This window comes from Tetrao urogallus (assembly GCF_951394365.1).
Source record: "Tetrao urogallus genome assembly, chromosome: 1".
Classification (NCBI taxonomy): Eukaryota; Metazoa; Chordata; class Aves; order Galliformes; family Phasianidae; genus Tetrao; species Tetrao urogallus.
In genome coordinates, this window is record NC_136813.1 from 76759066 (window position 1) to 76831154 (window position 72089).

Below are 72089 nucleotides of genomic sequence, written 5' to 3' on the forward strand. Positions count from 1 at the left end.
CAACACTGCATATACGAAACTAAAAAGTAAATGGAAATTGCAGCTTTGCTTATATCAGCCCACCAGCAGCTGGATATTTTTGTCTCAGCTAACAGAAGAAGCGCAGCCCTCTGCCCCTGCCATAGGCCTGGAAGCTCAGAACAGACACAGTGAGTCCCTCTGACAGGTTTTAGCACTGCCTCTTGAGAAAGTGAGCAATCAGTGGTCCATCATGTTATGAACCTAAGGAGAGGAAAACAGCTCAGAAAGTACAGGACAAGCGTGTTGACTATCTGCCTTGTTCACCACTTGCTTAGGTGATACCTGTGGCTGGGGAGGTTTTGTTTTCCTCTCTCCTGTGCTTGATTACATCACTATGTGTATTTCTCCCTTCATTACTTCATTCCTCTCTCCCTCACCCTCAAAGACGAAAAGAAAAATTAAGTTAAAAGCCATGCTTATCAGAGAGGCAGGGTTTAATTAGCTTACAAAAATATAAATTTCATGGTTCTTCTGAGATAGACATGGTGGAAAGGGGAGAACTTTAATAACAGTGCTTAGCATTTGTGCAGTGCTGTGTGCATTTGAAGTGTATCACTTTGACCTCAGCAGTCTGCACAAGCCTCCTGCGGCAGATCCTGGGAGGCTACTGTAGCCTCTATGTAGGGTTGCTGATGTGGATGTAGAGCTAGTTTGAATAATATGTAGTGAGAAAGCCTAGTGGATTATTCAGTCATAGAATATCTAGGTGTAACAGATCATGCTAACTGTTATAAGAAAATCTATGATCGCTTTGCCAGTCATATTGCCTGAAGAGTGGTGTATGACTCATAGAATCAAAGAATCATTAAGATTGGAAAAGACCACTAAGATCATCTTGTCCAACCGTCAACTCATCCACCACCTCCCAGGAAAGGCTATTACAGAACAACTTGTGGCTGCTTCTTAAATAGCCATGGCTACTTTGTCTTTTGTTTTGCCTACAAAGAAGTCACCACGTATTTGAAAAACAAGAAATAAAGTAAATGCTTGACTTTGCAGAAGCAAGGTGAGTATGGACAGTAGGTTTACTTTCCATAGGTATGTTGCCTAGGAAACATCATCCTGTGATAGCTGCATGTTTGGTAGGACTGAATCAACTTTATCTCTGAGGAAACACAGAAATAAAATGCTTCTAAGGGGAAGGGAATATGAGCAAAGCTCCACCTCCAGCCCATCTTGACTCTTGTTGCTGTTAGGGCATATCACTAGCTAATAACCAGGACTAGAAACTTCCTCATCCTCACTGCTACACCTTAAATCCTAAATTAAGGTGATCTAAATTTCTCTGTCTTCAGTCCAGCTCTAGAATCACCTAAGATTCGTGGAGTAAGTCTATGACAGATCTCCTCCTCAGTGGGTGCTCAGTGATTGCGTCTTTGTGGAAGGTGATGAGCCTGCTCCAAAATGCCTGCCTTGATATAGCCTTAATCCTCAAAACTGAGGCATAGAGATAGCATCATTAAGAAATGAGAAGTGACAGGATCAGATGTTTACAAAGATCCCGTCCGTACCAAAATATGCAGGTTGACAAGACAATTAAAGCTTTAGGGGAAATAAGGCAGACCGTGGGAAGGGGAGAGCAAGCCTCACTCTTTCGAAGGAACAGGAACTATAATTAAAAGCACACAGAAAACAAAGCATAGTGATTTGGAAAAGTTCTGAAATCAATGTGACAATGCCAATACAGTGATAAGTCACCTTTGTTCTTTCCCAAGACCTGTCAGAAAGCGACCCGGTTAATCAGTTAACAATTCTCATTGTGAGCAAAATTTAAAAAACAAAACAAAACACAAAATGCTTCATACAAAGAAAAACCCAGGCAAACCTGGAATTCATGAATACAAGATTTTAGTTTGAGCTGAAAATAACCAGATGTCAAAGATAGCCAGTTAAAGATCTAGGGATAAGTCTAATGCCAGGCAAGATATTGATTTCCTAGAAAGAGAGGATCAAGGACAAGTGACTCAGATAATTTCACAATAAATGCCCTTTTCTATCCAGCACTGCAATCACTGCAGTATCTCTGCAATTCCCAGGACTGCAAACCCAACAATGCTATGAAGCACATCTTGCTTTGCTGCTCAAGAGCACTCTTATTTACTTGCTCATTTTTTAGATGTAACAGTTGCATGCACATGTAATGGAAAATAAAAAATAAAATAAAAAATGAAGTACTCTTTTAGAATAATTGAAGCTCAGAAATAAAGTTTTTAAATCCCAGGACCAGTTTTGTTGTTGTCATTGTTGTTGTTTATTCCTCTGCTGTAAATTTTCAAAGAATTGGGCATCTTCTGGCACTATGTCAGTTCTGCAGCTACACAAGTTATCTCTGCTGATTGATGTTATCACAGGGATTTTGTTTTGTGACTTGCAAAATAATGCATTTTTAAGCAGCTAAGGCCAATCCAACAGAGATATTCAGAAAAACTCTAAGAAACGGAAAAAAAAAAAAAAAAAAAAAGCCAGAAGAGACTGTGTCTTCTCTTTTTTTCCAGGCAGAATTTTTAGTCTTTCATAATTAATTTGTCTAACTTACTCCTTACAGTCCTCTATGGATGGAGTGGTTAGCTTCCCTTTTAATCAGGAAACATTACCTAATGTCTATCCTAACTTGACACTGTTTAAGCTCACCCTTCTTGTCTTACTCCTGCCAGGGATGGGGGGGGAAATTCCTTTTTGCTTTGATCCTGCAGTTTGATGGTATAGCCAACAATACTTGTCATCTCTTCTTTCAGCCTTCTCTATTTTGAAACAAATAAACCCAAACTTCTCATGTAGGACATCCATTTCTAGCGCTCAGTAAAGCCTCCAAAGAGATCCCACAGGTTTACTGATGTATGCTGAATATCAGTCACGCTAACTCCAGACAAGATTTTCCCAATGCTGAGCAGAATGGGGAGATTATTATTCATATAACTATATGTGCTTACTTATCTATCATCTCCTGAGTTTGATGCTGTTTTTCCCTGCAGAGAGGAAAAGCTTTTTGACTGTGGTGAGTAATCAGTGGGAGTATTCCAGTCCAAGATGCACTGTGAGAGGGTTATGCCCCTTGGGATTGCTGTGCTAGTATCAGGGTCAAAATCCATCCAGAACTTTCTCCACACCAGAACTAGGATCCTCTTCTAAGGCTAGTGATATTTGCTGTCAAAACATATTTTTTGTCTCGAATACAAATACCAGTGATAGTATGATGTCATGAACTTGTCCTATTATTGCTCCTATTAGTCCAAGAGTCTTGACCTCCTGGACTTAAGAGGGATGCTCGGATTCTTTTTAAAACTATTTTTTGCCATCATTATAGTTTGACATTTTTGTTCTGGGTGTGCCAGGCAGACAGAGATAACCTTTGGGCCATGGACTGACTTAGCAATGAGTGGCGTAGGTGCTCTGAGGAGGTGAAGTCCCTAGAGGAGATTTCTTCAAGATTTCTTACTTGCAAAATTTGCCTCTGAACCCACAGAGATCCAACAGTATACATTAAAGCTAAGGTAAATGTGGAAACCGCAATATGAATTGTCCATACTATCCATGTTGCCCCTTCCAGGGAAACTGCTTTCACATTCAGACTCAGCCTTTGCCATAAAAACTTGATTGAGTATGCACATGTCTGGGTTGTCTGGAATGTCTCAAGTCTAACACATAAGTGAATCGTAGAATTGTAGAATATTTTGAGTTGGAAGAGGCCCTTGAAGGCCATCTGGTCCAACTCCTCTGCAGTGAACAAGGACACCTACAGCTACATCAGGTTCTCAGAGCCCTGTCCAGCCTGACCTCGTCTCCAGGAGCATGCACCACTTCTCTGGTAAATGTGTTCCAGGACTTCACTGGACTCCCAGTGCAGTCAGTTAAGCTCTGAGTAGCACTGACATCGGTGGTGAGTCCTTTAAGCTCGTGAAGGCCATTTAAACTCTACCAGTTAGTTTCCAAATGCAATGCCAGTGGGAATATCCTTTCCAGAGAAAAGCTTCAAAAGATGGCCTCGCAGAGACCCTTGCAGAGACTGCTGGGGCAAACTGGCATAGAGACACACCAGCAACTGCCTGAAGTGGTAATGAGGTTTCTCTTCTCTTTCTTGAGAGAGAATATATATAAAGTCTTGAACTTTATACAAGGTGTCACAGCACAGTTGAAAAGTATGAGAGCAGTGCTTGCCAGCAAAACACAGGAAATCTGATTGCTTATAGGCTTTTATCAGGTCATCTCTCCTTTGCCATAATACCTCTGACAGCCTAAGGCTGTCTGCAGCACTTTGCCATACTGTTTTTGGAAGGATGTTTGTCACCTGCTCTCCCAGTTCTAAAAGTTTCTTCTGTTGCTAAATGTCTTGCCTTGCACCTGGTGACATTTCTTTTCATACATGCTGGCACATTCTGTTTCATCTGTCCTTGCTGCCCAAGTGCCATCTGCAGAGTTAAAACCATTTGTTAACCCTCCCCATGAAAGAAATAACCTATTCAAAAAGTCATTCATGAATTCATTTTCCTAACACATGCAATAAATACAGATAGACTACAAAACATTCTGATACCAGCTTGCTTGCTATTTTTGCCAGGAAAGAGTTAGATATTGCACCACACACAGACATGCATCTAGTAACACCTCTAGAGAAAGGAATGAGGAATTATACTCTTGTTGCTGACCTTAAATACTGTTTGTGAACTAGCACTCCATTCAGTGATGTAGAAATGGACATTTTGGTTGAGATTGAAAGACCATTCCGCTGTTTTTGAATATGTGTAAGAAAAGGTTGCAAGAAATGAGAAATATTCCATGAGAATTTTATACAATCTTTTGCTTTTTTTGTGTGTGCTTTTTTTCCCCCCAGCTTTCAGCAATCTCTGGTTTGGAGAAAGTAGTAATAAACAGCAAACTACCAGAAGACAGTAATAAGGTCAAGGAGGGGGATAACAAAACAAAACTAGCACTCTGCACGTTATTTGTAATGTAGACATGGATGGCATCCAGCCTGGGGGAAAATAGGTTTTCACACTTGTAATAGGCAATAAAATCAGATTTGAATAAAACAATTTACTAGTAAAATGTTAACAGATGAAGGGCAAATCCCCTTGACTATTAGTGTCTCCTCTGGGTGGTTTCTAGAGATGTCACAGAAAGATTGAAATTATACATTGCTCATAGCAAATTTTTTCTTGAGGAGAGCCTGTAGGATTTAGTACATAAGAGCAGATATAATGAGCAACATCTGTTTCTGTCGTCCTGTGGATGTACATGTAAGGGAAGGAGGGAGAAAGAGAAAGGGAGGAAAAACAAGGTTTGTGGTTGACATGAAACAGTAATAGAGCACCAACATAGAGGCTCAGAAGGAGCTCTGGTGCAGCTCTCCTGAGTTAACGCTGCCTATGCTACCCCTGTATATAATAAGCAGGGTCAGTGACTGAAACTACATAAAGAAATACAATGACTTTCTGCGGATAGTTTTACAGACCAATAGTTATAACTGCTATTATAACAAAGAAGGAAACCCGTGCATCCATCATTTGATTCAGGGAGTTTACCATCAATTCTATATAAGGTCTGACCTTAGGATGTTCTTGGATGCTGGCTTCAGCGAAGCTCTGCCAAAACTATTAAATGGCAAACAGACAGGGAGATTTTGTTCAGATTAGCGTGAATGATCCAAGCTGCTTTTTTTTTTTTTTTTTTTTTTTTTGCAGTAGAAATTCTGTCAAGAGTGTCTCACTTCTGAAACTCCCAGTATTTTGTGACCTGAGGACACTGAGATACGTAACAACAGAAAGTAATGGGGCAGTGTGTTATCTGAATTTTCTGAACCTGAAGAAAAATATCAATTCAGGGTGAAATTCATTCGCTGACAGGAATGTGTGCTGAAGTCATGTTTTTCCCCTGTTTTTAATAGAGGAAATTGAATTGATGAATTTCAAAGAAAAAGAGCATATCTCCCAAGTATGCTTTGACATCCCATAACTCCAGGACACTCAAACATTTCTGCGTTAACAAGAACATTTAGAAGAAATATTACAAAACAAGATTTTTTTTATTATTTTTCAAAAGCACCAAATGCAATCATAATGTTCTTTGGTAATCATAAGCTTTGATTTCACCTTAATTTTATATGGGCATGGTGTAAAACTTTTTATAACTTTACCTCCTTAGTAGTAATATTTTTATAGAAAATTTTCTAGCTTATATGTTTTCCATTTTCTTCCTTACTGGTGATAAACAACGTTTCATTTGGGCCAAAATTAACATCATCATGGAATTATGCTGGAGGAACCACTGTCTTAATTTTGAACTTAACTAATTTCTTTTCAATGAAGATGAAACACATCTCTGTCTGAAATACGGGTCATACCCTCAAGTAAAGTCACATGCATTGGCTTTAAGGGAGGAAAAAGATAACAGCTTTAATGTTCCCATGGTTATTTGACAGGGGGAAATAACTCATTTTTTATGGGAAAAGGCAGAATTTGGAGTCAGTCTTTATTTTTGAGTGATGATAAATGAAAGGCTGATGTGATGATCCTACTTGACAGTGTTTGGGAAAAATGATGATGCATCTGTCTAGCTGATGGATTTCCATTCTAGCCATAGATGGCAACAGAGAACTCTGGGAATATTACTGCTTTTTTTCCCCAAAATCATTCCCAGTAAGTAATTCTACATTGAGGGAATAATATATCAAAATCAATCAGGTAAGTGTGGGAGTACATGTGCATTGATACGTGTGCACTATCAACATCAAATTTGGATTTGAAAAGGCAAATTCCTAGATGGTTATAAGTTCTGTAGTGGTTAAAATGAAATGTTTATACTCTTTGCCTGCAAGACAGCAAAAAGTACTTAGCAGCCCTCCTTGAGAAGCACCAGGTACCTGGAGCTCTCTCCATCCTATTACAGAGTCCGTACTTCTGCTGAGCTGTGGTTTGGTAGACTGAAAATCAATGAATGCAATCATCATCACAGCCACCATAGGCTCTCCATGTTGGCTGTAAATTCAAAATATTTAATCTGTACCATCTGATTCAAGTAGGCTGCTTGTTACAGAAGATGGGGGAACTAGAAGTTTGGAAAGTTGTATACTTTTTGGCAAAAATAAGAATTGCAGAATGATAAAACAGATGGAGATTGTCAGACAAGCAAATGACTGGATGTTACAATGAAAAGTGTTTGCAATGAAATCATTAACACTGGTCATTAAATTGTCACTTTTAGATTTCAGGATTAATAGTCCATGGAGAGGAACAGAAGAAGTCATACCTCTCAGAACTTTTGCTCCAGGCTTTTAAAGATTTCTCTTACAACCACAAAATTTATTACCATGAGCAGCAGAAAAAATGTGGTCTTGCTTCCACCAATTGCATCTGCAGTCAAACGCTCTACTGCTCAGTACACTGTGAGAGCAGAGTTAAGCTTTGAGTGACTGGAGGCACTTGGAGCCCTCCAAGCATATCTCTTCAGTGGGCCCCTCTGCTACATGGTCAGCAGGTGAGGCATGGAGCAGCCTTTCAATCTGTGGGGTCTTTTAGAGTGTGTGCCAGCCACTGATTTTCATGGAATTTGAAGAAACAGCATCTGGGAGATGTTTGACCTTATATTTAAATTTCGACACTGTCCAACATTTAGTTTTTGTTTAGGACCAAGTAAACCAGATATTTAATGTACTTAAATGCACATGAAAATCAAAAAGAGTAGTGAGGCAGTGGCACAGGCTGCTTATGGAGGTGGTGGAGTCACCATACTTGGAGGTGTTCAAGATATGTGTAGATGTGGCACTGTGAGCATGGTGTGACAGGCTGTAGGTTGGACTAGGTAATCTTAGAGGTTTTTTCAACGCTAATGATTCTGTCATTCTGTGATTCTATGAAATCTAGGTATATTACACAGCATTGGTACCCGCGTATGCGTTTGTTTCAGCTGCGGTTTAGGGCTGTGTCTCTTCTCTGCCAAAGACTTTGATGAGTGTTAATCCCATCAGTGTCCCTCCCTTGCTAACAGTGGACTGATTCCCTACTTTACACCCCTCAGTAATAAAGTTCTGCACCTGGGGCACTTTTTGGAATTTTGTTGGGATTCAGTGCTGTAAAATTCCTTTTCTCTTGGGGGATGTGCTGCTTGGTGCCTGTATCATGTTATTTCACCTGGCTGCTAACCTGCTTCTTTCCACCCACATACTTTTTTTCCTTGTAAAACCTATGGAAAAAATCAGCTCATTGTGAAAGAACTTACTGTGCTGACTCACGAGCATCAATAGCTCCACTTACAAAGTTGAGGATAGAGAGCCAGTAGTACTGCTGATGGTGCAGAAGGAACAAAATAATGCTGCTTGGTATTCAGATCTGCAGTAAAACTAATAGAAGTGGCAGTGGGGATGAAACAAGATACTTCAATCTGCAAACTACTCTAACCAATGTGCAGAACACTTAGAAAGCAAGAATGCCATTTTAAAACTGCTTCCTGGATGCTTGCAGAATTTAAGCAAAAATTCTGTGTAAGGGATGCACAGATCACTGAAGAACCCCTTCAGAAGTTAAGAAGACATCACCGTGTCAATTGATGCACTAAATGAAAGTAAAAGATGCACTACTTGAGATCTCTCATCTCTGTGCTAAGTGCCTAGCCTTACATGCAGCGAGCAGGAGGGCTAGGTACCAAAGTGCAGCATACATGCTGTGGGGAAAGCTGCCTTTCCTGATCAGCAGAAACAAAAGAGGAAATAAGTTTTTAGGTTTATCCTTCAGGGCTAGGTTTAGAATCATAGAATCATTTGAGTTGGAAGGGACTCTTAAAGATCACCTGGTTCAGCTCCTGTGCAATGAACAGAGACAAGGTTTATTCACCTCAAGTCAAGCAGAAATATTGCCACCAGGGAAGCTGAAGGTCTATCAGCACTCATCCCCTCCTGATGAGACTTTGGTCTCTCACTGAGACTTTGGTGGCTGTATCTGTTTTGTTACAATGGGTGGGTTGTCAGGTTACAGAAGGGACTAGTGTAGTATTTTCAAAACTTTTCTGGCTGTTTTTGCATTCATGCAAAAAAAAAAAAAAAAAAAAAAGTTATTTAGGATTAGTTGGGAATTTCTGGAGTGCTGAAATATTAAGTATGGAAACTTAAATGTTCCTGAAAAGCACATTTCAGTAGCCTGACACACTCTGTTATTGTTAAATGTATTGATGTAGTCTGTTTTTTATGTGATTCTGATGCCTCTAAAGCAGTGGTTGACAGGGAATGTGTTGCTTATTCATATGTTTTCAGAAAGTGTTATGAAAAGGACTTTCATGAATGAATGATCTGATCTAATGGCAGTTGCTTGTAGTCTGAATCACCACTTTTTATTAAATAGGGAATTTCGTATAGGGAATTTTATAGACAGTCATGTAATAGAAGTTCATAGTATACCTCCTTTCCTTTCTTGTTTTTTTTTTCTTTTTTTTTTTCTTTTTTTTTTCTTCCCTGCCGTTTTATTCCTGTTTGTGGAATATATTAAGCAACAACTCATTATGGACCTGATCCAAACCCCTTTTAAGTCAGTGAAGGTACTACTGCTTACTGCAAAGGGCTTTGAATCAGCCCCAGTAAGTATAGAATCCATACTGCAAAATGCATAACCTGCAAATTAAGAGTGGAAATTTTATTTCCTTTGCTTTTATTAAGACTACTGTATGAATTTTCCCATCTGCCATTCATTAGATATGTTAAGATGCACAGCTGTGATTCCCAGTGATGACTCTGGTGTATGATAATAACCAACATCCAATGGTCTGCTAAGTGGCAAAAGTAGTCACTCCTCTTTAACTTCTTCCACCTTCCACAGCTATAGACATGATTGTGTTTCCATTAATTAAACCACATGTATTTACAGAGACTTTTAAAATGGCACTACTGCAGATGTTTCAAGGATGCAAGATGATGCAGAGGTTGTTGAGGTCTGCACAAGGAATCTGAGGCAAACAACCAGAAAAGGAATGTAAATGCTACACTTCATTTCATTTCAGTGTGCATTCAGATCTTACACAAGAAGAGTTAAATTTACAAAAAGGAATACCTATGATTTCTGATTCAGCACATGATTCTTCATCTTAAACTGTACACATAGGGTAGACGTAAATACCAAATCCAGCTGTGCTCCATTTTTATAACTTATGTAAGAGTTTGCGTCTACATAAATTGTTAACACAAAACTGTGAGAAAGACCTGCACTGTCATTTGAACTTTGTGTACAAACAGAAATCATGTTTTGAACCCATGGGTCCTTTAAAAAGCCACATTTTTAAAATGGATTCTTTTTGGTTTGCCATTAATTTAAAAAAGCATCCTACACAGCAGGTATAATGTGTTGAGTTTAATGCCAGGAAGACTTACAGCCTGCCTTTTTTTATCCCCAGCTTCCTAACAGCTAATGGTGAGTTTTGCCTTGAAAACATTTTGTGTCTTATTCTCCATAATCTTTCAAATTCCCTAAATGAAGGAGCACCATTTCCTCAATGCTGATAGGTTGCCCAGAACCAGGATAGCCTGCCATGTGCACACAGCCTTGCACAAAGATTGGTGGTGGAGCAATGGCGGCAAGGAGTGGAGCAAGGAAACCCTTTGAGTGTGGAAGAACACACTTAAGTTCTCCATTTCAGCAATGCAGAATGACTCTCAAAAGAAACAAAAGCTCTGTTTGGAAAAAACTTCCTCTTCTCAACATCTTATTTGGAACAGCTTACCCATAGATCATTTCTCTTTGCCTCAATAAAGAAAATATTCTATGTTCACTCACATTATGAGGATTGACATTTAAATACTAAGGTCAACCAAAGATTTGACATCAACTTGGTTTGTTTTTCAAACTGTTGAGAAGATTTTAAAGAAACCATAATTGCTGAAATATGTTAAATAATAAAAGCAAGTAGTTTCTATTTGCCTTGTCTTTTTTTTTTTTTTTTTTTTTTTTTCCCTAGTCAATATCTCTGTATTGGATATTTAATAGCAACAGGAGTAAAAGAGAAAGATATTAGTGTGAAAAATGTGATCTGGAAGGTTCCTAACCCACATACCATGTCAAATGATTTAGTCATTTGAATCAGGCCATAATGGGGGAAAAGTAGGATAGTTATAGGATAGCTGGCTAATTTTCTTGCAATTTTTTTTTTTTTTTTTATCATCCTGGCAATTACTTTGTAAGCAAAAAGTTCAAATAACCATGTTAATTAAATTGATTAATGCTTGATGCAGCATTTCCCACTAATGATTAATAAGATCTGTCCGAGGAACTTGCTGCATTGCTGCACTGGATTGAATATTTCTAGTTAATGCACTTCTCATACAGTGCTTTACAGACAGTTCTGTTCACAGAAAGATGTTTCACACCACTGAAATGCTACTTGTTAAAATAGCACTCTGTTACTTTTCTACCAATAACTTTCTATTCTACAGAAATAGGCACGTGTGCTACATCTGCACCTAACACCACAGATCTGTAAGGAATTCATGTACGGCTCTTCAGTGAAGAGACTGTCATTTATTACATGACAGCCTCTGTGGTCACCTGTTTGACCACCATAACCTTCAACATCATTTTAAATATAATTGCATGGCATTTAAATCATGAAATCAATGCAAGAGAGGATCTGAGCAACACAGCAGGCTGAAAGAACCATAATTTTGTCCTCCAGTTAGTGGAGGAGAGCTCTGAGGGGCCAATGATGTTCTTTGTGTGTCTGTTCTTGTTACAGAGGACTACAAGTCAGGTGAATGGACATTGCAAAGGACTGTTTACCCCATGAGCTCTGTTCACTCTTCTTCTAGGTCTTGCCTGGTGAATATGCAGTACAAAAGAGATGTCCTTGTGGGTTATTCTCAGTGAGATAATCTCTAGTGTTTCAAATCTTCAGATGCTTCTGCAGTGTAAAGTTTTATATAACAATGTGAAAGATTTGTTTAATTCAGAGAGCTTCAGGTGTAGATTCACATAATATTGCCGAGTACTGTAAATTTGACTGAAAACCTGCTATTCTCAGCAGATCTCTTCATTAGTATTAAAAGACAGCAAAGTTACAAAGAAGTCTCTGTATAAATATTAAGCTTAGAAATTCCTGCCTTTAAAAGGACTTGCGCAGTGCTTGTCTTTATTTCCTTTTAAGTATACACAGAAGGAATGGGTTGTCTCCAAAGATCTGACAGCTCTAAATATTTTCATTCTTGCACAAAGTCCATCAGCAAGGAAGAGGTGCTGGTGGTTAAATTTCACCTAGGAAATAGGAGTTTCATCGAATCTGTGAAATATACAAAAACTCCAGAAAATTTAGGAGGGTGTGGGACTGAGTGTTAATGAGTTTCTAACCATAACTGTGATCCATAGCACCTAATCATACTTTCAGGAAGGCCCAATCCTCCAATTGTTGAAACACATCTATCACTAAAAAACATCTCCTTTATAACCTGCTCCCTGGCACATGGCTTGGCTTGTTACTTACATGGAAATATATTTATATTGCTAAGGAAATATCCATACTCAAGCCCAAGGGATGACTGAATAGTATCTACTTGTAGTCTAAGTTTAGAGCTTTCTAAATGTTTCTTTTTGGTAATCAAATATCTCTGTGTGAAACTATCAAATTCTCCATAGTTCATCCATGTTTAAGATGTCCAAAAAGAATGAAGAGAAGCTAGTCAGCAATGGAGGGCAAAGTACCTGCTTAGCAGGTAAACTGGAGTGTGGGAGAAAGAAATAAATCAAAAGAAATGATGAAAATAAATGAAATGCAAAAAAATGAATGAGTGAAAAAATGATCAAGCAAAAAAGAAAGAATTGCCCACAAAAACTCAAGAAGGACACTGTCACAAGAACTGTGCAGTCAAAATCCCATGCATTCAAGAAGTGCAATTCTCACTTCAAAATTCTGAGTTCAGGTTCAAAATCCTGAAATTAAAAAATGGCATACATGTTTATTTATTTATTTATTCATTTGTTTCTGGGAGTCTGATCTCTTAGGAAGCATATTTCTTGATTGTTGCCCTTCACCACATAACATGGTTCAAGCCAGAAACCTTTTTCATTGTGCGTCCCCTCACTGTCATTGTTGTAAGCAAGGGGAAAGGAGGAAAGAGTCTCTGAGCTGGCTGGGCGAGAGACAGGGCACAGCTGGCTCTCAAACCACTGGTTTTTGAGTTTTGATGGAGCTCTCATTTATCACAGCTAAGGATGCTTTATTTAGAGGATAATAATCTCAATTACTACCTGTGTTTTTATCTCCATTCCTTTGCATTAGAGCTTGGGGACATCACACATAATATTGTGTTACAGCACAGCTATTCAGTAGATCTGAACATAGTCATGCAGCAGCTAAAGTCTCACAAAGTACTCTCATATTACCAAAAATTACACTTTCTGTAATCTAGCATGAAAGAAGAGACGTTCCTCCAAATCATCATGTTCAATAAAACTCCTTGCAGGTTTCGGAAAAGTGCAGAATAATACAAAATTCACAGCCAGTTCAAATTGAGTCTATGAATTGATACCTGTTCTGAGATTGATTTCCCAGGACTGCAGAAAGAGTGACCATTCCTCCTGGATATTCATGCAGAAGAAAACTCAGGAAAGAAGGAGAAAGAGATTGGCATTTCAGTGAAGAAGGAATGGAAATGAACAGATTAAATTTGAACTACGCTTATAAATTTTAAACTAACGATATGGCTCCTGGATGTGTCTCATCCTAGTGTGGGGATCCAGGAGCTAAGATAATTCATTTTTGAAGGATGTAGTTTAACTCTTTTTTTTTTTTTTTTTTTCCCCAGCTAAGTGTCATTGACTAATGAAAATATATTGGCACAATACTTGCAGGCTATTGTTCCATGTGTCTGTATTTCTCAACTGGAAATTTGTAAGCAGGTCGTGACTAAAAGCAATACAAATGCACTCAGCTATTTAAATATTCAAAATATATCATGCTATATTTATTGGAAACAAAGTCTGACAAGATTATATGTATACCAGGAACTGATAATGAAACACTGCTTTGCATTGGCGCTGGCAGTATCAGCAACAGAGAAATTACAAACCTTAAATATTTATATAGTGAAATGAAATGCAGCTATTAATGCTTCCAAGGAGCATGCACTGCAGTGCTATAGATAGACATGAAGAATAGAGTTTCAGAATATCTCTAACAGGCTGATTCATCATTTTTACAGAATAGCTCCATGTCTGTGGAAACAAAGTTCTAAGAAAATTAGAGAAAGGGTTGGACAGAATGAACGAGTTCTGAACACAAAAATGGATCTTCCTAAGGGCTTAAGTATACACTGGAAAAAATTAATGTAATAAGTAATCCAGTTTTTCAGGATTATTAATTTGTTTGTGTTGATTTTAACACAGTAACTATGCACATTACTTTAAAATGCTTTAAAAGCCAAAGGTATTTATGATCTTTCAAAAGTTCACACGCTTATTTTCTTTTGATTAGTTTAATCCTTGGAAAAATTTCCACTTTAATGTTTATTATTTTTGGTGTGAGAAGACTGAGTAATAAGCACAGCAGCCATTAAGTATAATAACAATAGTCCTTAATGCCAGTTATTTTTGTTGCTGTTGCTGGCAGAATTCCTGAAGTCCTACACTAAGAATGAAAGAAAGGAACCAGGGACTAAAGGAGGCCTAGGGTATCATTTACTCTCCATATGGGCTTAAAATATGTTGATTTTTCCCTAGCAATGAGGAAAATTGCCTCTTTGGTGTCACCAAAGTTAATAACCTAGTGTCCTGGGGAGCTATGTGTATCATTTTATATTGTTCTCAGGCATCTTCCCTAAGCTGCAAATGTAAAAGATTTGAGAGGGGAGAGAGGCAGAAGTGGTGGGGAACACTGGGTTTCAGTTCAGATACCCTGGGTTATTTTATTTATTTACGTATTTTCTCTATGTAAGCTCACTAGAACTGCTTGAAAAGGTGAACTGGGAAAAGGTCTCCTTTCTTCCAGGTGAGACCATGAGCAATGGCCATAACAGTGTATATCAGCCTAATCGCAAGCTTCTGTCTTGGCACCTTCCCGTCCATGCTTCTGGCAGAAGCATGGCCAGCTCCCTGTTGGGCAGGTAGACAGCATCCAGGTGAAGTCTATCCTAATGAAGTGAAGCAGAGCTCAGCTGTGAGTCAAATGACACCTCTTGTCCCTCAATTTGGATGAACCTCAGTGTCAGCTCAAAGAAAGAAGGAATGTGTGGCTGGTGGGCAGCACTGTGGTACTCTCCAGTAGCATCAGTTTAGATTGCTGGGAAAGCACAAACTTGGTGTTCACACAGGTTGGACAGAGCCCTGTGCCTGCTCTTTGGTGGCAGAAGTGTCTGTGTAAGGACCAGAACAAACACCAGAATTCAGTATTTTGATATGAAATATGTATTCAAAATACTATTTTCTATAATCTATTAGTGGAACTATTTACTAAGAGGAGGCACTGACAAGTGAAGAGGATGAAATGTGCTAGTTTTTCCTGTTATTTTCCATTTTATACATTTCTTAAAAAATTTCTTTTCCATTGCAATTTTTCCTGACAGACATCAGATCATTTTTGGAGCCCAGGGAGTCAATCTAGCACTCTGCAAGCAGGTAAGGCACTGACATTTGTGCTACATGGTGCTGAGCCCGTCTGGGCTCTGGGTCTCTATGCTGACAGAAGATGAGAACACAGTTTGATCTACTAATTTTAAAACAAACATGTTTTATGCATAAAACCACAGTCATGGTTTAAGAGCCACATTCTATTGGAAAATGGATTTGTATCATCATGCATTTCTCATATAACATCAAACAGCTGCTGGGACATCCTGATCCTGAGCTTTTCAAAGTTTTAGTCAGATCTAGAAAGCTACCTGAAATTGGACGAGTCTGTATTCTTCTATATTGAGCGGCAAAACCTTCGTGTAGAATTTAGTCTGAATTGCTATCATTAAATTACTTATTTAATTTAACTCGATTTAACATTAAGATACTTATTCAACTACCAGTTTCAAGCCTTGAAAAAATACTGATTTTTTTTCTTATAGAGGCATGGAAATGCTAACTGTGAGCTTAGTCTCTGTGACATTAAAAGCAAAGAAACATAGTTGAGCACATGATTTCAGCTTAATAGAAGTTTACCGTTCCTAAATTGAAGATTCTGCTTCCTGTCCTACAAATATTATGACAAAGACTTGGTGTACTTTTTTTTAGTGAATGATGGTCATTTTCAGTTCTGACTTGGGATACTCCCAAGAAGAAGATTAAGTATTGCTTTGTGTTTCCTTCTCAAAGTTTCTATGCAGAAATAAGATAATACAAAAATTTGAAGAATTACTAGATACTATGGGCTTTTAGATTTGAACTCATTTTGTGGATATTCTACAGCTTGAATCTGTCTCTGTCTACTATTTCACAATCCACTTCATAAATGTCAGCATCAAGCGCAGAAATCCAAGGGAGTCAGAAAAATTTGTCACCAGAACATATCACAGTACTCAAAAGAAACTGAAAAGTTGTAATGGCTTCTATTGCACAAAAGTGTGTCTTGCCTTCTAAACAAAGTAATTGGGAAGACCTGGAGAAAACAGAAAATACATTTACTCCATGCATATTTTTCAAATCTAAATGACTCTCCATGGGAAATGCTGTGGAAGATCTGATCATGAATACTTCAGTGGTTTTTTTTGTAGATTTGCAGTCAAATTGTCTGCTCCATGCCCCAGTAGGTTTGTCTGATTCTGGACTGGGATTTCATTTTTGCTATTAAAGTGAAATATTAAATCACAATTTACCAATAAATTTGCAATCTATAAAGATTTCAACATGTCATCTGATCCATACAAGCATTTCCAGAGCTCAAGACAACAGCTTCCTGCGCTCTTCAATGCCTTAGAGTTTCAAACACAAGCAAGAATGTCAGCAATAGCAATTTACTCCTGCTATCTCAAGGCCAGTGGTAGGGGAAAGTGAAAGGGTATTTTGCATCCCATCTTTCATATCACAGCTAAATCCAGTAATGAAAATTTATAATTCATGCATATTTTAAGGACTTCCATCACTCTGAGAAGAATTTAGAATTTATTATGTAATGGTTAATTGTAAGAAAAGCTCTATTTTTTAATATCAGGTGCAGCATGATAACAGAATTTTTCTGTTTTAATCTGTCCTCGAGGGATGGAAGAGTAATGGGGAAGCAAAAACTGTTGTTAAGCTTGAATCAGCACATTTTCAGAAGAAAGTAACATGTATTAGCATAGAAATAATCTTAAAACCTGGGTAATATTTGTTCTGATAGCACATTTCAAAACAACATTGCAAGTGTGTATGTACAAAAGCAAATAACATTTGTTTATCTATTTCTTTGTTGACGAAAATGAACAGATTAATAATATTTTGTTCATCAACTGGAGAAAAATAATACTCAGTGTAAAGGGATAAGTACAGCTTTACAGATCAAGTTATACAGTGTCTTAACTTTGACATGTGCAATGAATGTCATTTTACTGCCCAATGAGATAGAAAAACACACCAAATTAAGAACACGCACACACACACTACAAAACAAAACAAAATTAAAAAAAAAACACAATTGAAATGAATTATTATTGCACTGCTAATACTTTATAAATATATCTGCTTTATAACACACATCACACATTTATCCTTACTGAGCTCTCTCTCTAATTTTGCAAGGATTAAAAGTATCCTTTCTACTTGGTGCAGTCAGCTGTATTGTGGCATTCCCATATTTGCAGCATCTGATGTCTATAATTTTATGCTGTACAAAGGGTAATCATTTTCTTTTCTGCTGAGCTTGGCTGGCAAAACACAATGCTTTAACTGAATTTTGTGCAGTCAGGAAGAAAACACACATACAACAATGCTTGTCTAAGGACTTGTACAGGCATGCATGTTAATGACACTGAAGCACTTCCTTGACATAACGTGTGCTGTATTTTTCCTCAGGGTGTCTTTTTATTCCATGTAGAGATTTTCTAAATCCTCACTTACTAGGATGGCTGGTGTAAATTTGCTTCTAGGGTATAATTGCAGCAATGCTCCACAAACACAGAAATCCCTCAAACACAGAGTAATGTTTTCTAGACATCTTGAGTGACTGTGGAACATTTTAAATGGTTTAGACACTTGGAGATGGATTTTTAATGGTGTTTATAGAGCTCCATTATGGCTCTTAGTCAAACTATTTGACAGCAATCTACTGCATTCAGTTCCAGTCGCTTCTGGTTCTGACACACACCTTTGCACTCCATAACCAGCACCCCCCATGGTCACTTTTCTTGGCCTTCATTTTCCAATCAGACTTAACAAGGCTGACAATGAGCAATAAACATTAATGGAAGGTCACATTTCAAATTCATTGTGAGCACAATCATTCTAACTGGGCTTATTAACAGCAAGCTAAGAGCTCTGCAGGAACACTCTTGTATATCTCTTGAACACGTCTCTGCCCATTGGGCTGTCATAGCCTTTTGCACCTGCAGATCCATTAATAAGGTTCATCTACTTAAGTTTTGTGATTTTGTTTGTTTGTTCTTATTTAGTATCATAGAATCACAGAACCACAAAGGTTGGAAAAGATCACTAAGATCAATTAATCCAACTGCCAACTCATCCCCACCATGCCCACTAGCTATGTCCCTCAGTGCTGCATCTCCACACCTGCAGAGACAGTGACTCCACCACCTCCCTGAGCAGCCTGTGCCACTGCCTCACCACTCTTTCTGAGAGTAAATTTTTCCTAATATTCATCTTAAACCTCTAGATGGCGAACGGGGCAGTAAATCCACCCCCACTGAAAGGTGGCCTCGCAAGTGTCCAAGCTCTTGCAGTTTGGAAGGCAAATGATATCCTGGGCTCCATCAGAAGAGGGGTGGTCAGCAGGGACAGGGAGGTGATTGTCCCCCTCTACTCTGCTCTTGTGAGGCCCCATCTGGAGTACTTCGTCCAGGTCTGGGGCCCCGAGTATAAGAAAGCCTACAGAGAGCTGTTGGAGAGGGTCCAGAGGAGAGCCACAAAGATGATCAGGGGGCTGGAGCACCTCCCCTACGAAGACAGGCTGAGGGAGCTGGGCTTGTTCAGCCTGGAGAAAAGAAGGCTGCGGGGTGTCCTCATTGCAGCCTTTCAGTACCTAAAGGGAGCCTACAAACAGGAGGGGAATCAACTCTTTGAAAGGGTAGATAACTGCAGGACAAGGGGAAATGGTTTTAAGTTGAGGAAGGGAAGATTTAGGTTGGATGTTCAGGGGGAAGTTCTTTACTGTGAGAGTGGTGAGGTGCTGGAACAGGCTGCTCAGAGAGGTTGTGGATGCCTCGATCCTGGAGGTGTTCAAGGCCAGGTTGAATGGGACACTGGGCAGCCTGGTCTAGTATGAAATGGGGAGGTTGGTGGCCCTGCATGTGGCAGGGGGGTTGGAGATTCATGATCCTTGAGGTCTCTTCCAACCCTGGACATTCTGTGATTCTGTGATTCTGTGATCCTCCACCTTCCTATCAGAATTTGAAGCAATTACCTTGTCCTATTTCCGGTTACCTAAGAAAAGAGGCTGACATCCAAGGGGTCACCCATAGGGGGAAATAATGGCATCAACATCTTTATCCTCTTCCTTTTGGGAGCTGAAGTAAGTCATTTGTTTATCTTTCCTTGACAGCAGCCAGTGGTAGCAAACTAAGTGTCACAAGGAACTGTATTGGAATAGTATTGTAGTTTTTTAGGCATAGATACTCTCAGAGGCGAATTACATCTTTTGTTTGCTTGTTTCAACAATATAATGTTTCAAAGTAGATTGATGAAATCTATTTAATTTTCCATGCCCTAGTCTCCCCTACTTTTCACCTTTTTACTTCCTTCTGTGGTGCTCAGCATGTAAAAGCATCTTTGGTGTTGTAGAAATGAAAGTACATTTTTCTTAGTTGTTTTACAAAAGAGTAGTGCAGAGACAGATAAACAATTAGCAGCCCTAAGTGAGCTGTTATATGAATGACCCATACAGTTCAAACGTCGTCACTGGATCAATCTCCTGTCTTGTATACTTTGGAGACACAAGGGAACATCGTGAGATCATCTAAGTCCCCCGCTTTAACTTGGCGACATATTTCCATTTGTTCGAGTACAATCTTCTGCCTTGACACTCATTATGATGCAGTAAGGGCCATTTCTTCTTGAACATGTTTTTCTTTTTCTCCTTTCCTTCAGTAATCTACTGTGAAGAGATCTCCTAATGCAAGACTAATCTGAAAAGAAAGGTGAATCTAACCTTCCAGTGTTTGCACCTTTGTTTTTCTCCTGTTAAGAGGGCTTAGGTAATTTTAATTCTTTCTTTCTAATTCTCTCCTTGAAAACTCAGAGAAGCTTTCACTACTACTTCCTTACAATTCATATAATTCAGAAATAGGTTATGATCAGTTTTACTGCTTCACTGAAAATCAGTTCTTATTGAAGAAACAAGCCTCAGTGCAGAGAGGAATCTGTACGCATGCAGGCATGTGCTTCTGTTAGATAATCTTTTCATTTATAGAGTTTAAATTTTCATCCCAGTTGCTGGTTAATGAATCATTTAAAAACCAGGCACACTTCTCTTGAATCAATACTATTGTTGTAAATATCCACCTACTAATTCAGCCAGTAATTTTCAGTGGATGCATTGCTCATGACTGATTTGTTTTGCATGCTGAGGCTGGTTATCTGTGTTAAATGTGGTGGCTTCTGTTAAATGAATAAAAGATCAAAATATTTTAAACAGTGAAAAATAATGAACTTCAGGTATTGGTTTTGGATCAATACTTACAACTTAGGAAATTAGACAACTGAGACATACTTGCAAGTACATGACAGCAGTTCAAATACTTATGTTTAATCAATGTTTTAAGCCTTTTCAGTCAGAGAGAGATGGAGTCTTGTTCGTGAGAATATACACACGTTGATTATTTCATAATTGACCAAATCTGATTGGTTTAAACTGCAAAGTTATTTTAAAGGAACAGACTGGTATTTCAAGGTGGACTGCATTCACTCATAGGCAGTTTTTTTGGCACTTTGTTATTCCTTTATTGTTCAGTATATATTCCACACCTTATTTATTGCATACAATATAATCTTAATTTCAAGACAGATTTATTTGTGTTGTCACAGCTTTTCTTTTAGGCACCTCATTTTGCAGCTGCATAGGTTTTTCCATAGCCCATCAACTTTTCTTTATGGGCGACTTCTGCCTATGTGGACCAAGAGATACAACTCATCCTTTAGAATTTATTTCTGATTACAATTATTTCCCAATTTGTTAATGTTTGTGCCATCTGAAAACATTATCAGAAATGATTCACATTTTCTTCCATATCATAAGAATATTAAACAGCACTAAACTGAAAACAAATCTCTGGATGATTTAATGGGTAACAATCCTTCTGGATGTTGTTTTTTTTTTTCTAGTTAATCCTGTAATTTGAGATGCATCGTTCAATCTATTTGCTTATGAAGGGTTGCACTTTGTTTCATGTAATGCTATTATTTTAAGCAAATAATATTAGGTCAAATGCTTTTAGAATCCTGCTGATATCCATCCCTTCTACCAATTAAGGAATCTGCCTGACAGAGAGTTTGTGGAAATGCATTGCCTTTGAAAACTAAATTGCAAGCTATAATTTTTATTGAGAATCTTGTTAAAAGGAAAACACGTGTGATTGAAAAACACCCAAAAGAAAATTTAAGCTATAAAAGGCATGAAGACAAAGTTAAAAAGTTAAAGTATTTTTATTTCTTTCCATTCCCTCCCCACAAAAGTTGTTTTCTAGAGCTGTTTTCCCAGAGAAGCAGACATTTTCTTCTCTTCTTGCAACCAGGTAGAAAATAAGGCTCTATAATCAAGGTTGTGAAATCCTGTGAAAACAAAGAGAGAAACAAACTAACAAAACAAAACAAAAAACAAACAGAAACATCCAAGACAAAACAAGAAATTGTGTAACAAAAAATAAAAAAGAAAAGGTAATTAATCTACTCAATTATATGCTAGTACACTTGTTCAACAAAATTCTTTGTGAGTGTCCTATGGGTACTACAGATTTCTGGGTTTAGAAACAGATCTAGTTTATGAAGAAATGGCTCAGATGAAAGAAGAAGGGATGTTCAGTCTCCAAAACTATTCTGAGGTGCCATTTCCATAGTTTCTCTGATGTAAACATATGCAATGTGCCACAAATGACTTCTGTCTGGAACCGGTACAAAGGTCAAGCTCCCCAAGGCCACTGTTCCTCACCTTGGCCTTGAGAAGGAGCGGAAAGGCTTTACCTCATTATAGAAGTTTTGTCTGGCTGCCTGCTCCTGAATCCTCTGCTCTTACCCTTATCTTCCTCTTTCCTGTGCTAAGGAAAGGCCTTCACTTCCAACATTTCAGTGAGTGGCAGTGCCACCTCCTTAAAAAGGGACATAAAGCAAGGGGAGCAGCAGCAGCAGCCTGCTGGTTTATGTGACTCACAGTGGTAGGCATGGAGAAGCAATTGCTTGCTTTGTGCTGGCTGATGTGCCTACTCCATCCGACTGGTACTTTGGCCGCTTCAGTGACATCACCAACTGTAATAGGAGTAGAGTAACAGCAATGATATCCTCTTCAATGTGATTTGTAGTGGCTAAATCCAATTCTATTTAATTTGGAGATTTTATCTGAGGTTTTACTTGCTACCCAGAGACTCCAGGAGATGAAAATGGCTTACCATTAATTATGAATATCTGCAAGAAACAGAAATCCAATGACGAATTGCGTCGGCAAACTCTCCTAATGTCTCATAGACATAGGTCAGGCTTATTTCGTTCCCGCTGAGTGATTTGTCTGTCATACTGTTATCAGTTTCTTCTATGATCATTTTTGGTTTCATATTATTTTCGATTAGCTCATGTTTTAGACCATTAGTTCAACAAATAACCTGTAGCTCAGTGATAGATAATCTGTGTTGAGAGAGCATCATTCAACAAAGCCCTGACAGTTCTCCCTGATTTAGCTTCTAATGCTCATTTAAAACACTTTAAAGAAGTTAAATGAACATGAAAATTGTTCTGTTTCATATTTTGCATATCCATCATCTATTAGACACCCACTCTGAGCTCCATCATTCTAATCAATCATATTGTGCAAGTTATTGTATTTTTATTGCATAAAGAGATAAATACATTTTCATTCTTCAAGTGCTATTGTACCTGTTATCCTTCCTTACACACACAGTTCATAGCCACATGAATAGATTAATACTGATTTCTGTCTAAAAATTCACATTTGAATACCATTAATTTATTGATTTTAAATTTTCTGTGCAGCTTAATGTTGCACAAATGGGTTTTTAATCTACCTAAGTTAGTACAGTTTCTCATCTACAGTCTAAAATTCTGGAAAATAATTGGATTTGGGGCAGCTAAGTCTTAATGGAACGGCACCATTTGGGTATGGTTTAAAAGGGCTAATGCAAAGAATAGTGTGATCTGTGAGCACTGATAGGCTATGGAAGAAAATCAGCTAATGATTACACTGGATAAGCACTTATTATGGAAATGAGGAAGGAAAAAATCTGAGTGGATATGCACAGACTATTGTGATTTTTTGATCTTCAGTTTCTTATCAAAACTGAGAAGAATAAAAAGGATGAATGCAGAGATAGGGAGAGAGATTTAAAGGTTACTTGAAACTCAGATCCATTCCCTAAGTGCTTGCCTCTCTGCTCTGTACTTACAGCTTCTGTTTTCCTTAAACAGTGTTGTGTTTGCCATTTGAATGAGTCTATGGTGCTGGACACAGAAGGTGAGATTTCGGAGAGTTAGCCAATTTCAAGTCAAGCAGGACAACTGTATATGTACAAAATATATATGCAAAAACAAAAGAAAACAAACAAGCAAACAAAAAACAGCCAACAAACAATGAAAATATACAGAATAGATATAATAGGCACAGTATTCAAACAGAGCCCACAGGTACCTCTGTGAGCTGCACAGATGTGTGGTACCATGCCAGTGCTAGATGCTAACAAGCTCTGCAAACATCTCTAAAGCAAAAATTGGCTGGTAAATCCAGCCTACTTATGATGCTCATGTGGTGAACTACAGCTGACAGAAAGTATAAAAAGCATCAGTTCTCACTTCTTGGGTTACTGTCTTTTATCTGAGGCATTATTACTTATTTTAACCATGTAGACTGGCTTAGGGTGTACTTGCACATCAGCTAAGGGCACATATTAGCATATGTTAGTACTCCTGTGTGAGTGAGTTCAAGACTGACAGGTCATTCACTCAACCATTTAATGAGCCCTGAGTTATGTCAGGAGACTGATGGTGAAGATCTGACAGTAAAAGATCACTACTTTGCATTGCTAGCTATTATGCTACTCCATTCCCAGAACTCTATCACAGTCTGTTCCTCTCCTCTCCTCTCCTCTCCTCTCCTCTCCTCTCCTCTCCTCTCCTCTCCTCTCCTCTCCTCTCCTCTCCTCTCCTCTCCTCTCCTCTCCTCTCCTCTCCTCTCCTCTCCTCTCCTCTCCTCTCCTCTCCTCTCCTCTCCTCTCCTCTCCTCTCCTCTCCTCTCCTCTCCTCTCCTCTCCTCTCCTCTCCTCTCCTCTCCTCTCCTCTCCTCTCCTCTCCTCTCCTCTCCTCTCCTCTCCTCTCCTCTCCTCTCCTCTCCTCTCCTCTCCTCTCTTCTCCTTTCATTACGTATTGTAACTCACCAAAGGCAAGTACATTTTTTTCAAAACTCCATGGCAGAAGTAATGTACCCATGCAAAATTTCTCGCTGAACTCCAAGCTCAATGGCATTTTCTGCTCGTGCTCAAAGAGATGACAAGGGCATGCCCTAAATTCATACATACTTAAAAAGTGAATGTGTTTAGACAAAATGGTTTTCATTTTCTGAGTAAAGGAAATTTGGTGCATGTGTCAGCTTTTAAATGCACAAGAGGTACCAGTCATGATACCTATTATTATCAGCCAATAAATCCACTCATTACTCCTCAGGGAATTTCAGTAAAAAGATGGAAAACTATTCTGACAGAGGGAATGCCTCAATGCAATGAAAAAATGCTTGAACTACCAACCTCCTGGGCTTTGCAGCATATGGGAGGCCTTGTTTAGAAAATAGCTGTCTAATTTAGCCATATGTTGCATAAACTTAGTCGACGTTCACAGGTTAAATACCAAAATGTGCATATATACAGAAAATATGTAGCAATATCCAGACTAAGAAAGAATAGTAAAAAGGCAAGATAGTCATAATGTTCAAGTATATTGAAATAAAACTTAACATTTCTATGGCATCTAACAATACAACACATTTACAGAAATAGCATTATGTTTTCTGGCCTCACTGAAAAATTCTGTCTTGAAAGAAGTGTGTGGAGTGGATTCAACACAGTGTATCAACTATGCATCAGTTATGTAAACTCTCAAACTATATTCTGTATTTTGTCTTAATTAGATTCCTAAGTAGCAAGCAATATTTTCAAAATTTTGATTGTGTCAACAAATTCAGCTTTTCTTTGTGAAATCTAGTGAAGAGATATTTTCTTCTTTTTGAAAAAAAGAAATAAAAAATATATATATACATGTGTGTGTGTGTGTGTGTGTGTGTGGGCAAGTGATACTTCGCCAGATACAACACTCTTTCCATAAGAAAAGATTGTTTTGAGGCTGGCAGAACTACCATAGACTGTTATCCTGACACATCTGATTCTTTTTTTCACAACAAACATTAAACTTTTCTGTTGTATCCAGTCCTGATATAAGAGCTGCAAAATGCTGCACGTTCAGCCATGATTTAATTTTTGTGTTGATTTAAGAATTGCTCACCATTTTTATGTGTTACCAAATAGTATGCAGCAGAATGACTCAAAATTTCTTTAAGAAAGATCTTGAAACTGATTCTAACTTTGTGTCAGTGGAACTGGTACCAATTATGTTACTTATCTGAGTTATACTGATACCAATTCAATAGGGAAGACACATGATAAATAGATTGTGAATTAATAGATATGATGCACTCTCCCTTTCGCTTTTGGCTAGAGGTACTAAATCAATTTTCTAAAGTGTCATGTATCTTTATAACTGTGAATTTTTGTCTCCATTAGCTCCAATTATTCTTGTTTTCCCGCCTGTCATTTTTCAGAAATGCTTTGCAAATATTATTTGCAATTATTTGCAATGGCAAATTACCATTGCTCTTTCTTGGCTTCAAAATTAGAGTAAATGTTCATAGCATTGCTATATGGTGGTACTGTGATAAAATCTGACTGTTAACATAGGCAGGGAGATACTACACCAGGCAGGTAATTGCACACTTGAACTAGATTTCAGAGCCTATCTGGATACTGAGGGAAGTATTTCTTCTGCTCTGGGACTGTCAAAACTGAATGCTGCTGGGAGGCTGATTGGATTCACAAGCAAAAGATAAATGAATATAAACATAAAAAGTGACCTGCTGTCTTTTTCATTTTTGACTGAAAAATAAATAAATAAATAAATAAATAAAAAGGGATAGAAATGTATCTTCCACTCTGCGAACAGTGGAGAATAAAAATCTTTGGAAAAAAATACTTGGGAGACATAAGTACTGTCCATGACCCTCTCAGTCCTATATGGTCTCTGATGATGTCATTTGTTTGACTCCTTGCTGACTATTGATTGTGACTTCAAAGTTTTTCTGATTCATTACTGCTAGTGACTATTTTATCTCAGCCTTTTGGTTTGTCCAGAGCGTCTTCGTGAGTTAAATACTTCTCATTCACTTCTGCTTATACTCACCACCTTCCTTTAATGTAAGTTGAATTTGTGATGAAACGGTGTCATGAAGGAAGCTCATGACAGAGGAGTTGAATCTCTTTTCCCATGCAACAAATACAATATCCTTTCTGCTTTTGAGACACAGATAACACTTTCAGAGTGGTGAGAGAGAGCTAAGAAGACAATATCAGATGAAATATACCTCTGAGCCTTCCTTGGGCATTGCCAGAGCTGACCACATCGTTGCAGCTCCAGATCTGGCTTGGAGAGGAGTGTTACATGGTCATGGTAAGTTTGGCACACTTTCTTGGGAGCAACAACAGTAGTATCTGATATTCTGCTGGAGACCTATTACACTCCAGACTTTTTTTTTTTTAATTCTTCCAGAAATTCATCTGTAAGACTAGAGATAAAATCTCCAGAGCTTCTAGCTCTTCTTGAAAAACAGACAAGGCTTTACAGCAAGTTAAAGGACTGATTTCTGCGTTGACTTGAACAACCGATTCTCTTTCTCTGGAAGGCTCCTTGCTACCTGATGCACATGATGTTCCAGAAGACAATTTGAGGAACACACAAGAAAATCAACTGCACTATCCAATTTATAAATTGGTCCTCATGCACAGAAAGCTGCAGGCAAACCCATACGAGCTGGCCCCAGGTCTCAAGCACAGTCCAAGCAGTCACACAGCACTCTTATCAAGACTAGAGCATTTGCAAGGAACGACATAACAGGGAGGGACTTGTCTGGCAATGGAGGAGTTATGTGGTACCGCTTAGCTGGTTTGGCTACTCTCGAAAGCTGCTGCAAGTGATAATTCGCATGTGTGCCAGAAGCTGTCACTAGACAGACACCCACACCTCTGGGTGTGAGACACACACATTTTCTAATTTGGGTGGAGGAAGCAGAATGGCAAAACTGGCTACGAGCTACGAGCTAGCTTGCTGCTATTTCAACACTCCAAAATTCATAAATTATCTGACAATTTTAACTAACTAACTAACTAACTAACTAACTAACTAACTAACGGTGCTTAAAAGATTAAAAAAAAAAAAAAAAAAAAAAGCCCTACAATAATCTACCTTGAAGCAGAGAGAGGTCTCATCTGTGATGAGGGGATCACACAGGAGACCTTGCACTCTGAGAATCCCCTGGCAGATGCCCCTATCGACTTCAGTCACATATCTGGGCCATAGGAATGCATAATTCTCCCTCTTCCTTGGTTTAATGTGCCAGCCAAAGAAGCTTATGCATAAATACATGAAATGTTCAAGCATACAAAAGAGAATAGGAGATTAATTATCACAGAGGCAGATACTGCTTCATAAGGTTCAAAAGGCAAAAGTTCTCAGACAAAACCCAGCTTGTTTTCTGCCAGATCCCTGTGTGTGTTAAATGGTTGCAGCAGGATTTCTAGGCTGAGCCTGTGTGTGATCAGCTGGCAAATGTACCATTTCTTTGCATACCAGTTTAATGATGATGCCTGGGCCCTTCAGCCTATGAGGCCCAAATGCATGTCTCATCACTACAAAGGGGAAAGCACAAACAAGTGAAAAGTTCACGCAGAAAGCCTGAATGGCTGCAAGGTATCCTCCATGGTATACATGATATTTGTGGTTATTATTCTTGCAGGATATTTTTGGTTTTTTGTGTGCACAATACATAGTCCACCCAGAATTTATTTTGGCAGAGGGAGTGGCAATATGTCTGTGTTTCCCTTTGGAGCACCACTTCATCACCATTCAGAAAACAATTTTTATTGTGTCAGGTCTCAGGCCATTTGCATTACAGTTAAGAAATGCTTGAAGCAACAGAATATGAGATCTTAAAAATGTAGAATAGAGGACAATCCCAAAGTGCAAGGAGTAGATAGACAGTGGTCTGGATGGCGAACAGAACCATGGGATATTGGTTAGGTGTGTGATGGCTATAAGCCAAAGTCTGATCAGCTCAGGGGGTTCTTCACAATCCATTGCGTTCACATGTAGGATGAGCAGATCTCAGCTGTGGGGCAAGCACACAGCTGCGTTGTACAGGCCTTGGCCAAGACCTGCTTCTTCTTCTTCTTCTTCTTCTTCTTCTTCTTCTTTTTTTTTTTTTTTTTTTTTTTGTGACATTTTCTCTGCATCCTTCTAACAGAAGTGCTGAGACTCGATGCAGATGGAGGAAAACCTCCCACAAGTTCCATGTAACATAAAGGTTTCTGGAAGTGTGCTCCCTTCTTGGAGGAAAATGCAGAAATGGATATCACCTGCATGATGCTCATAGAATCATAGTATTGTAGAATAGCTTGAGTTGGAGGGGCACTTAAAGATCACATGGTAGGCTGGCACCTACAGGTGAGGTTTCCCAGGGCCCCATATAATATGGTCTTGAGTGCCTCCAGGGATTGGGCACCCACAGCTTCTCTGGGCAGCCTGAGTTCTTACATCTTCCAACACAGGAGATGCTCATTGCAAAAGGAGAGCACACAAAGGAGTTACTTTAGCTCCTGGCATTTGTCAGAGCTTAGGAGAGCTGAGTTTTCTATTGCAGCTGAATCAGAAGTGCACCTGCAGTTTACTTAGCTTTCTCAGAATGGCTAATTGAAAAATAAAAAAGGCCTGTATGTGGCTGAGAGGAAGAACAAGTAGGAAAAAATTATTCTAATAAATATCTGCTGTTTGTAAACACAGACCTGAAACTCATTTCCAGACTGTGGTAGTTCACAAAAATCCCCACATTGGAGAATTAGAGCTAATACAAATGCCATGCACTTACATACTTGTTGTATTCAAGATGAAGAATTCCCTACAGATAAAGCATTCCAGCTGAAAAACAGGGTATTTGAGAAAACAGAAATGCAACTAAGATATCAGAGGATGTGCCCCTGTAAAAGCAGGAAATAAACTACTGTTCAACTTCACCCATTTTTTTTTATTTAAATGACAAACAAAATACATTAACTTATATTTTACATAGCCCACTTTAGAGAACAGTAGCTACTTTAGAGAACAGTTTTATAAAAAAGTCTAATACTTACAGATTTCTGAATACTTCCAGCTTTTGACTTATTAGTAATCTTGCCTGTGTAATGGCTATTTTATCAGTATTTAATGAACTTAGTAGCCTGCTGAGATAAAAACTACAGCAAAAATGCAGTGCCACCCATTCACCCTCAGTATTTGCAAAAAAACATCTTTTCCTATAAAGGAAATACTCTTTTATATTGTTTTGTGCTTCTGTAACTTTGTCAGGAATTGAGGAGCAATTAAATAGGGAGGTTAGTGCAAAATTATGCACTATATTTTAATCCAGTTGCACAAAGCTATAGTCCTGTGGTGACCCCAGCATGGATCTGCTGTTTTGTAAGGGTGGAAAGTAGCGGGGCCAATCTGTTAGAGGTGCTATATATGATAATTGCATACAGGTTAAGTGTTTTGCAAATCTGCAGTGCTTCATCATCCACTTTCTCTTTTCTGCCTGTTCAGGTTGGTGTATAGAGTGTGTCGAAGGTGACTTGTCTAATCTGCAGCAGCTGGAACGTCCTGCCGTCCCCACACAATCGTTTCCTGTCACTTTCAAATGAAGCTTATGGAGACGATTGTTGTTCCATCAGAAGTGACATGCAGCACCATGGATTCTGTCAAGGAGCAGCTTAATTTTTGCCAGTGTGCTTCTTATGTAATAAAGCCGCAGGGAAGTCATGTTTTCTGTGTCAGTAGCCAGTGCAGAGCAGTGAGAGGTGCTCTTTTTCAACCATGGCAAACAGAGAGTGGAGGTACAAGAAGAAGGCAGCTGAGTGTTATTCTAGTCCTCCTATTTGACTCCAGATTCGTACAAGAGTTGGGGCTGTTGAATTCTATCCCTGCTTTGTATGCCAGTGGTACAACTGTTTGAAAGTGGATCTTAAATTTGTGACATCGTTTAGGCATCAGATTTCCTTCCTGTAGTACCAATGACACCTTATTGCCCACAAGGCTCCTCAGTTATCTGCCCTTCAGAGAGTTAAAACCCTTGGTGACATCCTTGCTCTCAGTAATGACAGAATCACAGAATCACTAAGGTTGGAAAAAAGTAAGACCATTTAGTCCTGTGACACACCTACCACCAATGTACCACGTCTCCATATTTCTTGAACACCTCCAGGAACGGTGACTCCACCACCTCCTTGGGCAGCCTTTTCTAATGCCTCATCACTCTGGTCTTGTTGAACTTCACCCCACTGGCCTCAGCCCAGTGATCCAGACTGTCCAGATCCCTTTGCAGGGTCTTCCTACACTCAAGCAGACCCACACTTCCTCCCAACTTGGTGTTATACAAATTTACTGAGGGTGCACTCAATGCTCTCATTCAAATTATCATTAAAATTATTGAAAGTTATAGTCATTAAAGTTATTGAACAGGACAGAACCTAGTACCAACCCCTGGAGAACACCACTCGTGACCAATTACCAGCTGGATTTAAGTTTATTCACCACCACTCTCTGGGCCTGACCATCCAGCCAGTTCTTTACCCAGTAAAGAGTGTACCTGTCCAAGCCATGGGCTGCCAGCTTCTCCAGGAGAATACTATGGGAGACAGTGTTGAAGACTTTGCTGAAGTCTAGATAGACCACATTAACAGTCTTTTCCTTACCCACCAGGTGGATCACTTGGTCATGGAAGGAGATCGGGTTGGTTAAGTAGGACCTGTCTTTCACGAATCCACACTGGCAGGGCCAGATCCCCTTATTATCCCATACACGCTGTGTGATGTAACTCAAGATTTTCTGTTTCATAACTTTCCCTGCACTGTGGTCAAGCTGACAGCCTTGTAGTTCCCTGGATCCTCCTTATAACTCTTCTTGTAGATGAGAGTCACGTTGGCAAGCCTCCAATCCTCTGCAACCTCTCCAGTTGAGCAGGATCAGTGATAGATGGCAGAATAACCTCTATCGCTCCATATTTCTGCCAGTAGGACAGGAAGACCATAGGAACCATGACTGCAAAGCAGATCATCAATGAACTTGTGGTCAAAACCCTAGAGGATTATCTAAGTGTTTCTCTGCAGTTCATGGGTTCAGAGCCCTACCTTGTGGCCATGCTGTCTTAGCAAGGTCAGCCTAATGGGACAGAATTGGATGGGAAAAACACATTCTCAATTTGTACAGACTGGTCTGTCCTTAGAGGTCAAGGACAGCGCGAGTTATTTCCCAGTCAGCTGGAGTGGTTCTTCCACCCGCATCTCCCAGGAGAGCATCTAGGAATGGGGCCACAGGGTATTTGTGCAGAAATAGCAAAATACACCACTGCAGGCAGGGTTGCACATGCGTCCCAGCAAGTACATCTGCTTCGCAGATGCAGTCTCCTGTTTTCTATTCACCAGATATTTTTTTTACAGATGTTCTAATCTCAACACTGAAAAGGTATTTATTTCTATATGTACTTAAAACTGGGTAACATGTAGCATCTTCCAGAGAGAAAAGGACTAAAAAACGTTTATAGCACTCTCAGTAAGCTATTCCAAAGCTGTAGGATGAAGAATTCTATTTTTTCCATAGAAACATTGTCACCTGAGCCAAAGGGATGTCCCAGTATGAGTGGGCCTTAGCTGGAAAAACAGAATTTGCTGGATGACATTGTTTACGTCTGTTCTACCACTCAGACGTAACCTACATAGAGAGTATTTTCTTTTCCAGTTGATAGTTTTCTCTTTCTTAACATTTTCCTTGGATCGTATTTCATAATTTTACTTTTCCTATTTTATATTTTCTTTTAGAAAATGAAGACTGAGATAAAGTATTCTCTAGGTGTACATTTAAAGATAAACAACAAAACAAATGACTGAAATAGGAATTTACACTCAAGTTTTGGATTTGATTGATTGCACGTGAAGTATTTTAGAGTACTATAATTTTATTTTTACTCCAATTCATCTGGATAATATAACTAGATATTTCAAAAGTCTGCCATTTCCATTTGGAGTGAATATTTCAAAATCATGTAATGTGCCTGGGAAAATGCTACTTCCCTTTACATTACATGTGATCAACTAGCTGTTAGAATGGTTGCTCCTTACAGCATTAGCTCTGTGATGCTGAGTAATTTGTATTTTTAACTAATTGATTGCCTCCTGTGGAAAGGAGTTATGACAGCAATTCTGAAGGATGTTTCTTGTTGGCATCATCTTACTAGCATCACTGCTTTTAAGCTCTGTTATGCTTGTCTCTCTCTCCATGCCTTTTGTCCTTGCAGAATTATGTAAAAATCATGTAATAGTGAAGATTCACACAGAAATTCAAGCTGTGATTTAAAGAAATTCATAGGTACAAACTGAGGGATATGGACTCACTGAACTCTTGATGCTAGATTCCTTTAGAAAACCAGGGAGCTATTTTTCCAGTGCTTTTTTCCATTGTTTAGTAAAACTTACATGTTTTAGTGAGCTGGAAAAGGTGGATGGATGAAAAGCTTAACATGAGCCAGCAATGTGCTCTTGCAGCTCGGAAAGCAAATGGTATCCTGGGCTCCATCAGAAGAGGGATGACCGGCAGGGACAGAGAGGTGGTTGTCCCCCTCTACTCTGCTCTTGTGAGGCCCCATCTGGAGTACTTCGTCCAGGTCTGGGGCCCCCAGTATAAGAAAGCCTACAGAGAGCTGTTGGAGAGGGTCCAGAGGAGAGCCACAAAGATGATCAGGGGGCTGGAGCACCTCCCCTACGAAGACAGGCTGAGGGAGCTGGGCTTGTTCAGCCTGGAGAAAAGAAGGCTGCGGGGTGTCCTCATTGCAGCCTTTCAGTACCTAAAGGGAGCCTACAAACAGGAGGGGAATCAACTCTTTGAAAGGGTAGATAACTGCAGGACAAGGGGAAATAGTTTTAAGTTGAGGAAGGGAAGATTTAGGTTGGATGTTCAGGGGGAAGTTCTTTATTGTGAGAGTGGTGAGGTGCTGGAACAGGCTGCCCAGAGAGGTTGTGGATGCCTCGACCCTGGAGGTGTTCAAGGCCAGATTGGATGGGGCCCTGGGCAGCCTGGTCTAGTATTAAATGGGAAGATTGGTGGCTCTGCATGTGGCAGGGGGGTTGAAGATTCATGATCCTTGAGGTCCCTTCCAACCCTGTCCATTCTGTGATTCTGTAACCTGTTGGATTGAAACACGAGTTCCCAAGATATAGGAGGTAAGGGCCTGGCCCTCCACCTCTTCCTTTAGCCACATTGCTTTAGCAGGGGAATCCCGGTGCTATAGAAACTCCCCTCCACCCGGCTGATTTTTTAATATCCACATGAAGGTATAATTCATGCGGCAGGCTGGCACAGTGTAGCTGTACCTAGTGCACGTTCATCTAGTTTGGGTGCTATCAACAGCCACTGTTTTGCAAACAAAGCCTTGTACAGCTGGGGATGTCAAAGAAGTAGTGCAGCACTCCCATAGCTTGTACCCAGCTGACCACTATAAAATTGGCACTGATGCTTGCACTGTACTGCATAACACAAGTGCATAACTTCTTGCCCTAGGAGTGATGGTTTCTGAATAGATTTGAGACACAGTCACAGACATACAAAGAATATCACTGTCCATTCTGGATACGTTCTGTTATTGAAAGTAAGGGGATGATATTTTTTCTCTACACAGCCCTAGCAGCATCTTCAACTAGTCAAAAAATAAAAAAATAAAAAATAAAAATTGAGGTGAAAACAAATAGTTAAAAAATGGTAAGAATTTTAGCTTCCAAAGGGATCTCAATTTTCTCTGTTACACTTAGGTGAAAGCAATCCTCTCCTTTTCCTCCCCCCTTCCCTCCCCTTTTCTTTTTCTGAAAAGACATTACTATTTTTTTTAATACTTATTGCTTTAATGCTTCCTCAGAAGACACGCAAATTTCCACAATTGTTTCAGCTGATGGTTGGCAGCTCTTCTATCTTTCCTCAACTGTAACAGTTTACTGCTTGTTGTACAATAAGATCCCACTCTTTTCTCTCTTTCCATTTGCATCGTCATACTTAGAAATCTGCATGTAGATTGGAATCCTGAAAGGTAAATGAACCAAGGTGCTGTGTCAGATGCAAACAAACATTAATTGATACTTGAATAAGTATGTATCACAGTCAAAGAGAATAAAAGAGAATAAAGAGTAATTTGTTTGAAGAATTGTAGATCTAATTCTGGATACAGAAACTTATGCTGATAGTATATCCTAGACTTATAAATTTAAGGTGAGTACTTCAGAGCTAATGGACTTCCTGACTGTTTCATTATCATTTTTGCAGCCAGTGTGTGAGACAAAGATCTTTTCTCAACAGCTAAAATATTGAAAAGAGTTTCCTGAACCCTCTCTCCATACTGTCTTTCATTGCACCTTTGCTTTTATCTCAGGATTTTCTTCAACTGGAAGATTTACAGGAGTCTTAAAATATCTTTTTAAGCAAGGATGGCACCTGCACTTTTTTCATCCAGTTTTACAAAAGCTATCAATAGACCTTCACAGGTGAGAAATTTCTTATTTCTCTCCTTAGTTCCTCTGGGGCTTCTTGCAAGCTGCTTGCCAAAACAGCACCTGGCCTGAGGAGGTACAGTTTGGGTTCTGAACAGCACCTCTAGATGTTTCTCTTTTGCCATCCAAAATCCATCTCTGTCCTTCCCCAGATCTCCCCAGGTGTGTCTCTCACCACAGCTGTGCTGAGAATTACCTCTATGCGCTGTAGGAAAAATCATACAATGGCCCTTTTATCTGACATTTTCCTGAACCTTTGGAGTGTACTTCAGTGAGTTAATGCAAGATATGTGCTCTCTGTAGGTGTCTGAGGTAACAGAAAGAGATTATGTTAAGTGCTTAGTAAGAGGCATTTTCCATTTGCAACACTCAACTTCGTTTAGCTGTAATGCATGAAAAATTGACCCACGTGGGTCTTAATCTAGCCATTTAATTGTACCCCTGAAGTGTCAGCGTGATGAGCATCACAGGCTTTGGCACTGTTGACATTTCTTTTAAGCAAATGACAGTTTGAAAGGATGGTAGCATATCCTTTTATCGCCACATCAGATAAATATGCTACTTAGTGATGGAAACAGCTTTACATACTGGCAAGTGACAGAAAAGAAGATGACGGGGGAAAAGCACAAAATGCAAGGCAAAATAGCACCAGCAAAGAAGCACAATATGTACAAGCATTCTTAAAGCCTCTCCAATGAATTTATGCCATGAAAGACTGGTGCAGTTGACCAATATTCATGTGGGATCAGATCCTTAAAACATTCTCAGAAATACTTGAAAGTGGCAGCATCTTTAAAATAGTGGATCTTGGACATGTACAGACATAAAGCTGAAGGGAGATAAAGAGCTTTGCTAAAGCATGAGTTGTAGCTCAGATAACACAGGCTCTGATCTTCCAAAGTGATCCTCTCCCACTCCATTTTCTTTTTGTCAGTAAAGCATTTTGTTTGTTGGCCTGAGAGTCCATGCCCTTCTAGTAATGCAGCAGAGTGCTTTCTGAGATAACAAGACCTAGTGATTTTCTAGAAATCAACTTTGTTTATGGCCAGAAGCAATATTTTTCAAAGATGAGCTGTGACAGAGGGCAAGAAGAGGTAGGGAAAGGTTCTGGGTGAGGATCAGCAGGACTGTAGGAAACATGAAACCTGTGACTAAGAGAGCTGGTTTACTGTTGGGAATTGTCAAATGAAATATGTTTCTGAAAATCCCTAAGACTTTCAGCAACACATTGTGACAATGGCAATATGTTTTGTCACACCCCCAAATTATCTGAATAGCCAGCACCCAGTGAGAAACTCAGCTCAGGCCGCAAAACCTCACAGACACAGCGCCTACTGAGTCACCTGAAATCAGGCAGTAGAATTTCCATATTTATCAGCTTCGATAACCAAAGTATGCTGCCAGCTCAGGAAGATCTTGGCACTATTGTAGCATTTCATATCTCAGGTTCTGTAATTGCTGATTGCTCCCTCATTGTGTATTTCCAGGATGCAAAAAAAAAAAACCAACAAAACACAACAGAGTTTAAATGCAGACAATGCTAATTCAATCACACGCGGGCACCTGTCTAGCATATGTATGTTAGCTTATCACTGGCTATCAGCTAGCTGTCAGATAACTTGGCAGAGTGAGAAAACCCATTACCAGTGTAGCAATAGGCTTCCAAAAGCATTAAAATGGGACTCTAGAAACAGTTAATGCGAAAAATGCTGTCTGTATCCAGGAGAGTTTTTTGGTCTCTTTGAAGAAAATTTGTTTGAAGAAGTGATAAATTTAAGGACACACTTACAGCAAAATAAAATAATTTCCTAACCAATTTGTGAATATTTTTTTCCACAAGAAGAAAATAAGCACCTTCATCAGAGACAGACAGGAGGGCAAACAACATGAATCTGTCAGGGAAGGGTATCTCTCTGCACTCCCCAATGGGAGGGATCTTTCTTCTCTCTAGCCACAAAAAATGAATCATGGAGCTTTTAAGGAACCTAATTATGTCACTGAGGAAGCACAGAGCTAATGTGATTTTTCTGAGAGCGTTCTCTTATTTAAAAGGTACTGTAGAATGTGACTCTGGTATGTTTTTAAAAAATGATAGCTTAAACACAAAAAGGGTAATTAAATATTATTCTGGTCGCTTTGTCGCAGAGACAAAAGGCCAAGTGTCAGTTAAAAACTAAACTCATATAGAAGCTAAGCAAACAATAAAAAGATGTACCACTATGCAAATTATAGCAGTTTGAGATATCCTGATTATGTTTTGCTCATTGTTGCTAAACCACTAGGCAAATGCAATTCAGTTATACTGTCTCATGACAGTAGTTTTGAGGCAATAAAAGCACATTAATTTATGCTCACTGTGTACCCATGAAGCCTTCATGCTTGCTCAATACTGAATTAAAACAGTTGTGAAAAGGACTTAAGTATAGTGACACTTGGTGTTGCCAAGCCCAAAACATACAGTACTACAGGTCAGAAGTCTGTGATGCTGTCAGTCTAATCTGAATCAAGAAGCATGTGCTTTACTAGTCAGAGGTGACAAATTCCTTATAGGATTCACTATCCTCACCTTACTAATAAAGGAGATACTTAAAGCAGCACAGAGAAAAGTAAGAGAAGGGTACTGCTGGAACCTGTGAAACTTATTTATAAATGTGGGCACTGTTGCAAAGGATGTCTGCAAACTGGCTCAGGACCACCTTCTCAGGAGATGGACAACCCCTACATCCCAGGTGCAGGCATAGCTGCCATACCTGAGAACCAAAGGACAGAAACTGTGTCATTCATACAGCCCTTAATCATTTAAGAACACACATGCTCTGTTTTTTTGGGTTTTTTTTTTTTTTTCCTGTCTTCTCCAGCATAGTTTGCATCCTTAACATTTGTACATGAGGAGGAATGAGTGCTCCTTTCTTCCCACCACAGTAGCAAAGTTTTACCAGTAGCAAATTAGATAGTTCAAGTATTGGTTTCACTCCTATTCAGAGGAAGGATAAACAAGAATCTGTATCACCCAATTTCTGCAAAAGTACTTTGCATCATCAAGCCTAATATAAAAACAGCATCTGCTTCTCCTTCCTCCCTTCTCCTTCCCCTGAGTGAACAGAGCTATTTGTCCAGCAAAGTGTTACCTGAACATGTCAGGTGAACTGGGCTCTTCAAGAGACTGCTGAGAGGCATCTGCCATATAGGTAGGTGGAATATGAATTCACTGCAGCTAAGATGGGGGCATTTGTAGATGAATGCAATAGTGAAGCTCCACGCAGCTAAATGAACTTGCTTAACAAAGCTGCGAGAGTCACTTCGTACGTGCATTAACAAGAGTGATAAGATTTTTTTTAACCTTGCTGTGGGAGTTAAGTGATTTCCACTTGATGTGACCAGAGTTATTTTGTATCTTACCCTCTAAGTTTTGCCATAGTAGGGAGAAGACCAGAACTGCAGAAAGAGCGTGAAGATGTTGAGTTCTGAATCTCATTTTAACACTGAAAATAAAGAGCAAAGTCCCTTTTCAAGCTTCTATGACCTCTCGTGGAAAAGGTTAAACCAGAAGCAGAATATACAGGGATATATGCCTTTTTATGGAGCTAATGAGCAACAACGGAAAACCCTGGAATTTTATGTTCAGTCCTGAATACTCGTGGACTAGTGGTTTTCAGACTTTCTTTTTCTCTCTCTCAACCTCTGTCTGTACTTTTTTTTCCTTTCTTTTTGATTTGCAGTCTGTAAAAAAACCTCAAAATGGAAATACAATTATCTGATCAGTACATTTAAGTCTATTCACAATATGTGTGCTTTTCTGTGTTTCCTTCCACAGGTATATAGTGCACACTCCTCCAGGACTCCATAGACCACTAGCACCAACCTTTTCAAAGTGCTCCCTGTAGCCTTCCCCCTCCACTTCTCCAGATTGTCATAGCTAGAGGCACTTTTTTTTTTTTTTTTTTTTTTTTTTTTTTTTGCATTCCTGTTGTTTTTATAGCAGATATATTCAGATACATTTTTCACTTTCTCTTATATAGAACCACAGTTTTAGACCCTAAGGGCTTCCAAGAAAAATGTGAAAATAACATGAGAAGGAAGTTTCCAGATAGGCTTTCTTCAGTCTGGATAGAAACATCAAGATTCTCAGCTCATTCTACTTTCTAAGTCTCTTTTCAAAAGTGCTTTAGAGAAAGAATTGTAATTTTAAAAATCATTTTTCATACACAGCTTTAAACAAAATCTGTCTATCAGTGGATTCTAGGGTAAATAGTGGCTTCTTCTCTCACTGCGTGCTGGTAGAGCAGGAAACAAGACCCATAGCTTCCCTTTTCCTGTTGTCTCTATATCTCCCTGCAAATAGCAGCCACCACTGCCACTGTTCCATTCCTCTTCCTCTTCTCCACAGCTCAAGGCTCACAGCGCAAGGCTCACAGATCAAGGCTCCTATTTAATATCTCTCTACGGGGCACCATGGCCCCATTTCAAGGCCTTTTTGCAGGATCCATTAAACTGCTATTAAAGCACTAAACTGTTTTCTTATTATCTCATCTTGCATCTTTCTTTTACCAACTTCTTCAAATAAATGACCTCAGGCTTTGTCACCCCAGCTCTCCTTTTCTGCCCTGAATAGCCTTTCAGTGTCTAAAGGGAGGTGTAAGAAAGAAAGGGACAGACTCTTCAGAAGAGTCTTGTGAAAAGATAAGGGGAAATGGTTTCAAACTAAAGGTGGAGAGATTTAGACCGGATATAAGGAAGAAGCTTTTTACAATAAGGATAGTGGGACCCTGACATAGGTTGCCCAGAGAGATGGTGGTGCCCCATCCCTGGAGACATTCAAGATGAGGTTGGATAGGTTTCTGCACACTCTGATGTAGCTATAGGCATCCCTACTCATTGTAGGGGGGTTGGACTAGATGACCTTGAAGGGTTCCTTCCAAATCAAACAATTCTATTATTCTAATACACACCTCCTCAGATCACAAAGAACTTTAAGGATTGAAGTAATCATTTCCTCTGCCTGGGCTTATTGCTTGCTCCCCTCTCTGTGTGCCAAAGAAAGCTTGTCTCATGCAGAGGACTTGATTTAGTGTGAGTAGACTCAGATTGTAGGGGGGAAGAAGACATGTAAGAAAATATTGCCACTGATTTAAATATGTCTTTAACCATGGCTCGGAGCATTTAACAAAGGCAAAGCATGGGAGACATAAAGAGCAAGAATTCTTTCTCTATAAGCCCTTCCTTCTACAGAGAACAGATGGCACTGTCTCAGAAATAAACATAAAAAATAAAGTGACTAGCAAAAGCTGGAAAGACAAAACCAATCTGTACACAGATGTGAGGAGGTGAACCAGGCCAGGTGCATCAAGAGCCTCTGGGGCAGTACAGACAGCTTGGGGGCAAGCAAGGCCAAGATGTCTGGAAGCCAAAATGGTGGCCTACCACAGCTGGCAATCCTAGTCTGAAGATCACTAGATGACTTTTAAAAAGCCATTTTTAAACTGTCATGTCTCTTGCATACACAAGATAATACAAGTACTCAATAATAATAAAAAAAAATATAAAAATATGTGGGATAACTTCACTTACTATCTGCTGCCCAGAGAAATGTAAATGCGATCACTGCCTTGAATGTAAACATGGAAAATTGCTAGAACACCAAAAAGAAATCGAGATTTGCTCAATGACTGAAACTGGTTGTCCTTCCTCCGAGTAATGAGTCTGGCAGAATTACTGTAATATGCTTCATATCCTTTGAAAAATAAACAATTCTTTGTTAGATACCATCTAAATGAGCCTGGAAATTAAAATAATTCTTCTTTGGCTTCAAATTAGATGGATTGGCCATGTCTGAACATTACCGCTGCTTAATTTAAGATGACATATCAGCCTGGCATTTTCATTTTTAATGTAGGGAGCTGCAGTTATGAATAAGACCTTTCATCTCAGGGACAGCAGTTTCAATTTTTTGAAAACTAGTAGAGGTCTATTTAAATGTGCTTTGCACACTGCTCAGACTGGGTACCCTAAGAACACGTAGATTCATCTTACTTATGGTAAATGATCCTGACCTCCTATTTTTTCCTCTCGCAGCTCTTCATGCCAGGATGCATAATGACGTATTGAAGTTAGAGTATTTCTTGGATGTTTTGGTAACAGTGAGGAAAGCCTGCAATTGATTGACATATTTAAAAATATTTCTGGCCTGACATCTTCATCACACAGTTTCTAAAGGAGGTATGCATCACACAAAGAGCATGCAGGGAATTTTTGTTCCTCCTGTTAAAAAAACCAAGCCTGTCTGAGTAGTGCTGTGGGAAGCATAGCTTGAAGATTTTTCCAGCTTCACCTCTTTCGTATTTATTGGAATATCTATAAAACTGCTACTTTTTTTCCATCAGAAACTGATGCTGAGAGGTGATGAGTTTCTATTTGTCTTCCTTGAGAGACACACTTTGAAGCATAAGCTCGCATTGAGTTCAACCCAAATACAGCAGGCAGTGCCACTTCCACTGCAACAAGCATCTTGCATTTTACACACTAGTGAAGAAGTTAGAGCACTATCCAAGGAGAGAATGTACCTGAATTCCATATCTTGCTCAGGCTGAGAGAGAGCCAAGCCAGCTTTCCTCTCCAAAAGGATGCTCTGCACCGCCAAGATGCAGGCCAAGCTGTGGTAAGGAGAAGCAATTTTATCAAATAATATTTGATAAAATATTTGATCAAATATATATTTCATCAAATAGTATTTTATTAAATAACAGTTCAAGCTGTTGGAAAGAGACAATCCAAGAGCTCATCTATTCTTGAATGATTTATCATTAGGATATAGCTGTAAAGGTGAGCCTGTGAGGTACCCAAAGCCCGACTGTGCCTCAGAAGGCTTTGTTCAAAAAGAAAAAGTGAGCTCCAGCAATCTGGGAGATTGTCAGTGACACTGGCTCCAGTAACATACCAGTGCTCAGCACCAACACAAGAGCAAAGGAATCTCTTGTTTCTGTGATTCTATAATTCCCCTTCACTATGTGCAGCAGAAGCAGAAGTGATTGACCAACAATCCAAAAGTGAATTAAAAAAATAACTTTGCAATGTAAATACCTAGCAGAGTAGAGTAGAAAGCAATCTTAGGCAGAAATCAGTTATTCCTTTCAGTTTGGTAAGCCCTTTCCTAGCAGGTGATCAGCATAGGTAAGCAGGAATCCAAAATCCCTACACATTAAATATTGTCAGCACTTGCTGGGGAGAGCCTTGCTTTTTGGGAACGCCCTTCTAAAATGCAGTAGTTCAATTATTTAGAATGCTGGAAGCACAACCAAATGGGAGGTCTTGGGAGGTAATAGCTGTGACTATGGACAGTGGATATAATTTTATTCCTTGGGGGCTTTGACCACAAGTCAAAACTTACTGGGTGGTTGTATTAGATCACTGTGAGTGCTTTGAAAGTCTGAGAGTGAGAAGGTAGCTTTACAACTGGGAAAAGCTGATTGGCAGCTTTGAAGTATATTTTCTTCTAAGACTGGGAGAGCCTCCAGGGTTATTCCTCCTTTAGAATCATCAAATCATTAAAGATGGAAAAGACCACTAAAATCACCTAGTCCAACCATGTGAAGAGGGTCTCCCATTCCTGTTCTGTGCCCATTTTAGGTCCCTGCACGTAAAACATTGGAGTTGCTGCTTCACTGAGTAGTAACTGCAAGCTTGTTAAGGATTTTTGACTGCTTTTTCCAGCAGTCTCCATAGGAGGAACATGGGAAGCTCAGCTAAAGCCCAACCACCATAAAATATACAATAAAGACTTCTCTTTCTGTAACGTTCAGGGAGTAGAGATGAGATACTAGTCCAAAGGACTCTACATCAAGTTATGGCTGTGCTAAGAAACAAAATTGCTGCTGTCAGTTATTTGCAGTTAAAGCAAAAATGCAGCAGGGGGAAATATTAAATGCTTTTACAATGCCCTAATGACCATGATTCAAGAGTGTTATTTACGTTCAATGAAAAAACATAGTGTGAATCTCACAAAGTAAAGCACATCAGATACTACAGTTCTTCTCAAGCCAAGCAGCCTGTCCCTGAGATGCCAAAGCTCAGAGTACTGGAGTTTTCACACTTGTGAGCAGCGCTGAGGGGCCCTGTCGAGCTCTGTATGGGGCTGGTGCATCCCTGAGCCCTGCATCCCTAAATCTCTAGGTGAGGACAGGGGGCAATAAATCCCCCACCGCTGTAAGGCGGTCTCGCAAGTCCAAGACTGCCTCATGAGACTGAATGTGCACAAGTCTAGAGGGCCAGAGGGCATGCATCCCAGGGTTCTGAAGGAGCTGGCTGAGGTGGTTGCTGAGCCTCTCTCCATCATATTTGAAAAGTCATGGCTGGCGGGTGAGGTCCCAGATGACTGGAGGAAGGATCACATCACTCCCATTTACAAGAAAGGGAGCAAGAAGGACCCGGGGAACTACAGGCTGGTGAGTCTCACCTACTTTTCGCTTGGGAAGATCATGGAACAGATCATCCTGGATGACATCCTTGATCACATGAGAAATGAGCGTGTGATCTGAGACAGCCAGCACGGCTTCACCAGGGGAAGGTCATTCTTAACCAATCTGGTGGCCTTCTATGATGGAGCGACAGCACTGGTGGACATGAGAAAGGTTTTGCACTTGGGCCAGAAGAATCCCAGGCATCCATACAGACTGAAAGGAGTGGTCCTTGAGAGCAGCCTGCGGAGAAGGACCTGGGGGTCTGGATGGATGAGAAGGTTAACATGAGCCAGTAGTGTACTCTTGCAGCTTGGAAAGCAAATGGTATCCTGGGCTCCATCAGAAGAGGGGTGGTCAGCAGGGACAGGGAGGTGATTGTCCCCCTCTACTCTGCTCTTGTGAGGCCCCATCTGGAGTACTTCGTCCAGGTCTGGGGCCCCCCGTACAAGAAAGACAGGGAGCTGTTGGAGAGGGTCCAGAGGAGAGCCACAAAGATGATCAGGGGGCTGGAGCACCTCCCCTACAAAGACAGACTGAGGGATCTGGACTTGTTCAGCCTGGAGAAAAGAAGGCATTGCAGCTTTTCAGTACCTAAAGGAAACCTACAAACAGGAGAGGAATCAACTCTTTGAAAGGGTAGATAACTGCAGGACAACGGGAAATAATTTGAAGTTGAGGGAGGGAAGATTTAGGTTGGATGTTCAGGGGGAAGTTCTTTACTGTGAGAGTGGTTCCCTTGACTTTTCACAAGACTCTTTTGAAGACTCTGTCCCTTTCTTTCTTACAACTCCCTTTAGATACTGAAAGGCTATTCAGGGCAGAAAAGGAGAGCTGGGGTGACAAGTAGAAACCTGGAACAGGCTGCTCAGAGAGGTTGTGGATGCCCCATCCCTGAATGTCCCTGACATTCAAGGTCAGATTGGATGGGGTCCTGGGCAGCCTGCTCTAGCATTAAATGTGGAGGTTGGTGGCCCTGCATGTGGCAGGGGGGTTGGAGATTCGTGATCCTTGAGGTCCCTTCCAACCCTGGCCATTCTGTGATTCTGTGATTCTGTGGCGCCCCCACATCTTGGCCATCTTAGCCTTGTCTTTTCCTTTCTCCACCCTATGTGGCACCACTTTGACCCTACTCATCCAGATGGAGGCTGTTGGGAAGGAAACTTGTGGGTAGTCTTACCCTAGAATGTCAACTGACATAAAGACTGCAGCCCTTTGCAGACACTTCTGTAGAAATATGTATTGATGTAAATCTGAAAAATGCATGAAAACTTGTAATATTGCCTTTAAGATAATGCTATTGGGAATCCAGTGCTTTGCAAGATTATTTACCAGAGAGTTTTACGAGATCAGATAGGAGTCAAATAAGCTTTTTTACTATTGAAATACCAAAATTTGGCCCTCTTTCAATGAATGTTTTACTCTAAATTCATTTATTTATTTGTAGTAGTTTCAAGGGCTTCAGCAGAAAAGAGAAGATGGAGTTAGATTAGCCCAAATAATTTAACGTTATTTTTAATACCGACAAGTAGGAACTGGATACATTAGACTGTCAGATTTTGCTTCTAGCAGTGAAACATTCTCGGAATGGATGGAGAACTACTGAAATGGGCTGAAGTCACTGAACTTGTGTATGAATTTATTTTCCCATTCATTAAAAGAGCACAGAATTATCAAGATTTCTTCTCAGAAGGATTTGGAAATATATGTTTAGAAGCATCTATTCTATTCTTCTGTTTGTTGTTGATTTTTTTTTCCCTTTCTAATATGGATGAAGATTACTTAGGCATCTCGAGTAGTAAATTTTCATGTTTATGGATCACATAAATTTGAATCCTAATCATTTGGATAGAAATCCTATAATATCTGCTGTCTTATTCATGAGGTGAATATAGTGAGTGTAAAGAGAGTGTAGGTGATTTTCTTTTTAATTTCATCAGTATCCTAAGATGTGGAATAACGAAAAGAATCCATCAGTCTTGAGCAGGGGATAAGAATCCCTTCAGGCTTGATGTTTCAGATTGGATTTCTACTAAAGTTATATCTGTAATTTAGAGTTTGATTAGTACATTCAATGAGATGTTCAGAAGATTCTCAGTTTTATGGAGCTGCTAAAACTTAAGTTAAACTGTAGTTAAAGCTGTAGTTAATGAGTAGCACAATAATCAACTAGTCTATATGCCTGGGTCATATTTTTTTTACATAAATGCAGTGCTGCAATGTCTGTCATGAACTTCATGTAGTGTCCTGGACAGCCCTTGTAGGTGACTAATCTGCCCTCAGACAGACCCTGAAGCGAGGTGCTGCCTTCTGGAGCAGAGCTGCTTGGTTTAGCCCAGACACTTCACTTGTAGGCAGCTAAAAATAGATAAGGATTCAGATCTCCACCTCTTGAGAGGAGTGCAGCCATTTTTTCATAGGCTACAAGTGAAGCTTTATTCTTATTTTAGTGATTTTTGGTTATGTTAAGCTTTATGAGAATTATGCACGGCCCAACCTTTGGAAAAGAGCATCCTTGACATGCCACAGCTTTTAATTCATAAGACTTCAAAGTAAAGAATACAATTCTGATTTATGCTTCTTACATTTTCTTGCACTGTGCCTGTCCTCCCTGTGCTGTTTCATGATACTGCTTTTTTAGCTCATATCTCTATAAAGACAGGAATACATGCATTTGTACTCATTTAAATTGCTCGTGGAGAAATGACATTCTGAACCAGTGCTATAACATTTTTCAAGGTTAGTATCATACATTTGAAGAAGCACTGAAGAGCTGTATTTGAAACTGCATTTACTAATGATGAGCAGTCACATACTTGTATGTTGTGCCATTGGGCTGGATTCTTACTTGTCTTTATTAGAAATTATGTACTGACAACACTGTCCAATTTCTGGTTCTCACGTAGACATATCTTAGAAGTACCAGTCACTTCTTGAAATGGCGTCCCCTTAGGGACCCACTATGAAATAGTGATACCCTAAGAAGGAATCACCTTAAGAGTTGTTCCAGTTCTTTCATGATTATATTAGGCTATAGACAAAAAAGTTTCTTTAATTTTTATGCTTTTATATGGATTTCAAATGGCTGTTTCAAATATATATAGTTTTTCAGAGACACATTTTGAATATAGGATCCCATGAGGCCTGTAGCAATAAGACCATTGAGTATCTGTATATAATATGTGAAAAGATCAAAGTGTAAGATGAAAAGAGTAAAACTATGGCCGTGTTTGATGCTTGTGTAGTGTGGCAAATATTACAAATTGAAAATGAGGATTGATGTGAAATGTGATGTTTGGGAATTTATCTCACACATTAACAAGAGTCTACCTTTTAATGAATTAAATATAAAGCTTTATGGTGTTTCATCTTCATTGCTAATTTTCCTTTCCTTTCAAGACAATTAGGACATATTCTTCACTTCTAAATAACAAAAAAAAATTCAGATAATAGTTTTAACTTCAAACAACCACACACCATTCCAGTTGCACTCCAGTTCCTAAATTCTGTTCTGTAGCAGAATCATTTTGCCTTATCTTTAATTGCAGCTCAGAGGATATGGCCTTATTTGTTAAACTGTTGTTGTAATCTAATCAATTAAGATCTTCGTGTGTAGGCTTTTAGCTATTTTTGATAGAGGAAAAAAAACAAAACACCAAGACATTTAAGATTCAGATTGTACTTTTCCTAACGTTAGCATCAACTATGAAATTGAAATCAGAGCGGTTTTTTTTTGTTTTGTTTTGTTTTCTAATAATTTATGTTTTCTTATGAATGAAGGAAATTGCAGGCCTAAAAAAGTCAGCACTTCTAATCAGAACTTGTAAAATATTTCATTCTGTTTTATGACATCTCAACTCCAGTCAAACAAACAGAACTAGAAAGACCTGGAAACTTGATTGACTGTTTAAAGGAAAAGCTGTCAGTTTGATTACAGGCAAGTGAATAGACGCATTACTAAATGTAAACTGCATTTAATTTCATTATGCAAGCAGTTTTAATAACAAGTCACAAATAAGTTATGCAAACTGAAATACTGGCTGCTACTGCATACAAATATTTGACATTGAGTGGGGCTGTAGAGTCATGGGGCTGTAGAGTCATAGCTGCTTTGATTGGAAACTTCTAAATTTATAAGGAAGTAAAAGGCAATTACAAATGACAGAGCAGTGGAGGGAAAATTAAAAATATCAACAACAAAAAAAAGCATTATTTCAAACAAAAGTAATAGAGACAACTTTTAGTTCAAGTAGATTAAGACAGCAGATTCTTGCAGTAGTGTGAAGAAATGCTCTTAAGATTCTTCTATTTAAATGCTTGCAGCAATTCTCTATTACCTGTTCACTGTGGCTTCATTTCCTTTGCCTAGGTTTTTTTGACATTCAATACAACTCATTAAGTGCTGTAAATGTTTGACACAAAGCTTGTATGTATTCCTTGGAGGCATACCTGAAGAAGGAAAAAAGCTGTATACTGTTGCCCCAGTCCTTGCTGCCAGGGGTAGGCAACTCAACCCAAAACTCAGTAGAGTTCAGCTTGGTTTTGTACCATCCCAAAAGATGCCATAGCATCCAGAAGGTGTAAGGTGGGCTTTGCAGCAGTGGAAGTAACTTTATCAGACTTGAGATTGATTTTCCCACAACCAATGGGATCCCAGTCTGCCAAGCCAGGAAACCTGTCTCTTGCTGCCTGTTCCTTTCTCATAACTGGTGAAAATACAGAATTACAGTGTCTGAATACACGTGAGACAAAACCCAGGAGGAGAAAATGAATTGAAGAAGATGGGTAGAAATGACTGCTATGGGCCACAGCGTGACTCAACCAGGACAACAGTTTGGTTGAATTTCCAAGCACTTCTTCTAAGTGCAGAGGGAGAAGGAAAAAATGTCAGAGGGGTTGCTGAAGGTTTTGCACTGAGCTACACCCAAGTTACCTGTAGTAAAACACCACAATCCCAAAGCAGTAGATCGTACATTCTCACAGACATTGTCATGTTCAACATTAAGCCATTCTGTTGCAGGCTTTGTTCTGTTGGCTTAAAAAAAATGCTTAGTTACTGGAGGGGAAGTGAGCAAGCCTTAGAGATCAATAATCACAATCTGATTAGATTCGCTGTGGAGAAACAGAGATTTTTCTCAAGCTGAGGGAAATTATGGGAAGAAATGATTATTTTCTGCCTGGCAGTCTCATTTTTTTCTGGCTTCTCAGAGGGCACTTTAGAGATTTATATTACGTGATTAAAAAGCCATGGATGTATTGTTGAAAAGATGTCATGTTTTGCTAAATGCCCTTTTTAGTTCAGTAGGAAAATGAAGATGAAGATGATGAGTTACACCAAAAAATGTTACCAAAAGGAAAGAGAAGTACAGACATCAGTCAGCATGTGTCGAGTATAAGCTTTGTGAGCACTGAAAAATGAAAAATGAAACAAAAAAGGGAAGGTCTTTGGAAAAAAATATCACAGGGCAGCAGTGTGAATGGTGATAAGGAATTAAAACAACTATACTAGGAAAGAAAGAAAAAAGAAATCTTGGTAATACTGTAACTAGACAAAGGAATGATGAAACTGTGGCAATCGGAAAAAAAAGCAGTATTTTCAATAAATTGTGCTTTTTTTTTCTTGAAAGGAAGCAATATCACTATTATATATATATATGAATAATCACTAATTCATCAGAAAAGGAAAATGTGTTTATTATTCATAAAGAGAGATGGTATATTATCAACTATTTTTGAACTAGCTGGCTTGAGTAACCATCAGCATAAAAGAGCTAGTCAAGGTGACCCATGATTGATGTACAGATAGTAATTACTGTTAACAAAATTTCTGCATTTCAGAGTTGACCAGCAGCCTGTCCTAGACAGCTGTACACCATGGCTATTCTGATTTCAAACCCAGACAAGTAGGAAAATGAATTAATAACAATCAGACTAATGAAAGTCACTCAACATAATTTGATGGTAAAAGGATTTGTCAAAACAAACCTGATTTCATGCTTTAGTGAGGTTACTTGCCTGTTGATTGCTGTACTATATACATAATAGACGTAATGAATGTATTTTTAGTTTGTTATCATGATACACATCCCCACCCTAATACTAGAAAGTATCAACAATGTGTCACTGAAATGTTGAAGAGCTGGTGCAGCAGCAGATCTCCATGGCAATCCATGAAGGCATCTCTTAAGTGGTTTTCAGAAAAATTAGCACCAAGTGATACTCTTCATTTGTGTCCTAGAAGCAAACATAAAATCATTCCTAATACAATTTGGATGATTTAAGTCTACACACAGGAGTGCATCTAATGATGTTTGCTGCTATGAGGGCAGCAGAGCAAAAGAGAATGTTCTAGATAGACGGTAAGCTGAGTCCAAATTGTTTTAACAGAGCCCAGATAAAAGCTACATGTGGGGGGAGCAAGGGATGCTGGCTGCACAGAGAGATAAATTGCCCTGTCCCAGCACAGGAAAGTCTGAAAAAGATTTAAGGATCTTAAATGAGAAACTGAATATTGCTGGGATGTAGGAAAAGCAGAAAGAAGCAGTTCTAGAACCTACATTTAAAAAAAAAAAAATTTTTTTTTTTTTAAAAAAAAAGGTCTCATATTGCGATCCCCCAAGGTTTAATTAAATATAATTAAATTTAATCAAGAAAATATTAAAATTTCTCACAGTGAAAACCTAAGAGTGCCTGTTTATCTTGTTAAAGAGAGCATTGAGAAGCAAGGTAGATCTTAAGGAATGATCAGCACTTTGAGAGTCAGCAGTTGAATACGGAGGCCTAACACAACCAGCTAAGAAATAACGCACAGATTTCTAACAATGATAGACTTTGACCATGGGAGTAAGGTATTAGAGGAATAAACCCAATATCCCCAAGTTCAGATTAAATGGCTTCCTGAAAGTTGTGCTTCAGTTAACCATGACTAACAGGTCTCAAGGCAGGGATAATGGGGTCAAAATTAAGTCTTTGTGTGCAGACAGACTGCTTGTTCAAAGAATCCCCTCTAATACTAAAGTCTAGCAAGACAAAAAGATAACTGTCAGTAGAAGAAATGCTGAAAATAACTATCAAAGGATGTTCAAGGAAAGTAAATTACAGAGACAATACTGGGAATTACCCCATCTGGGTAAATAACAGTATAAACTTTGATTCTGCAAAGCTCTTAAGCATATCTTTGACTTTATGTTGGTTTTTAAGTCCTCTAGGCTTCAGTGGAATTTAAGTACGTATTTAAGGTTAAACTCTGAATTCAAGATTAGTTCAACCCAAATTTTACCCAAACATCCAAGACTCTGAAATTTCTCTTTTGAATCTGTAATGATGGAAAGAAGAACCAGACTGAATCCCATGTTTACTACAACTGAAGCCTTTCCATAGCAAAGAAATGTTTAAACCAGAGATTTGGCAAAACAATCAAATGGGAGTAAAATAAGGGCAAGAGACCACAACTGGGAATGAGTTCTTGTGAACTTACTTGAATCTCTGTAGCATGAGAGAGAAAAACTTGCAAATTACTTAAAATGCTGGTATTTCAATACATTCCACAATGACATCTGGTCTTTGATAAAATCAATATGTGCCTTCACCAAACTCATTCATCCTCAGCCCATTTCTATATCTTGAACTGATATTTAGTGGAATCGCCTAATTAAAGGCAGCAGAGAGCACTGGGTTACATTAGTTGTAACTCTGCTCTTTCCTTGCAGACACAAACAGCAAGAATTTCAAGTTTTCTTGATCACTCTTTGGCCGTCACTGCGTCATGGACTCCACTGGCCATCACTTGGTGTGGAGAGTGACGGAAGGCTGCAAAATCGCACTGCTACCATTGGTGGCTCATCTTTATCTTTATGGACTGGGATGAAAAGTGGGAAGTTATATTCCTAAAGTATACAGCATTGAAAAACAAATAGAAGAGGAAGGAAAAGGAGAGGGAGAAGAAGGAAAGGCTACAATCATAACTGTAAATAATTACAGTTCTTCGACTATGTGATAAATATTGTTCAGTCACATTATTCTGCAGTGGTCCCCAAACGTGTAGATAAAGATTCTTACACAGAGTAAAGTCTTTGATCACGTGGGCTTCAGACTGGGAGCTCAAGCAGCTAGATGGAAAAGTCCCAGTATTCGGTAGAACATAATATCAATCATTTGGAAACAAAATGCCAGGGAGTTGGATGATTTATCTGTCTCTGCTCAGTACTCACTGTATCCAGTGCTGGAAAAGAAGATATGTGCACACCTGCATGTGCAGCCCTGCAAAGATGGGCACATTACTGACTCCATCCTACACATGGAGCTGAGTTTGTTCTGGAGAGTCTGGGGAATCCTCCAGCCCCTTCCCTGCAGTGGGGCAACAAATTTTATCAGTGCAGTGGAAGTAACAGTCTGGAACCAATAATTACTGGATTCAATAAAGTATTTAACTGTTCTAGCTATTTACAAAGTTATTATGTGTCTAAAGTACTGATTTGCCTCTGAAACCACCTGTCTCTTTGGAAATCTGCAGAATATACTCAGAAAGCTCATCGCTTTTATTCTTAATTAAGAACTTACATGAAATTATTTAACCTGAGCTCTCAAAATGCAATGTGAAAGTAGTTAATGAAAATGAAAATCCAGTCTGCATCTGTAGAGAAATCAGTAAAGCTTTTATGTAAAAGGCTTCAGTGGAATGTTTTTTTATGATATTGAGGATGTGCAGGCTATTAGGCTAGTTATGAACGCAATACTTTTGTTTCAGTGTTCCTCACAATATCTTTCCTAGCCTTGTTACTTACACTCTTTCTGCAAAATTCCTACTCGTCATTCACAAACTGCCTCTATACTACTAATAATGTCATTCAAGGGATGTCCCTAGATCCTGTTTCCACTTCAGAGCCATTTCTCAATTTAACAAAAAACAAAGCAGTGCTGAAAAATACCCCTAAACCTTACAGGATAATGTATAGAAAACTTAATTGGCAGAACTCTAGAGGGACTTGCAGTCAACTACAAGGCCTGCAGAAAATACTTCTATTTTTTGAAGATTTGCCATACTTCTACATTCCTAAGGCTCCTACTGTTTCTTAATAACATTGAATACAAATTTTTAACAGGTTTTGAAAAATAATGGGCATGATTTCTAGAATAACAGTATCTATTAAGGACTTGCAAGATGTAAAATAAGAGTGATATTACCCTGAAATTACTACATATCTCCCTTTCAATGTATTTGTCAGCTTCAATTTTTCTTTTCAATTCAAATTTCTGCCATTTAATTATCAGGGTGTCTGTCACTGAATGCAGAAAAAAACAGGTTTATGCTAACCGCTGGGTTTCTTTTCTACATGAGAGCTAAAAGTCAGGGCTGCTTAGATGGAAAGAAATCCTAATAATCTAGAGACAACACGACACATTTCTATTTCTATGATGGTGCATTTATTCTTGTCAAAGATGTAAGAATACATTAGCATATCTTCAATTTAGATGACAACTTTTCTTGCTTGCATTTACAGACAATTTAATCTGCCCTAGAACTTCCAAAATGCCTTAAATGTCTTTTGCTGAGGTCTTGCGGAAAACTCTCACGCACTTCTGTCCTTCTGGAGATGCTGCAGTGCTTCAAAACACTGGCACCAGGCTCTCCATATCATGCCTGACTGATACGAAAACCAAAATCCTAGCCATATTGTGATAAGGGTGTCCAAAAAATGTTGTGTCAACATGAAACTCCCCTGAAATAACACATTTTTTTAGCTGTGTTTCCAGACTACCATGAAGTTAATTTCATGAAGTTCAAATAGGACAAGTACAAAGTCCTGGAACTGGGCAGGAACTACCCTAGGCAACAGTACATACTGGGGGGCCACCCAGCTGCAAAGCAGCTCTGCAGAAATGTCCTTGGTGGATATCGACTTGAACATGAGTCAGCAATGTGTCCTTGCTGCTAAGAAGTCTAACAATATTCTTGGTTACATGAGGTAAAGTATTGACAGTAGGTCAAGATAAGTGATCTTTCCTCTCTTCTCAGCCTTGGTGAGGCTGCACATGTAATGCTGGGTCCAGACCTCAGCTCCTCAGTACAGGTCCAACACGGACATACTGGAGAGAGTGCAGTGAAGCACAGCCACGATCATTAAGGGATTGGGGCATCTCTCCTCTGAGTAAGCCTGAGAGCTGGGACTCACCACACAAGAAAAGGCTTGAGGGGGATCTTAAAATATCTGAAAGGAAGGTGTAAATAAGGAGCCAGGTTCCTAGCGGTGCCCACTGCCAGGACAAGATGCAGTGGGAACAAACTGAAACATGGAAGGTTGCATCTGTACATTAGGCAGCACCTCTGTGCTCTGTGGGTGATGGAGCACTGGCATAGGCTGCCCAGAGGCTGTGCAATCTCCTCTTTGGAGATCTCCAGAAGCTGCCTGGGTGTGTTCTGGGTGTCCCTGCTTAGGCAGGGTTGGACAAGATTGCCTTGACGTACCCTCCAACCTCACTCTGTGAGTCTATGACTTATGATTAATTCCAATCTTTAGCTTTCAGTTACTAGACACTACTTTTCTGAGGTTTACATAAGAGCTAAGACTAAAAATTGAAAGACGATTTGCTCTCAAGACTTTTTTTTCTCTCGGGTGGACTTCCAGAATCTTTAACATCAGAGAGCAAACCTTTACTCACTCTCACCACATTGATATGGAAATCCACTGAGGGAGTCCTGAGGAATCAGAAAATTGGTTCTTCCTGTAAGCTTCCCAGTCCATTCTTTGATAAGTCTACATTGACAGAAATACAATATAAAATAATAATAACATAATAATTACTATAATACAGAATGTACTGAGAGAATGTGGTCTATTTATAGATTCATCAAGTCTTCATTAGTTCTTCAAAACTTAAAGTGGCTGACACAGTACAGTAGCCACAAGAACTTATTTCTTTTTTTGTCAATCGCAATAACTTCAGTTGTTTTAACATTATCACTATGAACCTCAACTAGCTGTCAAATTGTTAGAAAACTTGAAAACTGACTGCTGTGAGGCTGATTTTAAAGCAGTATGGAGTGCATGCAAATTTTGCATGCTTGAGAATCAAAAACAAGCTGTTTGGTGCATCCACAATGTCTAGTATCACAGCATTATTTGCAGTGATTGACACACTTGGTTAATTGCCAAGAACAGCTCTGTGCCTCTGTACTGCAGAGGTGCCAATCTCTTCTGATAACTGAACATGGCACATGTGGCAATGGCACAAAGCTGCATCAGGGGAGGTTCAGACTGGGCATTAGGAAAAATTTCTTTACCATGAGGTCAAACACTGCAACAGCTTTTCTGTTGCTTTTTTTTTAACTGAAGAGCATAGCCTAACTCAAATGGGCAACATGAAATAATGCAAAGAGGCTTCATGTTCTTTAAGTTGCTCTTTAAGACTCTCAGAAACAAAGGATCATTGCAATCATAAGAATTTATTTTATCAGCATTCAACAACAAGAGTTAGAACTTGGAAGGTGGCTTAGATTCATCTTCTAAATAAATACATATGTTTCATGTTTATGTTACAGTAGTCTAGAGAATATGATAATGTAATTATGATTTCCTTCTTCCTCTTCAAGTAAACATTGAGACTCTGATGTCTGACCTTTTCTGCTTTTGAATACAGTTGCAGAATCGAAACTATCCGACAAAGCATGTACATGAACACAGCCTACCATTTGACAGCTGCCAGTCAAAAGGTTTGAGAGAAACACTGTTTACTCCCTGAAAGTAATGGAAAGTGTCATTTACCCACTGCAATTAATGGAAAAAGGCATACAATGCTGTCTTAGCACTTGCTAAATACATTGATCTCTTTACCTTTTGGTGAAGAATCAATATTTTTTGAAATTCAGATGTAAAACAGGGACTTGATTGCCAGCAGTATCAATAAGCAAATTCTGGCTACCTATACTTGGTTTGGCTTGTGTGATATTCAGTATCACAAAGAAAAGTGAGAACAAACACATGCACTTGCATATCAAAAACCTAACCAACTATATAAGAAACAAGCTATTTGCAGAGAAATAGTTTGCGTACTTACTCCTCTTTGAAAAATCATAAAACAGACAGGGCAAAGCCTGGAAGACTTGCAGCTAACCTCATTGCCAACTCCAAGCATGGTAAAGGCACTAAATCTGCAGCGGCCAGTCTGAAATATGGAATATTGCTCTTCCCTTCATCACATTCTTGCTTTGTTTCCAAGGAAGAACCCCAAAGGGTTCATGAATATCCTTGCTAGTAGCGGATAAGTTTTGGCAGACTGGAAAAGAAGGTACTCATATTTCTCCCTTCATTGACTTTTTCCCAAAGTTTGTAAGCATATGTTGTTATAAGTCTACATCTTGTAACTTTAAGACTCTGTAGTTAGCAGCTCTACAATGAACTTCTTGCTTTCAATGGGAAATACATTCTAGATAGCACAGAGCCCCCTCATCCCGAAGAGTTTAGCAACCATTTGGCAACACTGTTATTGATTCCTGAAGGATTATCTAATGATCCAAGGGATGGAAGACCTCTTCCATGAGGGAGGCTGAGAGCTGGGGCTGTTCAGCCTGGAGAAGAGAAGGCTGTGAGGTGACCTGATAGTGGCCTTTCAGTATCTAAAGGGAAGCTACAGGAAAGACTGGGACAGACTCTTTAGCAGGGTCTGTGGTGACAGAACAAGGGGAAATGGTTTCAAGCTTAAAGAGGGTAGATTTAGATTAGATATAAGGAAAAAAATCTTTTAGAGTGGGGTTGGTGAGGCACAGGCACAGGTTGCCCAGAGATATGGTAGATGCCCTATTACTGGAGACTTTCAAGGCCAGGATGGACCAGGGCCTGGGCAACCTAATCTAGCTATGCATGTCCCCGTTCACTGCAGGGGAGTTGGACTAGATGACCTTTAAAGGTCCCTTCCAGCTCTAAGGGTTCTGTGGTTCTATACTCTAGGATATCATTTTCCTGCTTAACCTAGAACAATTCAGCAGCTCACTAGCAGTCCATACATCAGCTATGCAGTAGTGTATGCATCATTTTAAAAAGTTGTTCCTTTCCAAAACAACTTTATTTCATTGTTAATGAAGCAATTTCTACTCAAGAGGCATACTCAAACCCTCCAAAATAGCTTCCTTATATAGCACTAATATACAAAGGCAATTAGGGAAAGTGACTGAAATATTTGTGAAGTGGAATTTGGCCTTGTGATGTCAGTGATATGGCGACATTCTGTCACATAAATCAATAACAAAACCAAAATGAGCTGCTCCAGGTACAGATGCAGTGATTTTGCAATTTATGAAGCCACGCATCTATCCATTACACGTGATATGAAGCTGAAATTTCTCATTTGCATACAATGTTAATGTAAGAGGTATGTTTGGTGTGTTTGATGGCTGAGTTAATATATATGGAATATACAATGTCTTTAGTAACATTTGTGAATGTTGGAAATTGTGTGAACTCTGTGGTATGCCAAAAGAGATAGTTCCACCATAATTCACCTGAATCACTTTCTTGGAAAAGGTCAAAGTAAATTTCATAAAGGCTTTTACTCTTCACAGTTTAATCTGTGTCCACATAGAACATTTAGAATGAGCTGCCTTGGTGTTTTGAGCCATGGCTTGCAGCACCAGCTACCAAGCTTCGGTTGGGAGGCGCATGAGGGAAGTTAGCACAGCTCAGCCAGTGCAGCTACCACAGATTCACAGAACTCATTAGGTTGGAAGGGATCCCAAAGATCACAGAGTTCCAGCCCTCTGCCGTGGTCAGTGCTGTCCCTCACCCGCTCAGGCTGCCCAGGGCCCCATCCAACCTGGCCTTGAGTGCCTCCAGGGTTGGGGCATCAGAGTGCCTCTCCAGTTATGCTGCCATTGGAATTTATTCATTCTCTCTCAATGACCTAAGACAGTGACCTGTACTGAAAGCTTTGTCCATTTCTGTTACTTAAGAGTCTGGTATTTTTCAGAAGAGGAAAAAATCAAATTAAAAATGCCTAAAATTCTTATAGAAAGCACAGAAATTACAAGCATGTTATAACTGAGAAGATGAATTTCATGAACAACAAATTCCATCAGCACAATTTACCATAGACTGATAGCTTAAGAACTTGGACAGGTTAAATGATGGCAACAGAATCATTATAGCTGTGATAATCCAAGAAGATAAGTGAGGAAAAATGTGTAGGAGTGGCTCACATGTTATTATAGCTGTCAGAAAAATCAGTGTCGTTGGCCTCCTTACAGGAATGCTTCCTGTGGGTGGAGGACCAATTTCACTGGTGCGGTGGGGGCCAGTGCTCCATAAAGAGCAATTGCTGAGACACCTGAGGGCTTGGTTATGCACTGCTGAATTTTTTGGTGACTTGTGGTCAATGTCTGATTTGTGGAGGTAATTGTGTGAGCCCATGGGAAACTCAATAATTGCTAGATTGCTGTTGCTTGTTTTCATTGCAGCACCTAGAAGGCTGGAGCTGGTATGAGAAAGTGGTGATTAATGGCCTCATGTTGAAACCAACAAGTGAAACCAGACTTTCAGTCCTGATAACTGGGAGGTCACCTATAGGCTTGAGGAACCTAGCCGTTCCTAATTAATTCAACAACATAATTAACTTAAACTTTGAACAAATGTTCTCCACTACTGAAAGATTTCTGCTTCTACTTCAGCTTGGAAAGAGATCATTCATATTAGAAAGCCTCACCAAAATTACTTCCATTTGCAAAATTTTTTACCTGTTTCATAGCTCTCTATGTTAAAAATGTACTATGTCTGGTACATTTGTGAATTTGGATTGTTTTTCTAGTACTCATGTTTATTTCAGGTGATTCCTTTACTCACAGAATTGTGTACTCCAAAAACTCAAAGAAAGTAATTTTTCATCAACACACTGAAGAATTCGTTTAGACTGTCATATCAAAAAAGGCATGTAGCTAAGACTTCATCAGGCAAGACCTTCAGATTTGGTTCAGCAAATATAAAACTGATTCCGTCGCAGTGATCAAAGGGTTCTCATGAAGCTGGTTTTCAATCCTGGGAAATAAAAACTCATTGCTTGGAAAAAGTCACTTTAAAAAGGAGGAAATCCATTGCATGTGTGCTTGTAAATGAATTATGCTTGTCTTTTATGTACTTATACAGCCTTCATCTCTAGAAGAGATAATGTAATTAAAGTTAACCTGCGACCAAAAGCTGAAAATGTGCTTTTGGATGGAAAGATAAAACAATCATCCATAATACGCAATATATTGAACTGGATAACAGCATTTGCTTCAGAGCTCAAGGACACCACGACATCTATAATTAGAACAGCTCTCAAAGGACATAGGCACGTTATTTCAATTGAGATAGGTGACATTTCTTTTAAAACAGCCCCAACATGAAAGTGTGAATTCTTTTTAACCCTTCAAGGAAAGCAAGTGAAGGACAAGTATGGCCAGTTCTGCTTTTGACTTTGCCAACTTAAAACAGACATACATTAGAGAAAAGTTGCATAGTGTAGGCAATAGCTGTATCTGGCTTTTAATCTATAAGTTTGAAGTCTAGTGCCAAAGGAAGAAGGTTTACTTTAATTTATTGAGGTGTCTGAGCTTTTACAACCTTTCCTCTTCATTCCTGAGTGTACCAATAAAGATTTCCATTTTTATTTTCCAAACTGAAATACAACCCCCACATATCATTGCATTGGGCTTAAATGGCAAGGGTTGGGTAGCAGGGGAGATGCACAGGTGGATTCTGTGAGCAGAGCCCAGCACTGCCCCATGTCAGAGCAGAGCCACTCCAGCTGCTCCAAAGGGACCTGCTGCTGCAAGAGCTGAGACAAGAGTGACACTTCATATGCTATAGGAGAGTAGATTTAGGGAAAGGAAACACTGCTGCACAACAGCAGTTGGGAAAGAGGAATGGGAAATGAGAGAGAAGCAGACCTGCAGCCATGCAGGTCAATGTAGCGAGGCAGGAGGCGATCCAGGAATAGAGCAGAAGCTCCCTGAAGCCCGGAAAAGGTCCACGGTGGAGTAGACTATCCCAGTGCAGCCCATGAGCATGGGAGCAGATTTCCACATGCAGTCATTGTGGAGACCACATTGAGGTGGAAGGGGTGAAGGAGCTGCCATCCTTGGGGACCTGTGTGGAGCAGTGCCTGAAGGATGGGGCCTATTGTATGGAGCCATGCAGGAACAGTGCTTGGAGAGCTACAGCATGGGGGAAGCCCATATGTGATCAGTGTGGGAAGGATGGCATCCTGTGGGAAGGACCTTATGCTGGAGCAAGGGCAGAGAGTGGCCATGGAGGAGTGGCAGAAACAAAGTGTTATGAACTGACCTCAGCTCCCATTCCCCATTCCCCAGCATTTCTCAGGAGTGTTGCATTAAACAGTAAAAAATAGGGCAGAAGATAAGTTTCCTTGCATACCAGCTTGTCCTTGCAAATCAGAGAGGCTGAAGGTGACTGGGTTTAGATTCTGAGTGATACCTAACTTGGCACTATAAGTTTGGTCTAGTTCAAGATATTCAACTATCATAATTACAGAAGCACAAATAGCATGATGCACCTTCAGCATCTTCACATCTGAATGAACTAACATGGTCCTCCCGTGTGGAGTTTCGTTGCCTTCAATGAGAGGTTTCATGGCTAATTTAATGAATAGTGCTTTACTGAAGCAACAGACTGCAGATTCTTTCAGATTGCTGGTGATAATCCATAGGCCCTGTCTGCAGCGCATGTGTGAGTACCAACAGTGTGAACAGTACAGCTGTCTGTAAATGCTTTAACTCATGCAATAACTCTACAGAGATTTCCAAGTTTCTGAGGGAAGCACTTGACATACCAACTAAGCAAATCTCATCCAACAGGTGTCCCTTGGGGGGCAGAAAAAGGATCAGCCCATCAGCTTATCCTAGAAGTCAGTGATGTTCTTTTTCTTTTAAGCCATTTTATACTGTTTTTCTACTTTCAAGTGAGGCTTGAGAAACTCTAGCTACACGTATATTTTATTGTGACTGATGTAGAATCTTCTGTTTTTGCTTTTAAAGGTATAGGCTCAGTGAGATAACCTTGGAGGCAGTTAGCCTTTGAGATGGAAGTGTGTTTTAATATTATAATGAGGCTATAATGAGCAAAGTTCACCCAAGGATGTGACGTCAGCAACACCCTTCATGCTGTTTCTCTTAGGGAACACCAAGCTCCCCAGTGTTTCCAACTCCAAGGCTGCAGGTAATGTTGTCAGAGAATTATCATGGAACGGAGCACTTTCACTGTGTTCTGCTCTGGAGGTTCCCCTCAACTCTTCACCTCCTCTTAAGAGGGGGGCACCTGAGTAAGTCACCTCTAGTAATTATTATGTTGTAGGAAGGAGGTAGAAGAGGGTGGATGAGGAGGAAGTGTCTTCAGGATTTAGTTCTCACTGCTCTAGTATCTAGTTATCAATAGACAATAAATTATATTCATCTCTCTTACGCTGAGTTTGTTTTGCCCATGACAGTAATCACTGAGGAACCTCCCTTTCATTATCTCAAGCCAGAACCCATTTTCTCCTCCTGGAAGGAAAGAGTGTGATGGTGAAGAGTGTTATCAGTGTTAAACCACTATGATCATAAAACTGAGGCACTACAACAGAGTCTAATTCTTTGAGGAGATATATTGCTTAAGAAACCACTCATTCATTTAGATGGAGCACAAGAGAGACTGTGTATCCCAGAGACTGACAGCTGCATGATGGGCAAAGGTTTGAATACTGTGCATTAACAAGAAATATTGGAATGGCAGATATTTTTCTCCTTTCCTTAAATATTTTAACTTCCTTTTGCATCTGGATAATAGAGATTCCCAAGGCAATACCTCCCTGTATGATTCAGATACTGAAAATATCTGTGAGCTTATAATGGGAACTGCATCTTTGTACAACAAAGTAAAATAGCATGACTTTATAAAGCTCATATTATTAAGTATTATCCCAGTATTGCCTGCAGTACAGCCACAGTGCTACAAGAAAGAAATCGCCCAGCTCATAAGTGCATGTTACACCTGCAAATGAATCTGAAGCAAGCTCCCGCAAAAATACCAGGTGAAATCCTATCCCACTTTTTGGATGTGCACTGATTTTGGAATGTCAAATAGATACAGATGTTCGAATATTAAACTGTTGTCATACTTTTAATGATTAGACTGATGCTATAAACTTAATATAATAATGTGTGTCGACTTTAGACATCAATCCATTTTGAAGCTTGTACGTTATGCTATAGCATACTGATGGGACACAAGCAGTTTTGGCTAACATCCAGAGCGGCAAGCTTCCAAAGAATCAATACAAAGTAGATTCTACCTAGAATGGTACAGAGCTGTGATAGAGTAGCTCCAGTGGCCTGAGGGTGTCTGTGAAGCAAGGTTTCTGGTGAAGAAGCAAAACTGTTTACTGAGAAAAGCAGACAGGCTTTTGGCACAACAGCCCTTCTTTTGGGAACACCGGCTCCTCTTCAGTCCTGAAATAGAAGCATCAACCCACTTGCTATATAAAGGTCGAGAGCAATTGCTCTGAGCTGAGTTTAATTCTATCAATCAATTAGACAAATCTGAAAGGAAATGCAATTGGCACTTTGGGAACAGAGCAGGATTTTAGCAAGAGGAGAAGTGATAATATGACAGTCTCCCATAGGGCAGAGAAAGAAAAATACCACTGATTATCACCTGTGAAACATGCAGATACAGATTAAAATAAATAAATTAAATTCTAGTAATTATCAAAGCATGCTAATATTAAATGGCACCAAACAGAAATCATTTGAGCTGGCATATAATTAACAAGCAAGCCTTTTTATCTCAGTAATGCAAGAAGCTGTTGAATAAACTATTCTGAGGAATGTGAAATATTGGAGGGATGATTAAGATAACTGAAGTGAACTACTCTAAAACTTTCTTTGGAAGAGTTGTAAACCCTCTATTTGGCTATCCCCACACTCTAACAGGGCTGCTAAATCAGCAGCTATTCAGCAGCAGGGTATTATGTTTAGGTTGCAGTTGGACTTGATGATCTTTAAGGTCTTTTCCAACCTGAGCAATTCTATGATTCTATGATTACATGATTCTTTTCCAATAAGCTTTAGGAACAGAAAAGATCGACTTCCAGTATCAACTGTATTAAAAATAGATCTTTTCCTCAACACCTATGCTATAGCTACATTTAATTATCCTCGTCAAGCACAAACTCAAGTGGTTTCAACCATGCCAGTCCAAAGGTTAGCCAAAGCATTAAGGCTATGCAAAGAGGTGCTAGCTGGGGATCACCTTCTGCAGCTCAGTGCCAGACCAAGAGGAAGGGGTACCCACTCTTAGTAAGGTCACAGCAGACCAAGGGGCTGCCATGTGGCATTAGCTATTGTGCTCAAAGTTGCAAGTGACTGTCGTCACCTTAGAGAAAACCATTATTCAGTTGATCTTGACAAGAGGGTACTGACACACAGCTTCTCTGGAGAAATTTCCTGAGAAATCTGAAGATGTTCTGGCAGGCTGCAGAGCTAGGCAGGTGCCCAGCTTGTGTCACATGAAGCATGGTGCTGCAATTCTCATCATACCGCCTTTGAGAAGCCTTCGACTAGGAGATCTGCATGTGAACATGGTTGTGCTAGACTGTGGGTGCAAGTAGGTGAACTGCAGAAAACACATTCCCTCTGAAGCTCCTAACAAATAATATCCTCTGATGGCTGCTGTGACTCTGTTACAGAGCAGACAAGGAGGTTGGTTACATCCCAAAAAGTTGGAGCAAGATCCACCAGAGCTTGTCTGCCAGACTTCAGCTGACGTCAGTGTCAGATGCATTTGGAATGTAGACTTCCTGCACTAAGCTGAGATTCACAAAAGCAATCATATAAAAGCTGTGCATTTTTACAAATAGGTTTGAAATTATTTAACAGTAACGGATAGGGTAAGGTAATAACAAAACCACTGTTCAGTTTTGTGCACACCTTTTCACAGCAAGAAAATTCTTTTGAGTGGGAAATAAGAATAATAAAATAGAATCACACTAGGCCACCTTTTAAAGTCAGTTTTAATTGCAGAAATATCATCTTTAATTGTAGAAATAGCCTGAATTCTGAAGAGGGGTAATATGATCAGTCTTTTGCTCAAAGTAATTAGATGAATTCAAAAAGAGAGATGATTAAAGACACATGAATTAGTCGTTAGACTCTGTAAGAACATTACTTGTCTGCGCAGCAAAGGAACAAAGCATTTTTCATAGAAATTAAATAACACGTCACGTGAAGAGGAACTTTAATTAGCAATTAGTATGACTCCTGGTCCAACAAGGCAAGCTGGTCATGGTCATTACATACAGGTGAGTGGATGTACTACTGGGTCAGAGAAACATAGTTCATGCCTTACCAGTGATTCACACAGCTATTTGCTAACTCCAAATTCATGTGTTGTTGGTTTGGGGGTTTTTGTTGTTGTTTCCTGTATGCTGGTAAGGTTATGAACAACTTTGACTTAAACACAGCCTTGAGTTATTCTGAAAGGCAATGGTCTTAAACATGTAACACTGACATCAGGTCGCATTCCTAATCATGACAGAGCTGATTGTCTGCACCTTCTTCCATAATCAGCCAGTGAAAACGTTGGAGTCTTCAGCTACTTCTCAGACAAACACAAAACTGCAATTTCACCACAATCTGCAGGACTTTCACCAGTTGTGAAGTGGTCAGAGAAGAGTATATAACAATGCCTCCACCTCAGCAGCCCTAGGACCTAGTTCAAGAAATGATCCACAGGTAGGAGCAGAGGCCCAGAGGCTCTGACCTCAAACTTCTGTGTCATCTGGGCAGGTTGTGTACAAAGAGAAGAAAAAGGTCAAAACAGCTTCTTGCTGAGAGTGGAGGCTTGCCAGGAATATGTAGCAGTGAATATGTAGCAGCAGCTTTCAAGGAGGATGCCAACGAATGGGTCTGAATAGCAATGATTTCCAAGGCTGATGACTCACTCCAAGCGATGGGCATCCTGGCATGAAAAGCTATGGCACAAACCCCAAGAAGCTGTGACTGCCTTTGGGACTGAGCGCTTGGCTCTTATTTATGTGGTATCTGAATCACTTTGTTGAGGATAACCATACTGTGCTTTTTTCTGGTTGACTTGTTAAAGCAATCCTCTGTTACTAACCATGCTCCTGAGCAGTCAGGGGAACCCAGAGCCACCACATGGCACTTTGGCCAGGAAACCATACCCTGGGTCTTCACAGAACAGACATCTGCACAGAACAAACACATGTCCCCGCTGCTCTGCCACTGCTTTTGGGGGAAGAAGAGGGCAAGGTTGGCCTGGCTTTGAACCATAGAACCATAGAATATCCTGAGTTGGAAGGGACTCAACAGGCTCACTGAGTCCAACCCTGGCTCTACACAAGCATCACAGAAAATCAAACCCTACGTCTGAGAGCACTGTCCAGATGCTCCTTGAACTCTGACACTCAGGGCCGTGCCCATTGCCCTGGGCAGCCTGTTCCATGCCCACCACCCTCCAGTGCTTTGCTTCTTTTACCAGATTCCTCTACATAACCAAATTTGCATTCCCAGTGGCAATTGGACCCACACATTCTGTTCCTTTGAGCCTGTCAACCCCTATTCTTACCACTCTGCAGATTCTGACGTGGCTTCTAGTGAGACAGATGTGTTACGCGACACCCTTCTGGCAGAGGGCAATGAGCAGCATTTCCCTAAAGGCACCTAGCTTGAATGTTCCCCTTTGCTCAGCACACTGCCCAAATGAAGCGGGAACTGCTTAAACATTACTTATTCTTTCTAAATTTGTTCTTGGAAACAGCTAAAAAATCTTACCTAAGGCAGAGGCACACGCGGCAAATTTCAGCTTGAGCAATTCTGTGTAGCGATAAACTGCTGAAAACAGGGCTAATGGCAAATATTAAGCCACAGGCAGTTTTACTAGCTCCAACAGTGATATGTGGTATTTTTTCCATAAATATTGCATTGAAGCTCTGTATTTCTTTCTGCTAGCAGCAAAACCCAAAGCTAACTTTTTGTATGCACAACCCTAATTGAAAGCAAAGTAAGTTAAATGGATTTTAAACAGCACTAATGATAGCTAGTAGTTATTTCACAGTAAAAAATACTGATATTTTCTCAGTTTTTAATAACTATGTTTTCCTGCTGCTTGTGATTGGGAGAAACTTTTAGTAACAGCACAGCATTTCCCATGCAATCATTCAGCAGGCCCTGAATGAGTCATATATAAAAACATGCCAAAGAAAATCACTGAAATGTAATTGTGTTGCAGAGAAACAGATATAAAGGGGGTAGATTTTAATTTCCCTTTGGTGACTTTGCCTCCATCTCACTCCTTGTGAAACTGTTTTGCAAGTGTTTCAACTCAATCATTTTCACAATGGAAAAAGGCAAATGGAAAGAGAGCTGTAATAGTGGATGGTATTGATTTCTAGGGAATATATGACATTAAGTTATCCTCTTTCACCTTTATCATTTTTAAATATAGTTTGTAATTTCTTTGAGTTTATCATCTGAAAAAAAAAAAAATAATGTTTTCTAGCTATATCACGTGTTTCTGAATGAAAGCATCCTGAATTTGAATGTAGACATTGTAGATAAATTGTGGTCAGATACTGACTTTATCTAGAATTGTTTTGGGAAAGCTAAAGTTTTGTGAAAAATTGGAAACTGACTCCTCAGCTGACCTATATTCTCACTCCAATGTCTGGATTAATGGTACACTTCATGTGCCCTTAAATTTTATGAGACTAAAAATCACGAGAGTTTGAAATAGCTTCCTTCTGCTTCTCTCCAAGAACAAAATTGTTGGGTTATGCATGCAGAAAAAGCAAGGAAAATATTCCTGTGGCTGAGCCCATGGTGATATGTTCCCAACTGGGGACAGTGAGCGACACTCCAAGAACTCTCCCTCTCAGTAGAAGGCCAGAATTGCTCAGAGACCAGTGCATAGCCTGGATGGGGAAGATGCCCTTTTCCAGTGATTCAGGAGCTTGTCCTGCCAGAGTCACCATCCTCTGGGATATTCAAATATTTGAGCACTGGAACAGGCTGCCCAGAGAGGCTGTGGAGTCTCCTTCTTTGGAGATATTCAAGACCCATCTTGGGCCTACCTGTATGTCCTGCTGCAGGGAACGTGCCTTAGCTAGGGGTTTGTTTTAGGTCAGTTCAGCTCAGAACTGTATTTCTCTTTCTATTCAGTGCTCTATTCAGAAGCACTGCTTTATTCAGGAGCCCAGTGATCTGATTGTCTATTATGATGAGCCCAGACCACAGAGGAGACTAGAGACCACAGTTCCCCTGGAGTAAAATGCTGATGGAAAAAAACAGCTTTTTATACCAAAATCATTCTTAGAGAACTTGCCCATGCAATTCTAATTAGAAGTAGGAAAATTGTAATGAAACAAAACCATGAATATTTTAAAGACAATAGCCTCATGGTGAAGTATTTCGATTCCCTCCAGCCTTTTGCCAGTACCATTCTTAGGGGACTCCAAGATGCACAAATGGTGATCTCCCCATTGGCATTGGCTGTGACTTCTCCTCAGCCAGCTGTGGTCAAAAGAGATGCCAGGGATAAAAGATCCTTCTGGCAGAACAATCTGTGAAGTCTTGCCAGGAAAACTAGATGTATCCCTTACCACCCCATAGCCTCTGGCATGAATAGCGCATCATTGCTGCCCAAGTAATCCTAAATGGTATCTGACACCTAAAAGATAAACAAAAGATTTCAGTTCAGTGACAATGACATATCTTTGCACCTTACTTTGTCTATCATCTCCATGGTAGATGCTATGCGGTATGGCTGAAGTTTGCAGTCATGATCAAATATTGTTTTCATCAGTCTTTCAATATACCTGCATGTTGGACATCTCATGGCACAGATTGCTGCCTGCACAGATTTGTTAACGTGGCTGAAATAGATAATAAAATTGATGCTCAACTTCCACTTAAATTATCCAAGTTAAGCACTAAGCCTGCTTAGTTGTTTTGCTCAGTATGCATTTACACAAGAGATGTCTAGATACCTTTAAAACTTTCTCCATTAAAGCATAAATCTCCATACAACCTCCTGAACTTTTTTTGTGCTAGGACTACCTGCTGATGGATATATAGGCATCTCCATGCTCCCTTCACCTTCTGAAATCCGCATGGAATTACACAGGTCTCCTTCTGTAGCTTTCAGAGCCTGAGCTTTTGTGCATAAATCAGTCCAGAAATTGGAGCCTTTTTATTAGACTCTATCTGGATTTTTTTCCAGTTAAAGCAAGCAGACTACAAAAATGATTCTGGCATTTGTGACACTAGCAGCAAAATTAGCTGGAAAGTACAAAAGCATGTAGTTATAAATAAAGGCAATGAAGAGAGAAGATTCTATTAAGCACCAAAATGATCATGAGCAGTAACAGTTGCTTGCTTTAGACTCTTTTAACCACATTTTTCCATTCCAGTTCCCATCCGTTAATTTAAAGCAAGTGTGCATTTACTCCACTACACTACAGGGTTGTTTGGTTGTTTTTTTTTGGTTTGGTTTGGACTTTTTTCCTTTATAAGCTGTAATTTTTGCCATAGTTATCACAAGGACATTTGAAATGTAAAGAATGCACAAAATTGATTTGTTTGTAGTTCAGTCTGAAACACGCTTAAAACTTTCAATGCCTGTGGAAAACAGCCCTTGTAAATGAACACTTTGCTCAGCCATGTTCCACGTTCACAGGGAGCCTGCAGGGTGAAGTCTGCACTTGGCATATGAGGATGAGATGCAGGTGGTCACTATGCAGGGGATGTGCTTCTGTGTGCAGGACTCACAGCATTTCTCTGTGTGGGTATTGGTTTCTCAGCCTGTGAAGGCTTCTCCTGGAATACCATGCATGTCTTCCATGGCATTAGGGGAGGGCCTGCAGCTCTGCACCCCTATTAGCACTGAGAATCATAGTACCAACGAATGCATTAGGTTGGACGGGATCCCAAGGATCACATAGCTCTAACCCCCTGCCATAGGCAGGGTTGCCCCCCACCAGCTCAGCTGCCCAGGACCCCATCCAACCTGGCCTTGAGCGCCTCCAGGGATGGGACACCACAGCTTCTCTGGGCAGCCACATTGTGAGCACTGAACATTAAGGAGGAAAGGCAGTTAACAGTCTAATGGTTAGCATAAATTCCTGAAAACTTGCATCTGACTCTCAAACTGGACACATTTCTACATTGAACAGTCATTGTGGGCTGCACACAATCCTGGCAATGGGCAACACATCCAAACAATCTCCTCCTGCATTAGTACTTGTACGAGGCCCTTCATTAGAGAAGTAATGCTTTGCCAGTTTTCCATTCAGGATAGATTGAAGCTCAAAGAGAATAATGTAATCAGCCTATGTGGTGGGAAATCAGAGACTTGATGTAGGCATTCAGGATCACTCTCCACTGGCCTTCAGAAACCACCTGGCCTTCCCCCTGCTAAAACAGTGGAATTGACCATTTATTTTAGAAGAGCTTCTCCAGACCACTGTAATTTAGGTGCAAACTTTACTTCATGTGCATCCATCTCTTTTAAGTTCTGGCCTTAACTGATTATCCCAGCTGTCCTGTGCAGATGCTGCCGGAGGAGCTTTTCTATCCTTCTCTACTCATATGCTACTGGCTCTGCCCCACAGCCCTTCATTCTGACACATGTGGGCAACAGCAGGACTCTCAGAGCTCTTATCCTGCCATGGGGAGTAAGCCAACTGAAGTCATCCCCACCATGGGCATCCCCATTTGGACTCCATGCAGCTAGCTCCTCAGCATCACCCCTGATTGAGGTCTGTGCTTCTATTTTTTGTTAACAAATAACATGAAGCTGGGAACACTGAAATCCCTGCTGGGCCTTTTGCTTTTCCAGAACTGCCATATACAGCCTGGCACAGCTGTAGTGAGATTTTTCTGAAACATAAAATCAAGTCAATGTAGTATGTTCCCATTGGAAATGATCACTGGCAGCTAGAAAGTTTAACATTATCCTCCGTCCATTATGAAATCTCTTGGCAGAAATGATGCAAACTTATATTTACCCAATGTATTCGCAGAGAAGGAAATTAACCGCTGCTAATAAATGCTTGTAAATACTCCATAGCGTGCCCACATTTGAAAAGAACAAACAAAGAAGAGAAAAAAGGAAAATGAGAAAAAAAAGAAAATAAGATGAAAAGGAAGAAATAAAGAAAGGTTGTGGGTTTTTTTTCATCTCCAGGATTTCTTTTCTTTTTTTGGGGGGTTCAAAGTAGAGATCATACAACTTCAAAATAATATTCCATGCATGGAACAGAAAGGAAGAAAAGACCAGCCTTTCCCTGTTGGTGTATATTTTTCTGGATGTAGCAACAAATGAATTCCAACTTTTGTACCAAGCAGAGGGATTGTTCAGGTAATACCTTCAAGATGTGTGATCTCAGTGGTCACCCCATTGGCTTTTTATGTGATCTTGGCCAAGCTACACAATTCTGTGTTTCAGCTTCCTTCATGCTCTAGCAGCAATAACTGAAGTCAATTGATTTTTGGAACTATGCCTATTCATAGCATAATCTAAAGATTGCTCAATAATTATTATTTTGCTTGTTTGGGGAGAAAAATAGAGATAAGGGAGAATTTTCCACTGGGAAAAAAATCCAACATCCAGACTTGGACCAAGTTTACATTAATCAGGCTGCTACAGAAGCTTCAGTGTGACTTGTGACTGGTGTCCCCCAGGGCTCTGGTGGGTCGTGTTACTCCATAGCTAAGGAGTCATGTGGTTCAGCTCTGGCCCAAGCACAGGGAGAGGCTCCAGGGCACTTGTGGACATATAACTGAGGCCAACGAAAGAATTCATATCATCATTTCCAATTGTAAGGACAAAGACTATAAAATCAAAACTTTCTAAACCAGCAGAATTTGTGTGTCTGGAGGTTTTTTATATTGATTTGATTTTCTAACGCCCCAGAAAAGCTACAGGGAAGCATCCTGTTTCCCAAAATGAACAGTTTTTATTTTTCTCCTGATTTTCTCTCACATCGCTTGTCTTCCCTCTCCTTGTCCTGTTCCCTACATAACTTTGTGCTAGCTTATTGGCTTTCTGAGGAATCTCCTAACCTTGCATGTTACGACATAAGAATGGTCTCCTCTTGAGAGGAGCTTGGAAAAGCTATAAGAAATAAATCAATTAATAAATAGATAACATTGAAATTGTCCAAGCATTGAGCCAACATCAGAAGGGAGAAAAAGAAGCATTAAAGTGAACAAAATTCCGGGTCCATGGAACAAGTGTATGCTGGCTTGACTGAAAACCAAAACTATTAGAAATGTTACAAAATGCTAAAAGCAAAACCACTGGTTTCTTAACTGAATATCTTCGTAAATCACAGTAATTTCATCTGCTCTCACGCACTTCAATAGCATGCATTGCCTGAAAATAAACAGCTAAAAGAAATATGAAGATTCTGTTTACGAAAAAAGATCTGTTATGACAAAGTATTTTCAAAATTATCCATCAGCCTAAGCACAGAGAAAGCACAGAAATTGGCACTAGTTTTCTTCTAGCTTGAAATAATGGCTTATTTCAGTAAACTGTCTTGAGTAACCTTAGCAAGGGAGTCCAAAGAAGGTACTTGTGTGACTAAGGGAATGGAAAGATCTGGCACTTTGGAACTCCCTGGGATGAAATAGCCATATATTTATAATACAAGTAACTTCATTAGTGCACTTTTGAAAGAACTGTAGCTGATTAAATGGAAATTAACTAGTGGAATTGATTTCGATTTCAGACTATCAGCCCAGACACTGTTAGGAACATTTGACTTATAGACAGACAACTTGTCTGCAATTTGAAAAGCTGAAGTGCAAAACAAAACAAGACAATTTGCCTAGAACAACTCTGAAAAGTTTGGGTTAGTTCTGTTTGCTATGACCTTCAACATTCAGAATATTTTTAGATTTCATTTCATTCCTCCAGCTGTGCAACATCCCTGGCCTTTCTGCTAAGTCACTGGACTAGCCTCAAGGTAAACTCAGCTCCCAGACTGCCTATGAGTGTCCTTCAGATAAATCCTGCTTGCTAAAGGACTAACTCATTCCTTATCTTCCTTCACTGCCAATAAAGGCATGACCACCACCCTTCCCCACACAGCTATTATGCCCTGGAAGCTTTTCAGACATTGTAATAATGGACACCACCATTTCACTACGGTATTAAGCATTAAGTGCTCAGAAGACTGGAGTTTCCAATGGATTCAGCACAGACAGGGGCTGGCATTTGCTGTTTGCTCACCAGTCTTCCATCTCTGCTGTCCGCAGAACCTTGAAGATTGAGCTGCCTTGCTTTATTACTGAAAGAGAATTATTCATGTGTGGGAAAGTCTATGCCTGAGAATATTGGTACAGATAACTTAAACACTGATGGCTTATAGCGATAGGCTCTTTTTGAATCAAGTCTGCA